The sequence below is a fragment of the Ipomoea nil genome, unplaced genomic scaffold (genome assembly GCF_001879475.1).
Source record: "Ipomoea nil cultivar Tokyo-kokei standard unplaced genomic scaffold, Asagao_1.1 scaffold1834, whole genome shotgun sequence".
Lineage (NCBI taxonomy): Eukaryota > Viridiplantae > Streptophyta > Magnoliopsida > Solanales > Convolvulaceae > Ipomoea > Ipomoea nil.
This window is the reverse complement of record NW_017618262.1, coordinates 3,996,668-4,068,756: the sequence shown is the minus strand read 5'-3', so window position 1 is coordinate 4,068,756 and position 72,089 is coordinate 3,996,668. Positions and strand designations below refer to the sequence as shown.

Below are 72,089 nucleotides of genomic sequence, written 5' to 3'. Positions count from 1 at the left end.
AGACAAGTCTACCCTATTCCTCCCGTAATTCGTAAATTCTGAATATTAGATTTAGGTTGTCAAATTCGCAACTATTTTACATTTTCTTCTCTCTAAGTCTACATCTATAAGACAAACTATTACGACCGTTTGGTTTACTGAAATTAAAATTTATCTTCTTTATATATATTTTTTTCTTCCTTCTGTTGAGAGGGGGATACCCGTAAAAAAACCCAAAAGAAAATCACAAGTGGGAGACCCGTCTAATTGACGTCGCTCCGATCCGGTCTAACTCGATCAACTCCTCCATCTCACGTGGCGGTCTATCAAGAATGGCGACTCCGCCTTGATGCGTTGCTGCCATGTGAGCTAGCCTGTCCGCAAGTCTATTCTGCTCTCTAAAAATGTGAACGTATCTCAACTCGGAGAAACCTGCTGCTTCTCGGTAGCACATGCAGAGGATGTTATTTGTCATGTCCCTCAACCCTTCGCCATTTCGAAGACTATCCATCAGGTGTTTCGAATCGCACTCAAGGACGACGCGTCTTGCTCCATACTCATGTGCCATCCGAAGACCCTGTAGAATACCCCAGGCTTCCGCAGCTTCAACCGAACACCTGCCGATTTTATATAAGAAACCTCTCCGCCAGACTCCATTATGATCTCGAAGGACACCCCCACAACTAGCCCTCCCGTCTCCCTGCCGACTGCCGTCAACATTCAGCTTTAACCATCCCTCCTCTGGTCTCGACCAAGTGAGCCGCGCATCTACACCCCGGGAAAATCTCGGTAGAGGTCTTTGCACGGACTAGAACGCCCTTTTCGTCTCATCATCACACTGCCGAAGCCACTGTAACTTTTGTTCCAGCGGTGTAGAAATGCCATTAAAAATCCTTTCATTTCGCCATCTCCACAGCCACCAGAGTCTTGTGCAAAATCGCTCCGGCCATCCGTCTTCAAAGCCGCGCCTGTTATCCCCTCGAAGGTTCAAAGTGAGCCACGTTTTCCAGTCAAGGTCTCGCAAAGCTTCCCGCGTACTCCTTGGTAAGGACTGCTCCCAAATCTGCTTAGCAGCACCGCAGCTACGAAACAAATGGTTTAAATCCTCGCAATGACCTGCACATAAAACACAACTAGCATCAGCAGTTAAATGGCGTTTAGTACGTTCATGGTTAGTCATGATTCTCTCGTGTTTGACAAGCCAGACGAACATCGCTATTCTCGCCGGCACCTTCATAGCCCAGATAAGATCCCAATCCTTGTCCAGCTCTTGACCTCCGAAATGAACCAATAAACTATACGCTGACTTCACCGAGAATCGCCCCCGGGGGTCCGGGTTCCAGCCCCAGCCGTCGTTAATCTCTTCTTCCGCCAAGCCATACCCTGCCAACCTTTCAAGATCCTCAGGAGGGAGATGTTGCTCTAGTTTCTCCCATTTCCAACCCCTAAGTCTGTCCCAATAATCCTCCACATTGGCGTATAGGTCTGGGAGACTCAAGATGCCCTGTAGTTTCTCATAGAGGGGTTTGGGTGTTAGCCAAGAATCCATCCAAAACCGCGTGGATTTCCCGTTCCGAACCACTCGCGAAATTCCTTTTTCCAGGACTTCCTGTGCGACTAGAATTCCCTTCCATGCATTGGAAGTACTCCTTCTACCCGGTGTGATTAAAAGAGGGTCAGCGTTTCTTACATACTTGGTCATCAGAGTTCTCACCCAAAGAGCATTGGGTTCCGTTCTAATCCGCCAGTTTAACTTAGACAGGCAAGCAATATTCATAGCGTGCATATTCCTTAAACCCAGGCCACCGTTAACTTTCTCCGTTGTGATCGTGTCCCAATTAACCAGGCTCATCCTGTTTCCTCCTGTAGCTTCGTTGCGGCCCCACAAGAACCGACGGGTCCTCTTTTCAATTTCGTTGCAGACACCTTTCGGTAACGCTGCAGTTTGCATAGTGTAGATAGGAATGGCATTTAGGACTGATTTTGCTAGAATGACCCGCCCAGCTAAAGAGAGTGTCTTTGCTTTCCATCCTTCCAACCTGGCCGAGATTCTCTCCAGGAGACCCGAGTATGTGTTGCAAGTTACTCTCCCATGTATAGATGGCTCACCTAGATATCGTCCTAGATCTTTTGTTTCCTCGATACCCAGCTTAGCTGCTATTTCTTGAGCTAAGTTGGGGTGGACATTCTTTGAGAAGAAGACCTGAGATTTGTTCAAACTTATCTTTTGCCCCGATTCTCGACAAAAAGAAACTAGGCACTCTTGGATGACCGCCACTTGATCGCAGGACGCCTCGGTGAAAATGACCATATCATCTGCAAAACAGAGGTGAGATAACACGGGCCCCGCAGGAGCCAACTTGATACCATTCCACGCCCTATCATTTACCCTTGAAACAATAAGTTGACTAAGCCTCTCCATACACAAGACAAAGATAGCCGGGGACATTGCATCGCCCTGGCGTATACCCCTCGAGGGTCGAAAATGCTCCAGACGTTCTCCGTTCCACACGATCGCTAACCTGGAAGAGGAGATACAAGTCAAAATAATGTTAGTCCAAATGTCATTAAAGCCTGCCCAAATCAGTGTTTCTCTAATAAAAGTCCACGAAAGTCTGTCGTAAGCCTTTTCGAGATCTAGCTTGATGGCCATGTAACCCTTCTTCCCTTTGCATTCCCGCATGGTGTGCATAACTTCTTGGTACACAAGTACGTTGTCCGAGATCTGCCGCCCTGGGACAAAGGAACTTTGATAGGGCCCGATAACTTGAGGGAGAACGCGTTTGAGTCTATTTGTGATCAGCTTTGTTAAGATCTTGTAGCTCACGTTACACAAACTGATGGGCCTGAACTGTTTGATAGTGTCAGGGACCTGAACTTTGGGAATAAGCACGACCAAAGTATCATTAATGCCCTCCGGGAGCCGGCCGGTTCGTATAGCATCTCGAACCAGGTTAAAAATGATGTCCCCAGTGGCTTCCCACGTGTGCTGATAGAATCCTGCCGGTAGGCCGTCCGGGCCCGGAGCTTTAAACGGATTCATATCAAAAACAGCCTCCTTGACTTCATCCTTCGTCACCTCCCTATTAAACACTCTCCAATCCAGCTGGCTTAAGACTGGGAAAGAAGCACCCAAGGTGCGCTCAAGAGCCCCCTCCGTGGAGTCAGTGAACAGCTTGATATAGAAATCCCTTACATGATTTTTTAGATTCTCCCCCTGTGGGAGCCACGTCCCGGTATCGTCTTGCAGACCCAAAATCTTGCTCCGTGCTTTCCGAACAGTAGCTGCAGCGTGATAGAACTTTGTATTTCTGTCCCCCGATCTTATCCAATCTTCTCTAGACTTTTGATACCAAATCAATTCCTCTTGATACAGGGTGTCCTCCAAACTAGCCTGCAACTTTCTTTCCAATCTTCGCAAGCCAGAATGGGGTCGCTGGGCCAAGATCTTCTGAATGCCCCCAATTCTAGCCAAGAGACTTCGTTTGCGTTTGTGTACATTGCCAAACACCTCCGTGTTCCAACTTTGAAGCCCATCAGCTACCAGCCGTAGGTTATCCGTCAAACACTTATCGGTCTTCCACAACTTCTTGACTACCTCGGGAAAATCCTGGTGTGTAGTCCAAGCAGCCTGAAAGTTGAAAAATTTGACAATATTAGGCCGAATTCCCCCAAAAAGCCTTACCAGGAGCGGAGCATGATCCGAAGCCACCCGGGGCAAGTGCTCCACCGTAGCCTCTGGAAAGCGGGCACGCCAACCGAGGTTGCACATAGCCCTGTCCAAACGGGCTCCCTTCACATCATCAGAAGCACCATCCTTAACCCAAGTCAGCTTCGGCCCCGTAAACCCCATGTCTATGAGACCTTCGTCCTGGATCCACTTTACAAAATCCGAACTTCGTTGCGTTAAATAGGAGCTATAGTTGCGTGTTTCCTCCCTCGAGACCACTGAATTAAAGTCCCCAGCCACCATCCAAGGTCCGTTCAGGGCCCTTCGCGACTGGGAAAGGTCATTCCATAGCCGGCGTCTCAAGTGCGGAGCCGGGATGCCATACACTGCCGCCAGGACCCAAGGTGACTGGCCGTTCTGCTGCACCTGTAGAAGGATAAATTGAGGATGGGTGAACAAAATGTGCATGTGTATTGGGTCCTTCCAAAGAACCCAAATACCCCCACTGAAGCCTACAGCTTCTACGCAGATCCAATCCGAAAACCCGAGCTTAGCGCATATTTTATTAGCTTGGTCCCCCGACACTTTGGGCTCGAAAAGTCCCAGGATGCTTGGCTTATAGACCTGTAGCAGATTTTTTAGGGCACGGTGGACCACCCGTCCACACGCCCCTTGGCAATTCCAAAACAAAAAATCCATAAAATAAATAAAAAAAAAAAGAAAAGAGAGAAGAGAAAACAAAAAGAGCTCCAAAAGGAAGCTAACAAACCAAACCGAAAAACAAATACAAAGGCAGAGTAAACATTACTCAAACGCCCAAAGGGGCCTCATAAACCTCCTGATCCGCTGGATTGCCTTCAACTTCCATGACTGCATCCCCTTCATTGTCGAAACAGTCCGGCGGGTCAGCGTGGTGTTCTTCAGTAGGTTGCCAAACGGGCGGGGGTAAGTCACCGGCCTCGTTCCCCACCACCACACGTGATGCATGAATAACAAGACCGCCTTGCTCACCTCTGACGACTGTATGCTCGTCTTCTTCCGCCGCTCGTCTCGATCCAACCCCCCGTCTTACGCGTAGCCCCCTTGAAATCTCTTCTTCTCCCCTCCCCCGAACAACCTCTGGCACAAACGGTTCATTCTGAACCTGCTTCTTAGCTATAGCTACATTTGCACGTCTTCTGCCATTCTTCGCCCCCTGCTCAGCGTGTAAGTTAGACTGCAGTGTTTTATCAGCATCCCAATTCTCCAAAAACTGATCGACATTTGCATCCCCATTCATGTCCTCCTCCCCACGCATCACCCCATCCTCCTCCAAATCAACAAGAGCCGAAAATCTGGTCACTGGAGGTTTTTTAATCTGCCCAGAATTTCCAGATTGCGCAACCTGCTTCTTCCCAACCGCTCCACCATTGTTTCTCTCATACTGCCGACCCCCAGTTCTGCCCTTGCGCCCCGGAGTGATCATCCATTTCCCAAAAGGTTCAGCGCCAACAATGACTCCATGCACGACCCCTGATCCAGCGTTGCCTTCTTTCTTGCTTCCTGTTTCTTCACTTTCCGACGCAGGTTTGTTCGTTTTGGGGCATGTCTCCGTCGAGTGACCGTATATTCCGCATGAGAAACACACTAAGTGGATGCCTTCGTACGCCACCGACCTCACTCGCTGCTTATAGGTGAATTTTGAGATGAGTGGCTTCCGTATATCAACCTCCACACATATGCGTGCGAACATACCCCTCGACACCTGGCTTGTAGCTTGATCCACGCGGATCGTCTTCCCCACCTTGTTCCCAAGCTTCCTAAGGAAAATCAAGTTATAGTACTCAGCTGGTAAGCACGGGATTCTTACCCACACTAGGATCTTCTCTGTGACATCGGCGTAGGGGTCGAAATCCGGTATCCATGGTTTAACAAGCAAGTAATGGTCCATGATCATCCATGGACCCTCAAACATCGCGTGTTTTAGATCCTCCACCGCGCCGAAACGGACGATGAAATAGCCATTATCAATCGCGATGAGCTCCATTTTCCCCTTCGGCTTCCACATCGAGGTGAGACGTCTTAGCAGATACGCGTAGCCTACCGATCTTCCCATCACCTTAACGATGATGGCCTTCCTCCACGGCGCCCTAATCTGTTCTACTTCCGCCTTAGTCAGCCGAATGGTAGGACAGAGTGGATCATCGGCCTCCCCATCGGATAGATCCTCGTCTTCCTCCTCTTCAGACACGTCTGCATGTCCGAGAGATGTCTCCATATGATCGGCAACTGTCTGAGCATACGTCCTCCTAGACACAGCCGGTACCTGCGACACAAAAGTATTCGTTAAATCTCTTGATGACATACCCTCGCGTACAGCCTGCATGGCCGTCGGTTCAGTCGGAGCCCCGTCGCCGTCTAACGGAGTTTCTGGAACAAAGGCCACGTCCGTCGAAAAATCAGTCGTGAGATCCATCAGCGCGTTCATTTCAGAGCCGGTTGCCTTCTTCGCCTTCTTCGTACTCCGTTCAAGCAAATCTCGATCTTCTTCCGACCGTTGGCTGGAGAGTTTTTCCCCATCCATCGCGTAAAGATATTTATCTTCTTTATATATAATTCATTTAAAATGCTTTTTTATCATATTTAATTAGTTGATTTTTTTTTTCCATTTCAATTCCTAAAGTTTAATATTTTCATAGGATCCTTCTGATATTTTAATTTCTTCATTACCTAGAAAAAAACGTACACATGTTGAGATAATGGGGTGTTTGGTAAATAACTATTAGCTGATTTGGTTAGTGAGTTTGACTAGTTGATAGCATTAGCTGGTTGTAGAAAGATGTTTGGTAAATTAGCTGATTATATGAAAAATGATTTTCTGAAAAAGCTGCTTTGAGCAACTTTTTGAATTTTAACGTTTTGGAACAATAAGCTGTTACAAAAAAACTAATTAATCAAACACTTATGTTGACTGTTTAGCCAAGTCAAACAACTAATAGTGATCATATAAATCAAGACTGACTGATAAGCTAACAATGTTATTAAACAAGGTCAATATTATCCTCACGTATTTTTATACTACTAATTAATATATAAAAATATTTGAGTTTTTGTATTAATTATTTACAATAATTATTTTCCTTGCGAACCAAACAGCAAAAAAATCAAACTTATCTTATTTATTTTCATGAAATTAAATTCAATTCCTCATCATTTTTTCTTTCCAGAACTAAACAACCAGTTATAATTGTAATTTCAAGAAGTAAAATTAGAGTATGTGAAATTAGCAAAGGGTATAAATTAGTTAAACCATGACAATCTATTTATATCTATATCTATATCTATATATCTATATATCTATATATATATATAAAAGTAAAATCCTCCTAACAAATTTTCCCCCCAAAACTTTTGTAGTAAAACTTATTTGGTAAGTAAATGTCAAATGGAAATTAAATAAAATCTATTAATTGATAATATTATATATGGTATTATATTCTATAATATAATATAATTGATAATATTATTGTTCAAATATAATAAAAATATTATTGTTCAAGTATAAAATAAAATTAAAATAATAACAACAACAACAACAATAATAATAATAACAATAATAATAATAATAATAATAATAATAATAATAATAATAATCCAAACAAAACTATATACAAAATAATATTAAAATTTAAAAAAAAAAAAAAAAAAAAAAAAAAAAAAGAAGAAGAAGACAAAGGTGGCTCCCCTTAGTAAATGATGTGGGATCATTTTGATCCCACATTGAAAATGTTTGGAAAGAGGAGCTCTAGATCTCCTCTATATAAGAGGAGCAATGCTCCTTTTACAACCATACAATTGCTTGCCCATCAATGTGAGCAAGTATTGAAAAGTCCAAAGTCTTTTTATAGTACTACTATTGACCCGACAAATTATGTTGTGGAATTGTGTCCACCTTGCAAGGTAGACATGGTTCAAAAATAGTTCATAATTATGAATATAATAATCAATATATAGTTCAAAAATTATGAACATATAGTTCTATAATTATGAACATAGTGTTGTGAACATAATTATGAACACATAGTTATCTAATTATGAATATAGAGATTCAATAATTGTGAATATGAAGTTCAAAAATTATGAATATATATCTTTATAATTATGAACATATAATTCAATAACTATGAACATAGAGTTCTATAATTATGAATATAGAGTTCAATAATTATGAATATGAAGTTCAAAAATTTTGAATATATAACTTTATAATAATGAACTTATAGATCAGTATTTATGAACATTGAACCGTGTCCACCTTGCAAGGTGGACACGGTTCCACAACCTATTAAAATCCAACGTTTCAAATGGCTCTTATTTAAAAAAAAAACTTATCTTAATGGATTCTTTATTTTAAAAAAAAAAAAATTGTAATTTATTAGAGGGTTTGGGAAAGATTAACCAAAAATGTATATGTGTTGTTTTAGTTTTTAGCAGTTTCAAGCAAATTGTTTGATAAAATATAAAATGTTAAACAAACGAATTTCTTAAAATTCTGACGAATTTGCCAAATAATCAAATAACAATAACAACAACAACAACAATAATAATAATCCAAACAAAACTATATACAAAATAAAATTAAAATTAAAATTAAATAAAGAAAAAAAAAAAAAAGACAAAGGGGAGTCACGGGCTCCCTTTGTAAATGATTTTGAGATCATTTTTATCCCACATTGAAAATGTTTGAAAAGAGAGAGCTCCTCTTATAAGAGGAGCAATGATCCCCTTACAAACATAATTTCTTGCCCATCAATGTGGGCAAGTATTGAGATGTCAAAAGGTTCTTATTTAAGAAGCCTCAACTTTGTCTTCTTATTTTAGTATGTATTCATTTATTATTAATGGGGGTTGTGAATAATTAACACAAAATGTATGTGTTGTATTAGTTTTTAGCCATTTGGAGCAAATTACTGAGTTACTATATAATTTTTTTTGGAGTTTTGGTTAAAGTTAAAATGTTAAAATGACGAATTTGTCAAAATTTTGGCGAATTTATCAATAATCAAATAAATAATAATAATAATAATAATAATAATAATAATAATAATAATAATAATAATAATAATAATAATAATAATATAATAATAGTAATCCAAACAAAATGATATACAAAATAAAGTTAAAACTAAAATAAATAAGAAGACAAAAGGGTGCCACGAACTCCCCTTTGTAAATGATGTTGGATCATTTGATCCCACATTGAAAATGTTTAGAAAATGAGCTCTTGAACTCCTCTATATAAAAGGAGCAATGCTCCTTTTACAAACATAATTGCTTGCCCATCAATGTGGGCAAGTATTGAGAAGTCCAAAGATTTTTTTTTTTTTTTTTTGGTACTATTGACCTGATAAATTATGCTGTGGAATTGTGTCCACCTTGCAAGGTAGACATGATTCTAAAATTGTTCAAAATAATGAATATATTGTTCAACAATTATGAACATATAGTTCTATAATTATGAACATAGTGTTGTGAGCATAATTATGAATATATAGTTATGTAATTATGAATATAGAGATTCAAAACTTATTTGGTAAGTAAATGTCAAATAGAAATTAAATAAAATCTATTAATTGGTAATATTATATATGGTATTATATTCTATAATATAATATTATTGTTCAAATATAATAAAAATATAATTGTTCAAGTATAAAATAAAATTAAAATAATAACAATAACAACAATAATAATGATAATAATAATAATAATAACAATAATAATAATAATAATAATAATAATAATAATAATAATAATCCAAACAAAACTATATACAAAATAAAATTAAAATAAAAAAAAATAAGAAGAAGACAAAGGTGGCTCCCTTAGTAAATGATGTGGGATCATTTTGATCCTGAAAATGTTTGAAAAGAGAAGCTCTTGATCTCCTCTATATAACCATACAATTGCTTGTCAATCAATATTGGCAAGTATTGAGAAGTCCAAAGGCTTTTTATAGTACTATTGACCCGACAAATTAGGCTGTGGAATTGTGTCCACCTTGCAAGGTAGACATGGTTCAAAAATAGTTCATAATTATGAATATAATAATCAATATATAGTTCAAAAATTATGAACATAGTGTTGTGAACATAATTATAAACACATAGTTATCTAATTATAAATATAGAGATTCAATAATCGTGAATATCTTTGTATTTATGAATATAGAGTTCAATAATTATGAATATGAAGTTCAAAGATTATGAATATATAGCTTTATAATAATAAACTTATAGTTAAGTATTTATGAACATAGAACAGCAAGGTAAACACGGTTTCACAACCTATTAAAACTCAACATGTCAAATGGCTCTTATTTAAAAAAAAACTTATCTTAATGGATTCTTAAATTTTTTTTTAAATTTTTTTTAAATTTATTAGGGGGTTTTGGAAAGATTAACCAAAAATGTATATGAGTTGTTTTAGTTTTTAGCAGTTTCGAGCAAATTGTAAAGTTATTAAATAATATTAAATAATATTTTTGGTGTTTTGATAAAATATAAAATGTTAAACAGACGAATTTCTTAAAATTTTGACGAATTTGTCAGATAATAATCAAATAACAACAACAACAATAATAATAATAATCCAAACAAAACTATATACAAAATACAATTAAAATTAAAAACAAAAAAAAAAAAAAAAAAAAAAAAGACAAAGGGGAGTCACGGGCTCCATTTGTAAATGATTTTGAGATCATTTTTATCTCACATTGAAAATGTTTGAAAAGAGAGAGCTCCTCTATATAAGAGGAAAAATGATCCCCTTACAAACATAATTTCTTGCCCATCAATGTGGGCAAGTATTGAGATGTCAAAAGATTCTTATTTAAGAAGCCTCAACTATGTCTTCTTATTTTAGTTTTTATTTATTTATTACTAATGGGGGTTGTATTAGTTTTTAGCCACTTGGAGCAAATTACTGAGTTACTATATAATTTTTTGAGGGTTTTGATTAAAGTTAAAATGTTAAAATGACAAATTTATTAAAATTTTGACGAATTTATCAATAATAATCAAATAAATAATAATAATAATAATAATAATATAATATAATAATAATAATAATAATAATAATAATAGTAATCCAAACAAAACGATATACAAAATAAAATTAAAACTAAAATAAATAAGAAGAAGACAAAAAGGGTGCCACGGCCTCCCCTTTGTAAATGATGGTGGATCATTTGATCCCACATTGAAAATGTTTAGAAAAGGAGCTCTTGAGCTCCTCTATATAAGAGGAGCAATGCTCCTTTTACAAACATAATTGCTTGCCCATCAATGTGGGCAAGTATTGAGAAGTCCAAAGATTTTTTTTTTTGGCCCATCAATGTGGGCAAGTATTGAGAAGTCCAAAGATTTTTTTTCTTAGTACTATTGACCCGATAAATTATGCTGTGGCCTGTGGAATTGTGTTCATCTTGCAAGGTAGACACGATTCCAAAATTGTTCATAATTATGAATATGTTGTTCAACAATTATGAACATATAGTTCTATAATTATGAACATAGTGCTGTGAGCATAATTATGAATATATAGTTATGTATTTATGAATATAGAGATTCAAAACTTATTTGGTAAGTAAATGTCAAATGGAAATTAAATAAAATCTATTAATTGGTAAATATTATATATGGTATTATATTCTATAATATAATATAATTGATAATATTATTGTTCGAGTATAAAATAAAAAATTAAAATAATAACAATAATTACAACAGCAACAACAACAACAATAATAATAATAATAATAATAATAATAATAATAATAATAATAATAATAATAATAATAATAATAATCCAAACAAAACTATATACTTAAAATTAAAAAAAAAAAAAAAAAAAAAAAAAAAAAAAAAAAAAAAGGTGGCCCCCCTTAGTAAATGATGTGGGATCATTTTGATCCCACATTGAAAATGTTTGGAAAGAGGAGCTATTGATCTCCTCTATATAACCATACAATTGCTTTCCCATCAATGCGGGCAAGTATTGAGAAGTCCAAAGGCTTTTTACAAATGAGAAGTTTAAAGGCTCTTAATTTTTTTAGTACTATTGATCTGGCAATTTGTGTTGTGGAACCGTATCCATCTTGCAAGATAAACACGATTCTAAAATTGTTCATAATTATGAATATATATAGTTCTACTATTATGATCATAGTGTACATAATTTTGAACATATAGTTTAGTAATTATGAACATTAGAGTTTTGTAATTGTAAATATAGAGTTCAATAATTATGAATATGAAGTTCAAAGATTATGAATATATAATTTTATAATAATGAACATATAGTTCAGTAATTATAACCATAGACTGTGTCCACCTTGCAAGGTGGACACAATTCCACAGCATAACTATTCGATTGACCCTGTTACATGTATACTTTCTCAACCTATTGAAGACCAACGTGTCAAAATGCTTTTATTTAAGAAACCTTATCTTAATGGCTTCTTATTTTAGTTTTTTTTTTTAATTTTTTTAATTTATTAGGGGGTTTATGAAAGATTAACCCAAAACGTATATGAGTTGTTTTTGTTTTTAGCAGTTTGGATCAAATTGCTAAGTTATTAAATAATATTTTTGGTGTTTTGATTAAATATAAAATGTTAAACAGACGAATTTGTCAAATAATCAAATTAGAATAACAACAACAACAACAATAATAATATCAACAACAACAACAATAATAATAATAATAACAACAACAACAACAACAACAACAACAATAATAATAATAATAATAATCCAAAACAAAACTAATATCAACAACAACAACAACAATAATAATAATAACAACAACAACAACAACAACAACAACAACAATAATAATAATCCAAAACAAAACTATATACAAAATAAAATTAAAATTTAAAAAAAAAAAAGAGTCACGGGCTCCCTTTGTAAATGATCTGGGATCATTTTGATCGCACATTAAAAATGTTTGAAAAGAGAGAGCAATATCCTCTTACAAACATAATTGCTTGCCCATCAATGTGGACAAATATTGAGAGGTCAAAATGTTCTTATTTAAGAAGTCTTAACTTTGTCTTCTTATTTTAGTTTTTATTTATTTATTATTAGTGGTGGGTTATGAAAGATTAACCGAAATTATTATATAATTTTTTTGGTGTTTTGATTAAAGTTAAAATGTTAAAATGTTAAAATGACGAATTTGTTAAAATTTTGGCGAATTTATCAATAATCAAATAATAATAATAATAATAATAATAATAATAATAATAATAATAATAATAATACAAACAAAACAATATACAAAATAAAATTAAAATTAAAAATAAGAAGAAGACGACAAAAGGGAGCCACGGACTCCCTTTGTAAATGATGTTGGATCATTTTGATCCCATATTGAAAATGTTTGGAAAGAGGAGCTCTTGAACTCCTCTATATATTACTTCTCTTACAAACACAATTGTTTGACCATCAATGTGGGTAAGTATTGAGAAGTCCAAAGGCTCTTATTATTATTATTATTATTATTTTGAGTACTATTGACCTGAAAAATTACGCTGTGGAACCGTGTCCACCTTGCAAGGTAGACACGATTTCAAAATTGTTCATAATTATGAATATATAGTTCAAAAATTATGAATATATGGTTCTATAATTATGAATATAGTGTTGTAAACATAATTATGAACTTATAGTTATGTAATTATGAATATAGAGATTCAATAATTGTGAATATGAAGTTCAAAAATTATGAATATATAATTTTATAATGAGTAAATACCCAAAATGGTCCCTCAACTATAGCTAAATTCACAAATTGGTCCTCAACTTTCAATTTTAACCAATTAAGTCCTTAACTTTGCAATTTTAACACGATTTGGTCCTTCGAACACTTTTGCATTAACGCCCGCGCCCGCGCCGTCATCGACGATCTCCAGAAGAACCTGCAGCTCTCACCGGAGCACATAGAGGCCTCCAGGATGACGCTGCACCGGTTCGGAAAGACGTTGTTTTCTTCACTCTGGTACGAACTCAACTACATTGAATCCAAAGGGAGGATGAAGAAAGGGGACATGATTTGGCAGATTGCTTTCGACGTGGATTCAAATGTAACAGTGCGGTCTGAAAATGCAACTGGAACTTTAAAAAATCGACGATGGACCATGAAATTACATATATATCCTCAAAAATCATAGTCAACAAACGGTCAAATAGATGGAGGACCAAATCGCGTTAAAATTGCAAAGTTAAGGACTTAATTGGTTAAAATTGAAAGTCAAGGACCAATTTATGAATTTAGTTATAGTCGAGGGACCATTTTGGGTATTTACTCTTTTATAATTATGAACATATAGTTCAATAATTATGAACATAGAGTTTTGTAATTGTGAATATAGAGTTCAATAATTATGAATATGAAGTTCAGAGATTATGAATATATAGTTTTATAATTATGAACATATAGTTCAGTAATTATGAAAATAGAATTGTGTCCACCTTGCAATGTGGACACGGTTTCACAGCATAACTATTTATAAATAGTCAATGAAAATTAAAAATGAAATGAAAATATTAGGTAAAAATATCATTGCATCTATATTCTAATTGACTAATTGACTAAAAATAAAAAATAAATATTGACTGAAAATGAATCTAATATTACTAATTGACTGAAATTATAAGAGTAAATGAATATTAATAATTGACTGCAAATAAAAAATGATCCATAATTGACCAAAAAAAAAAAAAAGAAATGGTCAGATCATTGCATTTTAATTAAGAAATGGAATGAAAATTAAAAATTGGAGGGAAATATTTCAATAATAATATTCTACATTATCAATAGTAAATGCATATTTTAAAAAATAGTAAAAGTAAATTAAAAATAGAACGGAAATATTTCAATAATAATATCTACATCATCAATTAAAAATGGAACAAAAATTATGTAAAAATATCACTGCATTTGATATTCTAATTGACTGAAAATATAAAAGGATAACTAATTGAGATTCTACCATTATATATTTTCACCCAAGTAACCTGTCATGTTGGATTGAAGGTGTTAGCTCTAGATGAAGCTGAACAAGATTGTGTTGCCACTACCAATGTCGTCTAGAAAGAGGTTTCAATAATGTGTAAATATAATCGGTGATATTAAGTTTTTTTTTTTTAAATGAAAAAATTGTTATATATCTAGACAAAAAAAAATATCTTCCATACAAATGAATAAGGATAGCAATTCATTTCTATAACTGAGCTGTTAGAGTACGGGCACATTTGCCTAATTTATGAAAATACTAAACAATGATAAATAAAATCTTTAAAGTTATAGCACCGCATGCGTACATCTAGACATTAGCTATTAATTTGAGCAATTATTTGCACAAATTCAAGAAATGATATCATCAAAATATATAAACGATCTAAACCATATCTTTAATTGCACTATATAATATTTGATGTTCTAATTTAAATAATTATATATAAATTCATATATTCTTAACAAATCCATTCCGTGCATCGCACGGGTGCAAATACTAGTACATATAATATTAATTTAGAGAGAGAAGAGAAAATACTTTTAAATTAAAAAAAAAAAAAAAAAAGAAGAAGATATAATTAGAAATAAATGAATGGCTTGGGAGTTGGATTGGGACCAAGCACAGTGCTTCCACTAATACGGTAAAATATAGAAATTTTTTATTTGACTTGGGAAAAGTTTGGTACTTAGATGAATGGGAAGTTTAGAATAAGTTAGAAATTAGGTACGGTATTTTGAATTTGTAATAAAATATATCAAATCAATTCTTATTCCACTAATTAATCATGTCATCTAATAAAAGAATTGATTAATATATATGCTGGCCTTTGGAGCCAATGAACTACTAATTTAGTGCTAGGAGTAACGTCGTTTCTTGACTAGCTTAGCCTAATAATCTTATCTCCTAGCTGATTGAATTGGAGGAAAATGATATGATCAATGAGTCTATATAAAGATATTATATCCCGCACGCAGGTTAGGAAGGAAATAGATGCATTCTTCCAAAGGTTGAACCCCAACCCTAAGGGTCCCCATACCCCGGCCCGATAGAGCATTTAGGAGGATATAAATCATGGTGACTCAACTGAACATGAACCATAGAGGCTAGACCGGTGCTCACTGCCGCTAGTGAGACTCGATCCCTGGTCATTCTTCCAAAGTTTCACCTCTAAGATGCATTGATCTCCTTGATTTACCCCCCCAAAAAAAAGGGTTTTTTTTTTTTAAGTAAAAAAAAAAAAAAAACATTCTTCTTTCCAAAAGGTTGAACCCAACCCGGCAAAGCATCTGGGAACCACAGAGGCACATACTGTACTGAACTGAAAAGATGCTAGACATTTGCTTACTGCGCACAAGTAGTCCCCCTCACAGGTTGCTCCCACACTGCCGCGGGTGAAACTCGATCCCTGATCATTCTTTCCAACTTTCACCTTTATGACCAGTCGAGCTGCCCATGCGGGCTAAAAAAAACATTCTTCTTTTTATAGGTGACAGACCACTTTTAATATTTTTTTCAAAAAACATTCCTCTTTGGTCTTAGTATTATTGTGGTATCACTATTTTTGGTCCTCCACCAACAAAATAGTTTAAAAATAATGTCATTAAATACAATGGTATTTGCATTCAAAAAAAAAAATACAATGGTATTTTGGTCTTTAATTATGGATTTAAAAAATAAATAAAAATATAGCGGGTCATCAACCCACTTTTTAAAAAAAAAAAAAATCAAAATGTCCTTGTATTTAACTGTTTTTATACGATTTTGTTGACGGATGACAAAAAATGGTCATGTCAAAATAATACTAGAACCAAAAGATAATGTTTTGATAAAAAAAAAATAAAAAAAAAAACAAAAAAAAAAACAAAAACTAAGTAAACGGCCACTTATAAATGTATGACCAAAAAAAAAGTAATTAACTTTTTATATATAAAAAAAAAAGTACACAATTATTACTCAAATTAAATGTGTACTTTAAGTAAAGCTCGCATTATGACTCTAACTGACAAATGACTATAAGTAGGTAAACCAATTTAGGTTGAAACCAGTTCAAACCAAAAAAATCAATAGACAACTCTCAAGGAGATGTATTGTACATATAGTACATACAACTGCTATACATAGGTGTATGTAGTGCATGTGTTGTGTCATGTACTATTGGCCGCACCAGTGCTAGTAGTGTCTAAGAGCATCTCCAACTTAAACTTCACACTAAAACACCAAAAATCTCTCTTAAATGTCACATCAAAGAGAATAATCTCTACACCAAATTTTATTCATCTTCGACCCATTAATACTAAAACACCAAAATTTCCACCAAATGTCACATCAAATGTTATTCAACACTAAAATAATATAATTTTCCTAGTATTAAATTTTTATTAATTCAAATTTAATTTGTTTAATACAAAATATAATTTGTGATGTAAATAATAAATTCTTAGTAAAAATATTTTTATGTTGTTGTTATGTTTTATTTATTTTAATTTTTAATTAAATTATATTCAATGTTAGTCTTGTTTTAATCGTCTTGATGAGATCTTTCAAATGATATAATTTATTTATAATAATATAATATTTATATTTAAGTATTTAACAAAATATATAAATACATAAAAACAAAATAAAATATACAAAAGGAATTAACAAATTAAAGCAGGGGCAAAACGGGAATTAAATAAATTTTTAGAAAATGGCGTGGATGAACAGTGCTGCACCATATATGGCGCAGCACTGTTCATCAACGCCAAATTATTTGGCGATATGCCGCGATGGAGCAGCACATTGGAGCTGTCAAAATTGTTGCGATAGTGATTTGGCATTAGAAATTGGCGTTTTGCCTACATGTTGGAGATGCTCAATAAAACTCGTTCGTTACACATTTACACATGAGTGTTTGACAATACCAATACCAATCGGTCAATGCTTTAAAATGTTGCATAAAAATAAATGTAGTGGAAAAAGAATTATACATTTTGATTTAGTTCTCATTAGATCCATGAAAATTAATATCAAGGATATTAGTACTCATTTTGTAACTTATCAACTTGGTCTCTATATATTTGAATCTCTCCCTAAGAGTGTTATAAGTTTACTAAGCTACTAGAAAATATTGTCTTACTTGACCTAGATTTATGTAGATTTTAAGTTGCCTCTTTTCACTTGTATGTAAAAATATAAAATAATAAGAAAAGTCATATTGTCACTCAAAAAAATAAAATCATTAACTTCAAAAATGAGTTAGCTTAAAGAATATATCATTTGCATAAGACTCGGAGAATCAGGGCGGAGGCAAAGGTATGCCAAGGGGGCCTCCCCCCCTTTTTTTTTAAATATTAAATATAATATTAAATTTTTTAAAAAATATTATATAGAATATTAAATTTTGGTTGTTTCTTCAAAATATTTGGCCCCCCTCCCACTTAAATTAATCCTACAAGTTAAGTTATAAACTTCTTCATTTTCTCAACATCTTCTGTTGTCTCCAATATCAAATTATGTATTCACTATATTGTTGACTCACATTGAAATTAAACATCGTTTAACCTACCTACTAGTTTCTCTCTCTAGAACCATACATATATGCGGTATATACGCTATAACAAGATAATTTGTCATTAAAATCTATGCATATTTTTCAAGTTTTTTTTTTCTAACTACATGTTTGGTTAATTTTTGTTTCATATTCTATTGTTTATTTTAAATAGTGATTTTGTTTTATTCTAAATAATGGATATGAAGGTGCATTTGTTTGTTTAATTATGCAGATTTGTGGTTACGTGATAAATGTTGTATTTAATTTAACATGCATAATAATGTAAAAATTGTGTAATATATGTATTTAAGAAAATAATTGCTATTATGTTATGTTGTGAAGATGGTAGTTTTCAAGAATAATCAGTGGTCTTTTTAAAGCATGCGTGAATGTTTTTATTTTTTCAACCGTACAAAGCAATGTGCATTGAAAAGCATATTACAAAATAATTTAATATAGATTCAATTATAAATTATTTATTCTAAACTTTATTAAATTTGTAATGTAATAATTATTTTTAAATATGTTAACTGGATATCAATGTATTTGATTTAGTATTTCAACCGTAGTTGGCCCCTCGCACTATTCAATCCTGGCTCCGCCCCTGCGGAGAATGTCTCGAACATTTTTCAAATTACAGTACGGTGATGAAAATAGAAAATTTTAAATAATTGACTAATTTAATACTTACAAGTATGTGATTTTTTTTTTGATTTTTTTTTTTTTTGGTTGTCTTACGTATTTCACTCGCAAATTAAAACCAATGACTAAAGCTAGGGAAAAGAATGCAGATTGGAGTAGCATATATATGTAGACTTGACGAGTCTACTTGACTTTAAACAGTGACTTTGGTCTAAATACGTTTCGGCAATAAAGCACGATGAGAATGCCAAAATATGTAGAAAACATCGCATGTTAGCTTTCTCCTTCCACCTGCCTAAAATCTCTATTTGCTAGATTTATGTTTATGTTTTTCTGTTTTTTAATGATCTTTATTGAGATTTTGTTTTGAATAATTATGAAGGTCCTCGAACGATGTCCCGGTGGTTAGGAGGCAAAACCATGATTTGCGCATGTTATACACATGTAGGGTAGGCTAATATAGATTTGCGGCAGATATATACATCAAATTCTAGAGGAAAAGGTAAATATCACTTAAGAAATCAATTAAACCCTTAAAATTTTAAAGGTTGCAATTAATTCCTTAAACATATTATTTTAGAATATTAAGGTCCAAAAATCAGTTGGTGACATGTAATTAAAGGTTACTAAGGTTCTGGCAAAATTTTGACCATATTCCGATAAAAAACACTAGCGAAAGGGTTGCCGGTGTCGTTTGGTTGCCTTCGTCAGTGAAGGAGGGTCGCCTTCTCCACTCTCCAGTGACTGTTTCGATGAGCCCAAAATATGATCGAAATCTCATCGAAAGTTCGTCGGAACCTTAGTGACCTATAATTATAGGTCACCAATTGGTTTTTGTGCCTCAATGATCTAAAATAATATGTTTAAGACTTTAAGGGTTTAATTGCAACCTTTGAAAATTTAAGGGTCTAATTAACTTCTTAAATAATGTTCAGGTGCCTATTTGACCATTTTTCCAATTCTAGACATAATAATGCAATCTGAATGAAATTTCAGTAAAGAAAAATATAATGTTTTTTTTTATTTTTAAAAAAATACTTTTACATTAAAAATGTAAAAGTATTATATTTATTATCAAAAGTATTACGTTTTTTCTTATAAATAACAAACATTTTATTCATGATTTAGTATTACATTTGTTAATATAAGTATTAATTTGTATGTTGACCGATCCGACTCATCTCACAGATAAGGATCCGTGAGGCAGTCTAACACAAGTGTGACTCTTTGATTTGAGATTAAATATTTCATGTCTCAAGTAAAATAATTTTAATTCGATCATAAGATGATATTTAATCTAGTTTTAATTTGTTGAGATATTGTATTTAGCTGGATGGTTACTATATATTATAAATGAAAATTATTAAAAAGTGGCACACGCACAGATGTTTTTATTATCAGATCTCATTTTGTTTTGGACTATAGAAAGTGCAATTTGAATTCCTCTTTGTCCTTGTACAGTACAGCAGGTGAAATTTGATTGGGTAATCTCCCATTAAGTTCGATTAATTTCCCGACGACAATTCTAATTTGTCCTTAATCATCCTTAGTCTTTTGTCGACAAAAGTTGTGGAGTTTTCTCATAGCGTTAACGACTAACGGGTAAGTCGGTAACAATACGCCAAAAGCAGTGACTTCCATTCTCTCCCTTCACGTATATATAATATATATATATGAATGCCTTAGCCATATTTTATATCCATATTTTCTCTTCTAAAGCCTCTCTCTCTCTCTAATATTTCTCTTCACTTGATAAAGGGAAATGGAGTCATCATGTGAGACGACCGTTACTCCACCGTCATCTCGCTCCGTTTCGCCGTCCTCCTCTTCTTCCCCTCCGCCGCCGCCATCTCTGGTGGTGAGCCCTTGCGCCGCGTGTAAGATCCTGCGGCGGAGATGCGCCGAGAAATGTGTCTTGGCACCCTATTTTCCTCCCACTGATCCCCTCAAGTTCACCACCGCTCATCGTGTGTTCGGCGCTAGCAATATTATCAAATTTTTGCAGGTACTACACCACATTCAATGCCTAATTATTTGTAATAATTCATATCTGTGCATTAAATAAATCTCGCATTGTAGATTTGACTGTAATTATCTAATCAGTTCAGCTAAGAAAGTCAGTAAGTCGCTCTCATTAAAAGTCTAACTTGAAATCTTGTAATTATCAAACTAATATTCTGATCGACCACCAATTTAATCATCTTTGATTATTACTATTAAGGATGTTGATATTAGGATTAATCAAACTGTTTATGCACATGCATGACTACATTTGTCATTAGCTATAAATTGACTTTATCTAAACTCGTTAATCAACGTCTTGTCAAACTTAATGCGCTGCGCACCAACTGCTCGACGTAATGTCAAACCAAGTCTAGAAGGTATATATGGAAGTATATATGTATTGACCAGTTTCGCGTTTGAATTCTCATCAGGAACTGCCGGAGTCTCAAAGGGCGGACGCCGTGAGCAGCATGGTGTACGAGGCGAACGCGCGGCTGCGGGACCCGGTCTACGGCAGCGCCGGCGCGATCTGTCACCTGCAGAAGCAAGTGAGCGAGCTCCAGGCGCAGCTAGCGCAGACGCAGGCGGAGCTGCTCAACATGCAATTCCAGCTGCAAGCGCAAGTAGCCAACCACCTCATGGCCCGCGTTTGCATGGAAATGCCGCCGCCGCCGCCGCTGCCGCTTCACCACCAATCCGGTTTCGACAGCTTCGGCGCCGTCACGGCGGCGACAGAAACCGCCCAACATCATGGTCTCCTTAGTACCTTAAGCTCCCTCGACGACAACAACAACAACTTCGGCCATTCCTTCAGCTGGGAGCTGCAGACTATGTGGACATGAAATACACACACCTCTAAAGTTAATCTAACTTCAATCCAGCTAGTTTACCAGTATACAGTATCGAATAATAGTTGCGGGTTTCTTTCGTCACTGGAATAGTAATTTTTTTTTTGATAATTAATAATAATTTTGTAACATATTTATTGTAGTAGAGGAATCATGAATACCAAATAGTAAAACGTTATTAGTTAATAAATTAGGTTGCTTTCATTGATTATGTCGAAGCAAATCAATGATGGGTTATCCTATCTAATGTATCATATCTTTCCATTATATAATAAACAACAACCTACTCTTTGTTACCTAATGTATGGATGTCTTCTTTAATTACTCATAAGTTCCATGTGGATTCCCTTTCAACCCATGTTCTCTCACCCCCTTAGCTAACTAACCACCTGCCATCATCTTTACCATCTTATCATCAATATTAAAATTGTCAATTGTGTTTTATTTGGGAAGCATTTTTAGTGTAACATTTATGCAAATATCATCAGCCGCTACTCGAAGGTACATTTCGGGTGAAGCTCGTCTTGTTATCCTAACAACAATAGACCACAATGAAGTGAATTGATTTAAATTGTCTATATATATATATATAGCTGATGGCTCATATTGAAAAGATTAATAAGACACTTAAATTTGAAGTTGAACTTTGAACCTTACAATATATTACTCGGTTAAGCAAGGATTGTTTGTTACTTTATTTTATTTGGAAAACTCTTTCAATACCGATTGTTAGCAACTTCATGTGAACTTATTGTGGAGTAACATGCAGCTTTGATTTTTAATCACTATTTTTTCATAGCCGACATACTATCTTCTTTCCCACTTGTTTATATTTGTCACTAATAGTCCACAATGAACTATAACATGCATACACACCCATGATGGTGCTGTAGAGCACCAGTTCGACTAGCTGATCAAATTAAATTAAAAGAAATTGATAACTTAGATTTACTAACACCGACGCATTCAAAAAAAAAAAGATTTACTAACACCGACAAGCTACAAGCTAAGTTAAGGCACTAATGTACAAGCACTTAGAGCATCCTTATCAATTGAGGTTATTTCTCAATTATTTGTGGGTTCCAGCATCCACCTCATCCTCCACTATCTCCTTCAATCACAAAAAAACTCTTTTCCACATCAGTTTTGAGTTATTTCTCAGTTTTTATGGACCCACCATTTAATAAAAATAAACAAATTAAATGTTAAAAACCTTGGGAAGAGAAATATCTCAACCCCTTACCAGAGGATTCTTTTTGAATTATTCTATTCCCACATCAGCTTTGATCTTCACTTGGGAGAATTAGTTCTGACATTAACTCCTAAGGCGACGTTTGGTTCAGGTCATCTTTGATTACCTAGGTAATCTGAGTCTGGTAATGTTATATTACCTTGTTTGGTTCAAGTTATGAGATTACCTGGTAATGTTATATTACCTGAAAGCTGATGTGGCGGTAATGTTTCAAGGTAATGTGATTACCTCCATTTTTTTAGGTAATCTTAGATTACCTTGGATTATTCCAACTTTGCCCTTGTTAACTAATCCTTATCCTTATAATAATAATAATAATAATAATAATAATAATATTATTATTATTATTATTATTATTATTATTATTATTATTATTATTATTATACTATAAAATATACATGTGTATATTTATATATTTAGTTTTTTAATATTTGAACATTGATATACATTCATACATATAAATAAATAAAATAAATACACACACATAAATAATATATATATATATATATATATATATATATATATATATATATATATATATATATATATATATATATATATTATTGAGGACATTATTGTAAATTGATTCATATAACCTAAAATATAACCCATAACCAAACACGGCAATATTATATTCCACAATCCAAACCAAACATATAAGGTAATCTTACATTCCGGTAATCTCACATTACCTTCCTGGAGGTAATCTTATTACATGGGGTAATCCAAGATCCGTGAACCAAACGCCCCCTAAATCTTCTCTATAGTGGATGCTCTTAGGCTCCTAAATGCCAGTTAAGACTTAAGACACACTATGCGATTAACCTCCTCCACCTAATCTTTATAAAGATGGGGCTCTCGAGATTGGGGTGCAATCCTTTTATATATATATATATATATATATATATATATATATATATATATATATATATATATAAGAGTTCATTCAGTTACTCTAGTTTATGTTCGTATTTCTATGTTTATTGAGTTGAATTAATATTATATTGTACTATCATTTTTATATTAAGGGTTCGTTTGGAAAGCAGAAAAATGTTTTCTGGAAAATGAGTTATTTTTCGGAAAACGTTTTCCTTTCTCGTGTTTGGCTGCACAACAGAAAACTGTCTTTGTGTGTTTGGCTCATTTTCTGGAAAATGATGTAGAATTGTATAATTAAACATTTTATATAATTAATTATTTTGTTTAAAATATATTAAATTTACAATAATATTATAAATAATAATATTTATTTTTAAATCAAATATTATTATTTATTAAAAAATTAAAAAAATAACAAAAAAAAATACATAAACCCTCTCTGGTTCCGCCGTTCTCTCTGGTTTCTGGCGGAAACCAGAGAGGATTGTTATCTGGTGTCCGCCATGGTTGCCAAATGGATATAGGGTTGGGTTTGAGAATTGGGGGAATCCACAGTGTTAGTTGTTGTTGTAGACAGAGACAAAGGTGGTTGTTGTTGTAGACAGACGAAGGTGGTTGTTGTTGTAGACAGACGAAGGTGGTTGTTGTTGTAGGCCAAAGAAGTCTTCCGGAAAATGACTTCCCCTAAAAAAAAAAAAAGGGGAAGTCATTTTCCCGAAAATTGAGCTCATTTTCCATTGACCATGTCTCATTTTCCTTTGACTTCTCATTTTCCAACCTAGCCAAACACCAAAAATCCGAAAAATGATTTCCAGAAATCATTTTCCGGATTTCCAAACACACCCTAAATAAAATTATCCTTACATCGTTAAACTTTCATTTGTATATATTAAATGCTACCATTCTAAAAGTATTGCTTTAGCAATTATTAATCATAACATAATTATTACACAAATTATCAGCTATACTTTTTAATAATATACAAATTCTGCAACTATGTATTTTTAGTGATATAAATGTTGCCCCTCAATTTTTAAAACGTGGCATATATTAGCTCTCTCTTGAATTATTAATGGTGTAAATGTGGTTTACATGCTATTTTCCATGTTCGAATACCACGTTTCTTTCCTCCATTTTTCTTTCTTTGTTTGTTCTCCTTCCACCGACAATAATGTTTCTCCTTCGTCCTATTAGGGGAGAGGCAATATATGTCACGTTTTGAAAATTGAGGGACAATATTTACACCACTAATAATTCAAGGGTGACATTGATAATTGACATATTTTTTTAGGGGCATAAATTACATTTTTTCCTTTAAAGAAAAAAACAAAAGCATTTCAATATAACTATGATTTTAACATTGAATATATACTAGTATTCGACATTTATTTTTACACACACTACGAATAGAAAAGACTAGTATAAAATAATAAATATATACTTTCACAATCAATTTAAATTTTCAAAGTTGCAGTCAAGTGAAAATACATTATTCAACTAACATATTACAAAATTTAACATTTTTTGATAGCCATGCATCTCTAAAAATTATTTTTATTGAATATCAAGTAAATGTCAACCTGTTTGTATTTGTCACCTTTCAAAATTGGCAAGCAGTTTGAAATTGTGTACTGAAAATTTGCATTTCATTTTGTTTTTCTTTTGACGGCAACCATAAAAGTCAATTTACATACCTTTCGATAGATGTATGAAAGCATCATTCGAGCAACAAAAGAACCAAGATCATTGACCCTGCAGATTAATTATTTATTTTCACCTTCCTTTTTTGTTTAGCTTTAGATGTTTTCTTTATGAGTACTAATTATGTCTTGTGTCTCCCTTAAAACGCGTTTTAGTTACCTACACTACTTAATCATTTGTCCCGACACTTAGCTTGTAACTCTCCCATGGGACCATGGGGGGAATCATTGATTGATGCCAAATTGTTCAACCTTCTTGTGAAAAATCTTGGATCAAAGAACATCCCATTTGCTAATAGTCATATCAAATATAATTATGTTTGAATCCAGCAGTTTGTTAGATAGTTTGTAAATATATAGATTGTTTTAAGGTGTGTATGTTTAAAGTTTAAGGTGTGTAAGTTTATAGTTTAATGTGCGTAATTTATAGGTTAAGGTGCGTAATTTTATAGTTTAAAGTGCGTATATTTAAAGCTTAAGATGTGTCACTTTCTAGTTTAAGGTGCATCGGTTTAACTCTTAAGGTGCGTACGTTTATAGCTTAAGGTGCGTCAGTTCGAGACACTTGATCATTTGCATCCATGTTGCCAGGAAGCGCATTTAAAAAAAAATTCCTTCAATTTGAACCGTTGATCTAGATTAGATCAACGGCTTAGATCTCACCATATTTTTCACCTGGGAGAAGTTTCACACGTGAACCATCTCATATATATATGTGTGTGTGCGCGCGCGAAACTTTATAAAGAGAAATGATTCGTATGTCCTTCTCACGTGATTTGGTTGTATTCTGCAATACGTCCATAAGGGAATCCTATCTCAAAAATATTTTCAAATAATTCAATGACGATGGATTAATCCAAAACACGTAACATTTACACTTTTTTTAAAAAATTGAACCACTTTTTTAAGAGTTCTAAGAGCATTGAAACATCGATTTCTTAAGATACAATAGATTGCTACAATTTATTTAAGCACTCAAATAAATTGTATGACAAATTAAACTTGAATATATAAAAAGAACACTTCGAATCACTATATGAGCGAAGTATTGGCATAAATTTAGAGGGCATAGTAAGAGTTCCATAGCAATGAAAATTTGCAGAAATTTGAAGTGTGAAAAGTTTTAAAACATTTTGCCCAACACAATGTGTTTATAAGGAATTATTACTAATTCAACTCACATTTCTTATTCTAGGGATCACTTTAAATACCAATTTATATATGCTAATTTTTCCTACTTTAGGTGCCGCAGCATTATTTGTCGGCAAGTAATATTAGATTGAGGTGTCGATTGTTTCGGTCTAACCGAATATCTCTTGTTTGATCATATACATAATGGGACAACAAAACAAATGAAAAAGTATGCATTTCAAACAACAAAAATTGACAATTCATATTGTTGTTATGTGTGTGTGTATATATATATATATATATATATATATATATATATATATATACACACACTTATTATACAATGATCAATGATGGATGTAGATTTAGCATGTTCAATTCAAGATTTTTTAATATTATAAACTCGATATTCACTAATTATATTGAAATTAAATTAAAAGAATTTGTTTTAACACTTATTACTTTTTGGGATGGCAAGGGGAAATTAAGTCACAATCATTATCCCAAGGTATATATTGTGTACACACCACTTTTATATAATAGCTCGCAAAATTCTACTAATGATGTGCATTGGGTAAACTTGTAATAACTTACAAGATCATATACAACTGGTTCAACCTAAAGAGTATTTGCAAGAACTAAACTCGTGATCTTTTAGTACAAGATTCATTACTTAACCACTCGATAATCACTCATTTCTGACACTTATTGCTTTATTATGTACGGAGTAGTATAAAGTAAGATAAATTGAAGGGTCCTTATTATTGAGCTTTAATTTCCATGCATGCATTAGTCCTTTTACACTGCACTTGAAATTTTATAGTTGACTGTGTAGGGGAAGGATAATATGTGGTGTCCCTTTGGTGAAAGTGTGAAACAACTTAAACTTATTATTTTAAGTCATCTCCAACCCATTACACCAAATTCTGCACTAAATTTTACATCAAAAAAAATATTCACAACATATTCTTACACCAAATTTTATTCACCTCCAACCCATTACACCAAATTCTATTTCTACACTAAAATAATTTATTTTTTCTCATAAATTAAAACTTTAATTTTTTACTTTAATAATAATTTGTTTTCAACCGTTGGATTAAATCTCAACCATCTTAATCAGTTTAATTTTATAAAAATTATGTTTGATGTACTTTAATTTTAATTAATCTATATATAATATTAGGCTTTTATGCTTATGTATTTAACAAAATATATTATAATTTCGGATGTATTCAATTTAATTTTATGAAAATTATGTTTTGTGTACTTTAATTTTTAATTAATCTATATATAATATTAGGCTTGTTTTAATCGTCTTGATGCAATCTTTCAAATGATATAATTTATTTTTAATTATTCAAATTTTATGTTTATGTATTTAACAAAATATGTAAATCCATAAAAACAAAATAGGGATACAAAATGAATTAATAAAAAAACAATGGGCAAAGTTGGAATAAAATAGTTTACACTATTTTGGCGTAAAGCTACAGTGCAGCGCCAAGTATGGCGCTGCACTATAGACAATCACCAAAATGGAGCCCACTTTGGCGCCTTCACTGGAGAAGGTTCAGCGCCAAAATGGGCGCCATTTTGGAGTTGGTGGGCATTTTGCCGCTCCGCTGGAGTTGGCCTTATACTTCATAATTGTGGATTATTGGTCATAATTATAACCAGGTAACCACCATTGCCAGCATGATTGCAATCATTAGTGGACCACGGTCCAAAAATACATAAAATACATTATTCGATATAATTCATAAAATACATTATCTTACTTCAGAAATTTCATTATTTTAACACATATAAAGTACATTATTCTAACTCATAAAATACATTATCTTACTCCAAAATGTTCATTATTCTAACACACGCGGAACAATTTTTTAATTTTTTTTTAAACATCAAAATGACGTCATTTTGAACTGTGGTCCACACAACTATAATTTGCTATCTACGTGACTAAACATGATAAGAATAAAAATTTTATTTTACAACTCACAATAGTTGGTAGATGAGAAATTTGTAATTTTAGTAATTAACACATCTAGAGCATGGAATCATTGTGCTTAGGAGTAGATAATAAACTTTTGGAGTAAAATTTTAATAAATTAATTTGGTTAACCTTAAAAATTTTAATTTGTTTAGTATAAAGCATGATAGACCAAATTGGCTAGCCCAAAAGCCAAGTGGGATAACTTTGTTTTTTCTTGGCTTTGGGTCAATCATGTTTTTAGTGGGAATTAAACATCTCCTACCATTAGGGCAAATTATGCTATGCATCCGTATGCACCCTGCATGGTGCATACAGATGCAAAAAAAAAAACGTCGTTTTGTATAAAATGCGTGCCTTACTTAAAAAAAAAAAAAAAATTAGTTTCGATTCTCAACAACAACATGATGTTATTCATTTTTAGTTCATTCATTTTGAATTTTTTAGTTATGAAATTATGGAAGTGTAGTTATGCAATTCTGGAAGTGTAGTTATGCAATTCTGGATGTGTAGTTATGAAGTTATGGATGTGTAGTTATGCAATTCTGGAATTATAGTTATGCAATTATGGAAGTATAGTTATGCAATTCTGGATGTGTAGTTATGCAATTCTGGATGTGTAGTTATGAAGTTATGGATGTGTAGTTATGCAATTATGGAATTATAGTTATGCAATTATGGAAGTATATTTATGCAATTCTAGATGTGTAGTTATGCAATTCTGGAAGTGTATGCAATTTTGGAAGTGTAGTTATGCAATTATGGATGTGTAGTGAAATTATGGATGTGTAGTTATGCAATTCTGATATTTTTTTTTAAAGTTAGACGCCAAAACGACGTCGTTTTTGCATTCGAATGCACCATGCATGGTTCATACGGATGCAGAGTATAGCGCTCCTACCACTAGAGCAAGATTTGTGGTGTAGGGTGACTTTTAAACCCGCATGTTTGAACATATACTACAATGTAATAGAGTCAGTAGCATTCAAAAAAAGTTAAGCCCCGCATGTTTTAGAGTTGAAATTTAAAATTAAAGAGTTGCATTGATTAAATGATATCTTAAATTTATATTTATTATTATTAATATAAAAGTGCTAATTTTTTAAAATTGAAAATATATAACATTAATTTTAAAATGAAACGTATCAACCAAATCAAAGTGGGCTGCCCCCAGTATCGAATTAGATTTAAAATTTTAACTAAAATTCTAAGGAACTTTATTAGATGGAAATGGCTTGAAACATGTCCAATAAATTTTTGAAAATTTTTCGATATGAAAGCGCTTTCAAAATATAATAAAGAAGTTATTACTTTCCAAAATCTTACACCGTACCATAGGATACAATTTATTTAGACAACGTTGTAGTTTGATGGGTTAAAGAAAACAACGTCCAATACAAACTTGTTGGGCTTCCAAACCCATTATTCAATAACCCTTTAAAAAAAATTCAATAACCCTTTAAAAAAAAAATCAATAACCCATTTGGAAGCTAGATAACAAATTATGTTGTGGAGGTGGACACTAAGACTATATGGTCTAATGGTACTTGGGTTAGACTTTCATTTGAAAAGTTGTGAGTTTAAGTCTCAGTAGAGATTCTAAAATTGTTTATAATTATAAATATATAGTATTCTATAATTATGAACACATAATTTTGTAATTATGAATAAAAAGATTCAATAATTGTGAATATGATGTTCAAAAATTATGAATATATAGCTTTATAATTATGAACATATAGTTCAGTAATTATAAATATAGAGTTCTGTAATTGTGAATATAGAGTTCAATAATTATGAATATATAACTTTATAATTATGAACATATAGTTCAGTAATTATGAACATATAACCGTGTCCACGTTGCAAGGTGGACACGGTTCCACAGCATAACGATTGGAAGCTAAGTTATTTCTGCATGCATAAAATACAATGGTATAGGTCACTATGGAGATAAGGGTTGTGGGAAGGAGAGATTTATTCTTTACAGAGACTGTTCTCTATGGAAAATAAAACTTTTGAAAATTTATGAAATTGCTCAACAACTTCGATATTTTAAGTTTTTCTTAATTCATGTTGTAGTATGGTCTAAACCTAGTCTGAATTTACTATAGGGGGTGTTTGGTTCAAGGATTTAGGGTTTAGTGAGGGTATGACACTTTTACTTCCATATATATATATATATATATATATATATATATATATATATATATATATAATATCAAGTTTTGTTATGGGGTGGGGCTTTAGTATATTAAAAATGTACTTTTTGTTATGATACACACAACATTGTGTGGACCGACAAATTATACTGTGCAACCGTGTGCACCATATTACAAAAATAACGTCGTTTTATTTTTTTTTTTAAAAAATCATTTTCGATTGGCGTTAGTTACGTAAACACATGTTCATAATTTTATAATTTCACATTCTAAATGTATAGTTATGAAATTATAGATGTGTAGTTATGCATTCAATTCTGAATATATAGTTATGAAGTTATGGATGTGTAGTTATGCAATTTTAAATGTATAGTTATGAAGTTATGGATGTGTACTTATGCAATTATGAATGTATAGTTATGAAGTTATGGATGTGTAGTTATACAATTCTGAATGTATAATTATGAAGTTATGGATGTGTAGTTAAGCAATTCTGAATGTATAGTTACGAAGTTATGGATGTGTAGTTATGCAATTCTGAATGTATAGTTATGAAGTTATGGATGTGTAGTTATGCAATTATGAATGTATAGTTATGAAGTTATGAAGTTATGAATGTGTAGTTATGAAGTTATGGATGTGTAGTTATGCAATTCTAAATGTATAGTTATGAAGTTATAGATTTATAGTTCAAATTATGCACAACATAACGCCTTTAACGGCAATCGAAATTGATTTTTTCTTTTTTTAAGTTAAACGTCAAAACGACGTCGTTTTTGCAACCATGTACACCAGACATGATACACACGGTTGCACAGCATAACGCTTCGTGTGGACCATGGTTCACAGAATAATTTGCCCTTATTAGGGCATCTAAAATAGTTCTCCTTTTTTCTTCCAAAATTGTGAGTCCAACTCTTCAATATCATCTTATAATAATAATTAATAAAGTATACAAATATCCAATCAAATGCCCCTAAAATAATATTTTTATAAAGGAAGTACAAACGAGCATGAAAAGCAGGATACTGTTCAAACTAGGACTTATTACAAACGAAAATTCTTAGGCTGACAAAAAAGGCACCGCAACTCTGAACCGTCGATCACTAAATCCAACGGCACATGAAAAACCCTAATCTCAAGACACCACCTGAACTTGATTTATAAGCTCCTCATCGCCTCTCTTCACTCTCTCGCTCTTATTCCTCTCAGCGTTCTCCAGTCCAGAGTCCTCTCCGTCTCTCTCTTTCCCTGCATCTCGTTATTGGTATGCCTTTCTGTAGTTATTTGTTTTTTTTTTCATATCATACTTGTTCATGATGTTTATATGGTCTACTTGCATATCGCTATGTTTAAATAACTTGATTTATGCTGAATTAATATTAATATCTATGATGCTGCTTTGCTCGCTGTTTACTTGAGATCAAAATCGTAGTGATTAGAATCTGCTTGAGCTGATTTGCATGCTACTTTTGGAACTGATCGATAGATCTGCTTAGTTTTGGATGTAGTTGTATTTATATATCTGTTTGAGTGTAATCGTATGAGGTTGTATGCAATTATGTGGCGAACTTTTTGGATCTCATCGATTTATTATGTCTTTAGCTGTTTTATTGGATATCGGACTAGCTTTCAATCGTGTTGGTATCGTGTGATTTGGATAGTGAGCACAGAATCTAATTTTGTTACTAAAATTGAAGCTGTTGTTGTTTGACCCCATTAGAGTTTGAATATTCCTTAATTTTCCTGTGATGAACTGAATTTGTTAGTTGTCTAGCACTTCTTTGTATGAGTCCTCACTGAAACTGTTTATTTGAGAACTAGTTTGATTTTTAACTAATTTTCTTGATATATTATTAACTGTTTGTTTCCACACATTCTAGTTGGGTTATTGCTAAAAATGTTGGTTTGATACTTATCCTTTGAATCCTTTGAATTTTTTGATAATTCAAGTTATTTAAATGTATTATTTAAACTATTTTTTGTCTAACCTGCAATTTTGTATAATTGTATTTCATGTGAATAAGCCATTAAAATGTTTTTTGTTTTTCTCTTTAACTATCGCAGATTTTATTGAATAGAATGGGTAAGGAGAAGGTTCACATTAACATTGTGGTCATTGGCCACGTCGACTCTGGTAAGTCGACCACTACTGGTCACTTGATCTACAAGCTTGGAGGAATTGACAAGCGTGTTATTGAGAGGTTTGAGAAAGAAGCTGCTGAAATGAACAAGAGGTCATTCAAGTATGCCTGGGTGCTTGACAAGCTCAAAGCTGAGAGGGAACGTGGTATCACCATTGATATTGCCTTGTGGAAATTTGAGACCACCAAGTACTACTGCACTGTCATTGATGCCCCTGGACATCGTGACTTTATCAAAAACATGATTACTGGTACCTCACAGGCAGATTGTGCTGTCCTCATCATTGACTCCACCACTGGTGGTTTTGAGGCTGGTATTTCCAAGGATGGACAGACCCGTGAGCATGCTTTGCTTGCTTTCACCCTTGGTGTGCGGCAAATGATTTGCTGCTGTAACAAGGTTAGCTTTAGATTATCTATGAGTTGGTAACATATGAAATGTATCTACTATCCATTTTATTAAATGATGATATCTAACCTTGTTTACTTTGGTTTCTGCAGATGGATGCCACTACCCCCAAATACTCGAAGGCCAGGTACGATGAAATTGTGAAGGAAGTCTCATCCTACATGAAGAAGGTGGGATACAACCCTGACAAGATTCCATTTGTTCCCATCTCTGGTTTTGAGGGAGACAACATGATTGAGAGGTCAACCAACCTTGACTGGTACAAGGGACCAACCCTCCTTGAGGCACTTGACCTGATCCATGAGCCCAAGAGGCCATCTGACAAGCCCCTCCGACTTCCACTTCAGGATGTGTACAAGATTGGTGGTATTGGTACTGTCCCTGTGGGTCGTGTGGAGACTGGTGTCCTGAAGCCCGGTATGGTTGTTACATTTGGACCTTCTGGTCTTACCACTGAAGTTAAGTCTGTTGAAATGCACCACGAAGCCCTTCAGGAGGCACTTCCTGGTGACAATGTTGGGTTCAATGTGAAGAACGTTGCTGTGAAGGATCTTAAGCGTGGTTATGTTGCCTCAAACTCTAAGGATGACCCAGCCAAAGGAGCTGCGAGCTTCACCTCTCAGGTCATCATCATGAACCACCCTGGACAGATCGGTAATGGATATGCTCCTGTGCTGGACTGCCACACCTCCCACATTGCAGTCAAGTTTGCTGAGCTTTTGACCAAGATTGATAGACGGTCTGGTAAGGAGCTGGAGAAGGAGCCCAAGTTCCTGAAGAATGGTGATGCTGGTATGGTGAAGATGCTTCCCACCAAGCCCATGGTTGTTGAAACCTTCTCTGAGTACCCACCACTTGGTCGTTTTGCTGTGAGGGACATGAGACAAACGGTTGCAGTTGGTGTTATCAAGAATGTTGACAAGAAGGACCCAACTGGTGCCAAGGTTACCAAGGCTGCTCAGAAGAAGAAGTGAGCATGTGTTGCTATTGAATCTCTTCTTTAAAGGACTATCTTTTTTTATCTGCTTTTGTTATTTAAATTTTGATAAACTTTTAAGACTTTCTGATATAGCCCTTTGTAAGACTTTTTATTATATGGCTCTAGTTGCTCATTCCATTGTGCCCTGCCTTGCAACCAATGATTCTTATAGTGGGAGCAATTTTGTGTTTACTTGGTTGCTTAACGGGCAGTGATGGAAGCTTATCTGGATGCCATTTATTTATACTCGTCTACTGTTTTAGATATGTGCAGACTTTTGTCGGTTAAAACAGTTTCAATTAAGTGTGCAATTATTCCAACTTTGGTATTTTACTCTTTTTTTTTTTTTTTTTTTTTTTTTTTTTTTTTTTTTTTTGTCTCCCTCTTTACGATTCGGTTTGTGGTGAATGTCGATTTTTAACGAGATAAAAGAGTTGAGTGCTTGAGAGAATTCGTAAGGGGCTATTTGGTATTCCAATCTGTAATGGCGCACGGTTTTTCTAATATTGGCGCACGGTTTTTCCAATATTGGCGATGTTTTAATTTGTTCACGAGGAATATGGTCCCTTTCGAAGTAGGGAAGTTAAAGGTGTAACTTCATAAAGAACTTGAACCAAATTTCCTGGAATTTATGGAATAGGTTGTCCAGTTGTTTTCAGTGATGTTTACATTACATAACAATATATCATATGAATCATTTTATTCTTATCTAAATTTGGATATATTGACTAACTTGACCTTGAAATGAGCAGGCAAGCTCTTTAGTCTCTAAACCGTCATGTTGGAAGCTTGGGGAGATGCTTCCGCCGTTGCAGTGAGAGAGAGGTGCATGCGCTGCAGGATTGATAAAATAAGAATATGTTTATCATGAAAGATCATCTATTGTGATATGACATGGCATGGCAATATGGCATCTCTTATTTTTTATTTTTCTTTCCTTTTAACTTTTTTTAAAAAGGAAAATTGGGCATATATTAATTCAGAAAATTCAGAATAAAGTCAGGTGGGATAATATCCCAAATACAGAGAGAGATCCTGTCCATAAGTATGACAAGATTTTGCTAAAGTGTGAGCAATAACATTAGCAGTTCTAGGAACGAAAAAAAGCAAGTAAAAAAACAAAAAATTCATTAAACGCTTGCAATCCATGGTTGCAAAACCAATATAAAAATAAATTGGGACACAAGTGTCAAATAGGCCCATTAACTACTACGAAGTGCTCAATTTCCACCATGAACTAAATTAAGTGTCAAATAAGTCTATCTACCAGCTAAATTCATTCAATTGACCTTTTTTACAGGTTACCAACAGGTTGCCTATTTAATTATTAAAATAAATAATTAATTTTTTTCAAAAAATAAATAAATAATTAAAAAAAAAAAAAAGAAGAGAGAACAGCCACCGGCTGTCCTCGCCGGACAGCCGGTGGCTGCCATTTCAAAGACAACCGTGGCTGTCTAATATGAGGTCCAGATCTGGACCTCAAAGGCCGGGAACGAGGGCGGCGGCCATGGCCGCCGCCCTCGTTCCATACGGCCATGGACGGCCATGGCCGTCCCCGGACAACCATGGCCGTCTAAAAAAAATTCGAATTTTTTTTTAGACGGCCATGGCCGTATGGAATGAGGGCGGCGGCCATGGCCGCCGCCCTCGTTCCCGGCCTTTGAGGTCCAGATCTGGACCTCAAACATGAGGTCCAGATCTGGACCTCATATTAGACAGCCATGGCTGTCCGGCTGTCTTTGAAATGGCAGCCACCGGCTGTCCGCGTTGTTCTCTCTCTCTTTTTTTTTTTTTTAATTTTTTTTTTAATTTTTAATTTTTTTGTTTAATTTTTTTAATTATTGATTTTAGTAATTAATAGGCAACCTGTTGGTAACTTGTAAAAAAGGCCAACTGAACAAATTTAACTGATAAATAGACCTATTTGGCACTTAATTTAGTTCATGGTGGAAATTGAACACTTTGCCGTAGTAGATGGGCCTATTTGACACTTGTGTCAATAAATTGGAGCCGTGGTAAGAATACTACTCCGCAGAACACCACAATCTGTGTGCATCGCCGGGATAGGTCCCCTCTTTTCTTTCAATCAAGTCTTGTTAACCAAATTAGACACATAAAATTATATAGATGGATTATTATTATTATTATTTACTAAACTGTTGAAAAATATGTTGTGACAAGTCAAGTTAATAATAAGAATAAGCGAAAAGAATATTATGTTATCAAAACTTGTATATAAAAGGAAAAATTAAAATCGAGAAAGAGGATAAATTTGTAAATATCTTATCATTGTACGGGGAAGAAATTAAAATGTACAAGTTATCAATGCACATTGTTATACCAATGTATTTTATATTATCGTAAGAATCTTAAAAACATTTACTTTTGTATAATTTGCTAGTTGATAAATAATAAAAGTATAATTAGTATAAATACAAATAAGGATATATCCCTAAATCAATAAATATGTGTTGACAATATTTTTGGGTAAGATGATGTAAAATAACATGAAAGCTCAATGTGTAGATATTATACTGTGGACCATGGTCCAATATGTTTTTTTTTTTTTTGTTTTTTTTTTTTTAAATCATTATTGTAAACTAATGTCGGATCACATTATAGATATGTATATTGCAATAATACTTTAACGTTACTATGATAAAACTAATGTATGTACAAAATGAAACAAAAAAAAAAAAACATAATTTATACAATAATATATACTCTCAAATGAACTTAGTATGTAATTAAAATAACATTTTAACGTTACTATAATAAAATTAGTGTATGAAAAATAAAACTAACGTAATAACGTATATAATCCAATGAAATTCCTAAAAAAGAAAATCCAATGAAATTAAAATGTAACTAACCTGCGGAGCGTTATGCTATGGACCCGTGTCCACTATGTGCATGGTGGACACGCTGTATATTTATAATTTCTATATTGTAGATTCATAGTTTCTATACTGTAGATTTATAAAATTTATAATGTAGATTCATAATTTTTATACTGCACATTCATAATTTATGTACTGTAGATTCATAATTTATATACTGTAGATTCATAAAATTTATTATGTAAATTTATACAATACATAAATTATGAATATGCAGTATAGAAGTTATAAATTTACAGTATAAAAATTATGAATCTACATCATAATTTGCCATAACTTGCTAGATGGACCAGCTACAGTAAAAGTTGCCCTCAATGCACAATCGTTATGCTGTGCATCCGTATGCACCATGCATGGTGCATACGGATGCCAAAACGACGTCGTTTTATTAAAAAACGCGCGTCTCCCCTTTAAAAAAAATCCAGGTCCGATTCTCAGCAACAACATTATATTGTTCATTCATTATGGAATTTTAGTTCATAGATTATGGAATTATAGTTCATTGATTATGGAAATATAGTTCATCGATTATGGAATTGTAGTTCATCGATTCTGAAATTTTAGTTTATAGATTATGGAATTTTAGTTCATTCATTCTGGAATTTTTAGTTCATAGATTAGATTATGGAATTATAGTTAATCGATTATGAAATTTTAATTTATATATTGTTGCTGGGAATTGAACCTGATTTTTTTTTTAAGGAGAGGCGCGCGTATTATTAAAACGACGTCGTTTTTGCATCCGTATGATGGTGCATACGGATGCACAGCATAATTTGCCCTCAATGCGGGTCACACTAGGATTCCAACGAAAACCCACGACTGACCAAAAAGGCACTGCACTTATGGACCGTCGATCATTAAATCCAACGGCCCATGAAAAACCCTAATCTCACTACACTCCCTGCACTTGATTTATAAGCTCCTCATTGCCTCTCTTTGGTCTCTCCCTCATTCGGACTCTCATTAAGTCTTCTCAAGGCCAGAGTCCTCCCTTTCACTCTCTCTCTATCTTTCCCTGCATCTCGATATCGGTATGTGTTTCTGTTATTTTGGTTTTCATACATGCTCGTGATGTTTATATGGTCTATGAATCGATATCAGATATGTTTAAGTAACTTGATTTTTTGCTTAAGTAGTTGTATTAATCAAATGATGTTACTGTGCTAGCTGTTTATTTGAGTTAACATTCGTAGTGATTAGATTCTGCTTGAGCTGATTTACATGTTACTTATGGAACTGATCGGTAGATCTGCATAGATTTTTGTGTAATTGTATCTATAGATCACTTTTGAGGTGTAAATCTATAAAGGATGTATGATATTATGCGGTTGCTTTTTGGAATCACATCGATTTATATATTTATCTTAAAGCTATGTGATTGGATTTAGGACCGGCTTTCAATCATGTTGGTGTTGTATGATTTGGATATTGAGCTCTGAATCTAACGTTATTAAAATTGAAGCGTTTGTTGCCTGATGCGTTTTGAATATTTTTAAATTTTTAATTTTCCAGTGGTGAACTGAATTTGATTACTGCATAGCAGATGTCTAAAGGTGTGATTGATGAAGCTGTTTATTTGTGTGTTACTTGGTTTTTATTAAATTTTCTTGGTATAGTAACTGTTGACATGTTGTCAACCCCAATCTAGAGGGTTTATTACTAAAAATTGCAGGCCCTGGTTGGAATTTTTTGATAATTTAAGTCATTTACATATGCTATTTATATTATGTTTTTTTGCCTGTAATTTTATATTTCATGTGTATCGGCTGTTAATTGTTTTCTTTTTACATTTTGCAGTTTTTATTAAATAGGATGGGTAAGGAGAAGGTTCACATTAACATTGTGGTCATTGGCCATGTCGACTCTGGTAAGTCGACCACTACTGGTCACTTGATCTACAAGCTTGGAGGAATTGACAAGCGTGTTATTGAGAGGTTTGAGAAAGAAGCTGCTGAAATGAACAAGAGGTCATTCAAGTATGCCTGGGTGCTTGACAAGCTCAAAGCTGAGAGGGAACGTGGTATCACCATTGATATTGCCTTGTGGAAATTTGAGACCACCAAGTACTACTGCACTGTCATTGATGCCCCTGGACATCGTGACTTCATCAAAAACATGATTACTGGTACCTCACAGGCAGATTGCGCTGTCCTCATCATTGACTCCACCACTGGTGGTTTTGAGGCTGGTATTTCCAAGGATGGACAGACCCGTGAGCATGCTTTGCTTGCTTTCACCCTTGGTGTGAGGCAAATGATTTGCTGCTGTAACAAGGTTAGCTTTAGTTTATCTATGAGTTGGTAACATATGAAATGTATCTACTATCCATTTTATTAAATGATGATATCTAACCTTGTTTACTTTGGTTTCTGCAGATGGATGCCACTACCCCCAAATACTCGAAGGCCAGGTACGATGAAATTGTGAAGGAAGTCTCATCCTACATGAAGAAGGTGGGATACAACCCTGACAAGATTCCATTTGTTCCCATCTCTGGTTTTGAGGGAGACAACATGATTGAGAGGTCAACCAACCTTGACTGGTACAAGGGACCAACCCTCCTTGAGGCACTTGACCTGATCCATGAGCCCAAGAGGCCATCTGACAAGCCCCTCCGACTTCCACTTCAGGATGTGTACAAGATTGGTGGTATTGGTACTGTCCCTGTGGGTCGTGTGGAGACTGGTGTCCTGAAGCCGGGTATGGTTGTTACATTTGGACCTTCTGGTCTTACCACTGAAGTTAAGTCTGTTGAAATGCACCACGAAGCCCTTCAGGAGGCACTTCCCGGTGACAATGTTGGGTTCAATGTGAAGAACGTTGCTGTGAAGGATCTTAAGCGTGGGTATGTTGCCTCAAACTCTAAGGATGACCCAGCCAAAGGAGCTGCGAGCTTCACCTCTCAGGTCATCATCATGAACCACCCTGGGCAGATCGGTAATGGATATGCTCCCGTGCTGGACTGCCACACCTCCCACATTGCAGTCAAGTTTGCTGAACTTTTGACCAAGATTGATAGACGGTCTGGTAAGGAGCTGGAGAAGGAGCCCAAGTTCCTGAAGAATGGTGATGCTGGTATGGTGAAGATGCTTCCCACCAAGCCCATGGTTGTTGAAACCTTCTCTGAGTACCCACCACTTGGTCGTTTTGCTGTGAGGGACATGAGACAAACGGTTGCAGTTGGTGTTATCAAGAATGTTGACAAGAAGGACCCAACTGGTGCCAAGGTTACCAAGGCTGCTCAGAAGAAGAAGTGAGCATGTGTTTTTTAATGAGAATTTCTCCTTTGAAGGAGCGCCTGTTTTATTTGCTTTAATTGGTTAAATTTTGATAAACTTTAGACTCTTTCTGGTATGGCCCTTTGTAAGACTTTCTGATATGGCTCTGGTTAGTCATTCCATTATGCCCTGCAACCAATAGTTCTTATATTTGTTGAGCAATTTTGGTTTACTTGGTTGCTGAATGGGTTATGATGGTAAGCTTTCTGGATGTCATTTATTATACCCATCTGCTATTTTCGATGAGGGCAAGACTATTGTGGGTAAACAGTTACAATTACGTGTGTGTTTTTAATGACTCGTCTTATTTTTGTCTTCTTTTTTCCCTCCCAAGTTTGGTTTCGGTTTCATAGTTTTGTTTTGCAATTTTTTTGCCGAAAATTAAAAAGATGAATTCTCTTTACAAAAAACTAAGAGATTTGGCGATCAAGTTTGTTAACACTTGCCATTTTTGCTTCACAAAATCACTTTGCCAAATTAGGGCTATATTCAGTTCGTTCAACAAGAATCTTTTACAACAAATCTTCTTATAAATTACACAACCACAGGATAAGAATGAATTTTCAAAGCTCTGTGCTGAAGTTGTTTGTTCTTGAGAGATGGTTAGTTGATGTTGAAGATGAAGATGGTTTATTTATGTTCGATGAGAACCTCTTCCTCAAATACTCAAGTTTAGTTGTGTGTCTTATCTTGCAAACTTGGTAAACCAGCGTTTCCCGCTGGACAGACTTCAGCAAATTTGCAACTCTTGCATTTCCAACGCTCCTCCATGGGAGTACAAATAGCTTCACGATCACCACGCCAGAATTCTAAACAACACTGTATTTGACTCTTCACCCAATCTGAATCGTGTGCAAACTCATCTTCACCAAGAAACGATTGATCTTCTTGCAATTCATACCTTTAAAATCAAATAGTAAAAGCAGAAAAAGGTCACAAATGAATACATCGAATGTTCTGTGTTGAAGTTTCCAACTTATACCAATACACACACCAACCTCAACAACAGCTTGTCATGTGCTCGTGGAAGCATAGAACAAGCATTTCGAAAATATCCCATGAGTTCACCGAGAGTCTGGAAGGGAGAGGAAAAAAACACCGAAAAGCTTCCATTTAGGTGGTGTCTACATAGTAATTGCAGTACTACTTATTACTGCCCTTCTGCGTGAGTTATTAATTACTTCATGCCGTTCATGGACCAACAAATTCAAAATTTATTTAGTCTTACTCATTGTATTTAAGCGCGGGAGATTTTAGTTTACCTCTGCTGGAAAGCCTGAATTGTTTGTATTCTCTCGAATTTCAGCAGATAAAATACGGTTCGGATTTAATGAGAAGAAATCAAAGAACCGTCCAGAGGGAAATTTATCAGCAACCACGTTATCCCAGAGGAGCTTGTAGCACATTAATTGAAGCCTGCCATGAGAAGAAGGTTAATTAATTGTTATGTAAGATCATATTAACTAACATCTTCCCCTAACAACTTGGTTGAAAGGATTTTTTTTTTTTTTTTTTTTTAATAAATCATGATTAATCCCTAGATTAACAACTCAAGCCATAAGCTTATACCTTCCATTCCTACGCTGTGGTTCAGAAGGAAGAGTAGCTCGCACACGTGTTTTCGTGTCAACTAAGATGGGGAATCTGTCATTTTCTTCTGTAGGCATTCGTATTTCATCTATCACTCCAACCATCCATACTCCTTCAGCAAAGCCTATTCTGGTGATCCAAATAATTTACTCCGTCAAATATTTAAAAAGAACTACGCTAATTGCAAAATTTTGTTATATATATATATAAATTAAAAAAAAAAAAAAAAGATAGAATATTTCATAAAACTAGGTAACAAAAGCATATTTTTTATTGCAAAAGTGAACAGAGAGATTAGAGGTGGACGGAAAATGTTCCAACTCATTTTGTAGATTGATACACATTTGCATTTCTTCATGTCATTAAAAGTACATTGACAATGTACAGCAACCAGCAAATGGATTGGGCCGTAAAAAACATCATCAGATAAAAATGATAATTCCATCTAGAAGTTCATCCTAGTTTTCAAATACATATATTCCAAAAACAAGTCCACACCAACATTGTATCTAAAGTCTAAAGATTTAAAATATAACCCTCAAATCCAGGATGGATTTTAGCACTATCTTTTCACAGAAAGGTTTCGTGTCATATTACCATTTCCTTCTTATTGAAGACAAGGAAATGAGTTTGCAATAATGCAAGGTGATATAGACTTACATGGGTAATTCACGTGTCAACCCGTCAAATAATAACTGATTGGCACCAACCATAAAATTAATGATCTTGATTGCCCATACATCTTCCTTGGACTGAGCAGAAACTTTTACTCTTTTGACAACCTGCCAGCGTTTGAAGAAGATGATGATGGTGGTGGAACCGACATGGATATCACAGGAAACACATGAAAACCCCACCTTAATGCTTCACTTTTGAGTCATATTTAACAGAGTAAATTAAAAATAATAATAATAATAATAGCTCCGTTCCACATATAAATACAGACCTTATGAAGCTCACATTGTTCAATCACAATAACATAATGAAAAATAATTATGCATTTTTCACAAAAGAATACTTGCTGCTCCTATCTGCCAGGCTAGACATAATTCACATCAAAGCTAATATTCAATTATAAATGATGTAAACAAACAAATTTGGTTCATCTTAAGACTTGATTATGGCCCTGTTTGGTAAAATAGTTAGCCTATATGCCAATTTTGGCTTATTTGACAACTATTAACTTTTTGATTTGGTTAAAAAATCAATATAAGTGTAACTCCAAAATGCTAAAATTCAAAAAGCTGTTCAAAGCAACTTTTTCAATTAGCTTTTTGAGAAAGGAAATTAAACCAAACAGCTATCAGCTAACAGCTAATTTACCAAACACCTTTCTACAATCAACTAATGTTATCAACTAGTTATACCTCTAATTAACCCAATCAGCTAACAACCATTTACCAAATAGGGCCTATGTAAAAGTCACACACAAGACTCGATAAAAACAGAGTGATAAACATTACAGCATCACATTACTGTCCCATATCACATAAAACACTGAATCTGAAGGCGTATATAAATATATAATATACCTCTTCTTCAAGAACTGCATGTCGTATGCTACCCGCTTTCATAGCTTTACTGACTTCTGGTTTACCAATGAGAAGGAAATATTCCATTTGCTTTTCACACCACTCCTAAGTATAATATGGCAAAATGGACAAAAATAAGTTCCAAAGGAGAAGCAAATCAAATCCAAATTTTAGCAGACCTAAGGTGCCCAACATCATATAATATTAGAAAATGATTTAGTCCCAAGTATGGATTATCATGTAAACACATACATTACAAATGAATTAATGGAATTCAACACAAAATCTAGACTTTCTCAACTTCAATGATCATTGAGATAACCCCCTTAATTGGGAATGAGGATTAGTGAATTAGTCTAAGTATGATAAGGGTTTTAGGAACACAGGTCTAACAAAGAAAAATGATCATTGAGAATTTGAGATCACCATTCAAGCAAAAGTAACCATTTCTTCTATAATATCTAACTAGGAATTATCTCAAATTTAAACAAACACAACAACACAACAAAAGCACATGTTTTTTTTTTTAAATTCAGACAAAATAAATCAAATTTTAGCAGAAAGGGCACAGACCCATTCCATGAAATCCGAACCCAAACAGAATAAAAGAAAATTCAAAGTGTTTTATACTGTGGCAGTAATATCAGTAACAGCCAAGCCTCTCTTTCTCCGAAACCGGTGTAAAAGTGATTGGGTGAACCGGTTCTTCTTCCGGGGACTTGTAATAATCCGATTCCGACCATCCTCAATATCGCCGACCGATGACAAGCCAGTCTCCGTACATCCCGAAAGCTGCCGCTTTGACGTCAGAGTTATGGAGTGGATGGACCTCGCGCTTCTCTGAAACTGAGTCGAAGAAGAAGAAGAACAGGAGAGGGAAGGGCGTGTCGCGGCTAACGCAGCTTCGATAAGAGCCATTTCTTCGTCGCTAATGATCTCTATGGGGATCGGAGGCCGGGGAGAAGGACAGGGTGTGTTATTCAGTTCTATGGCAGACTGAGTCGGCGAGTCGGCCATTTCTGGGGGTGACGAACGAACGGATTCTCCGGCAAGTTACCGTTGCTAACGCCGACAATACAGAAAGAAGCCGTGGATCCCCCATCCCATTTATTTTTTTTAGTTTTTGTTTTTACTATTGTTAATTTCACTTTCATCTTTGAATGTAGTGATTTTTTTAACCTTTGATTTTAAAATTCACCCTAAAAAAATGTTTAAATATGGCACCCGTCATTTTTTTTTTTTTTTTTAAATTGAGTGAAAATAGAATCGCAAAGTTAATATGTGAGAATATGTAAATTTAGCTTAGAGTTGTCAAAATGAGTTTAGTCTGTCATACAATTCGTCTCGTTTTGTCAAAACGGTAAGTTGGACTTTAAATTTTATGTTCCGTATTTTAGCCTTGTCAAATCTGCCTATTATGTATACATTATTAATATTAGTGTATATATACATCATTTTATATGATTATATATAAATATATACGTTTGTTTATTTATTTGTAGTGAAAAAATGTATTAGTAATTAGTACATTATATAAATCATTTGTTATTGATTAATAGATTAACAAATTATGTATTTAATTATTTAGTAGGAGTTATTATCGTGTTTAACAAATTATTAATGCATTAATGTATGTTTAAATTATCCAAATTATTTTAGGATACACTTATAACATTTTTCATATTAATTTTATTTAAATTTAAACTTTTTAAAATTTGGTAGGTCCCGCTAAAGCCCGCATCCTAAGCGGTGCGGGGGTGGGCCGATCTTCATTAGGCCTGTATTTTGGCAAGCTTTGGCGGGCTTAGCTTGCTAATGATCACAATGAGGTAAAATAATCTATGTTATACATAATTGATTGACTTAAACTGTAAAAGTCGGTCAATCGATCACTCCTATTAAAGCAGTGTTTCTCTTCTTTTGTCTCCAACATTAGTTAAACAATAAGAGAATGATAATTTTGCTCTTTTAAACTATGGTTGTGTTTGAAAACTCGGTGAATGATTTCTGAAAATCATTTTCGGAGTTTTCAGTGTTTGGGAGAGCACAGAAAATGAAAGTCAACAGAAAATCACTTCCGGACAATGAAAAACACTTGTGTTTTATGAAAAATAACTTCCTTTTTTATTGGGAGAAGTCATTTTCCAGCCACATATTGTGTCGTTACCATATGCTTCTTCTTCTAGAGCCAAGTCTTCATTCGTCTTCTCCTAAACTTTCTTCTACCTAACCTTTCCAGCTAGTCGCCGCTGCAATTAATGTCAGCTGCCACCATCAATTGTCGTTCGTCACCAACAACCAAAGGAGTATGTATATGTATATATACATACAAACTTAATAAGAGATGATAAAGTTAGGCATCTAACGGAATATAAAAATGTTAGTGTAAATGTTAGTTGAAATGAATAGTTCATATTATTTTGATTATATATATATATATATATATATATATATATATATATATATATATATATAATATTATTGAATTTTCATACTTTACCCTATATTATATCATTTACTTTTCTTAAATATATATACATTCTTTTAGTGTAAACTTTAGTAACGAAATATTCAATTAACTATTTATTATTCTTAACTTGCTCTTTTATTTTCATAAAGAATGCCTTAGGTTCAATCCACATTCCAATTGGAATTGGCATAATTGTTGAACATATACTATGAATATGTTATAGTGTATTAAAACATATAATATAAAATTTAACATAAACTTTGGTTAATTAATCAATAATTCATTCATGTTGGAAGTGACAACAAGAGAAAACATGGATCACGCCAAACTGGTAAAATTAATAGGGTTACGTGTTGTAAAAAATATTTTTGATACTATCCGTCTATCCAATGAAGGTGTTTCCATATGTCATCGCACCATTTAATCAAATATTTATGCCACATATCATATTTATAGACTATTAATAATATTGCATTGATGTACGAGATGATACTGAATAATACATTGATAAATATGAAACATTAATTTAATAATACATGTATTAAACTATCTGTGCAATGCGCGTGTATATACATATATACATATAAATAAATAAATTTATATATCAATTTCGCGGTTCCTGCCACGAGCGCGCTGGCGTAAGAAGTAGTGTGGAAAACAGCATGAAAAACGCCACGGCTTACACCGTTACACGCGAAAGCAGAGAATCCAAACCCGGTTTTGTTTGGACGAAATAAACCGGATTTGAGAAACCCATGATACGTCCGGAAGGAATACAGCAATGCGGATACCGAGTCTGATTCTGTGAATTAAAAAACCTCAGAATTACCGATTACTGTCCCACCCACCAACACCTCCTTCGGTTTCCCATTCACTGTAAGTCTAAGCATCATCATTCATTCTATGCATATATATGTGAATTTGATATGGATTTTGCTCTTGCTTCTTTCACTTCGTGGATTGATTTTGCTTCCTGATTAGATCAATCATTTGTTCTTGGCTGATCAGTTCATGTTTTAACTGCAGAACACTATTTATTTGTCGTCAGGGAGGTGTGTAAACATGGATTTACTAGGTAGCTGCAAGGTAATCACCTCTGCTCTAGCACCTTTTCTTTTCTGAATTGTTATTTTTTACGTGAATTTTAATTACCTAGTTGTGTTTTAGACTCTTGACTCGGTGACACGGATCATGGTGCATTGGTGCTTAACTTTGAGCAGAACAGAAACAGTTTAAAGTGAATTGTGGCATTGCTTAGTAATTAGGATTGAGTGTTTTCCTAATTCTGGAAACAAATCTAGTTCATCAGATAACAACTATAATTATTTGTTTACATATTAGTACAGTGGGACAGAATTTAGTATGAGACTATGAGTGATTGATCACAATGCTTAAGATATGATGATATGTTCAAACCAGTTAGTTATTGAATTTACATTTCTTTATATTTTAGAAACTGTTGTGAACCATAGTTTTTTTTGGAAATGCAACTAGATGTTATTGTGGTTTTGGATGTAGATGGAATGCTATTGCTTCATCTTTTAATTCAAACATTATTTTCTTTAAATGAGTAGTTAATTTTTCTTTCCGTATCTTTTGTCCCCCACCCTGGGAGGAATATTATTTAAATAAGTTTATATTATTTGGTTGTGGTTAGGCTTGTTTCAGAAAAAAAAGTGAAAGTTATTTGAATAATAAATGGTAAAATGGGAAATGGTATTGGGGTAAAAATGAAAAATGACTGCCTAATGAAGAAATTTTTTTGCTTCCGTTATTGGACTTTTCTTTTGGTATTTTGCTTCTATCCTCAAAAACTACAAATTTGTGTTTAATCATCTCTATTAGGACAAGCTGACATATTTCCGGATAAAGGAACTCAAGGATGTTCTCACTCAACTTGGTGTATCAAAGCAAGGAAAGAAGCAGGTATGACACTCTCTTACATTATGTAGAAAGATCACATAGCTACTTAACTACTTTCCCTGTTCCTGAAGAGCATCATATCATTTAAAAAAAAATAAAATTTGGATGAAGGGTTGTCAGCCTTGTACTACAGACCACTTATATTTTTGTTTGCCCTTTTGTTTTATGGTAGCAATCACTGCAATCTTGTACTGAAAACCTATAGTTGAGGTTTTCAATTGCAGCCCTTTTCTGTAGGGATTCTCCTACTATTTGCTTTCTAGTTAAGCTTACGTTGCTTTAAGTTTTAGGAGTTAAAAAACCGTGTCATGGTGACCTCACCAACTATCTTTTTTTGTGGTGAATCTTGCAAACTGTGATATTGGGACCACGTTTTTACCATTGCTGGAATAGCCTTCATCCTTCATGAGAGAAACTGGGATTTATGGTGCACTTGCTGTTAAGCTGAAATCTTTGGCACCTCCACCTGTCTGCATCATTGCCAGTAAGGCAACACAACATATGCTACTGCTACTTCATGTAAATAACATCTTTATTTGTTTTGTAGGACCTTGTTGATCGAATATTGACCATCTTGTCTGATGAACAGGGTAAGTTGTGAACGAAAATACTTTCTTTTGTACATTACTGCAAGAAAACTTATATGAAAATGGTGACCAGATTGTGTATTTACTCTTTGCTAACATAACTACTGGGATTAGTGTCGGGAGTATGGGCAAAGAAGAATGCTTTTGGCAAGGAACAGGTGGCAAAAATTGTGGATGATATTTACAGGTATTTTGTAGTTATTTATGTCTACTTTTAGACTAAAGAACAACAAGGTTTAGTTAAAAAGAAAAAGAAAAAAGTAAAGGCCTTAAATGTGAAGATTTATGTGGAAGTTATGTGTTTTGAATTTTTAATTTCAGCTCGCGTTTCTGGGCTATGGTCTTGTATACTATCAGTTCTCTAGTGAATGGAGATGAAAAAGCTTCTAAACTTGCTATGTTATGTATTAAATTATAATGATGTGACCTATCTAAGAATAACATGAATACATTTTAGAGAAAATTGCAGTTTTCCCCCCTAAGTTATAGTGATATAGCTTATTTCCTCTCTTAGTTTTAGGTATGTGCACTTTTTTCTGCTCAATTATCCCCGAAGACCTAAGTGGCTATTTTTACCCAAATTCATTAACTATTCACGGTAAACATCCAAAATCCTAAAAAATGAGGATTTTTTTTAAAGGAATATCAGCTAAATCTTTCAATGCCATTGCTCTTTTAACTCGAGCGTACAAAATAGACAAGATAATTTCTCTCAATTATTTCTGGATATACAATTAGTATCCGTAAACAAGAATTTGGTGAAATTATCTTATTTATTTTGTGTGTTTGTGTTTTTTTTTTTTTATAATTTTTTTAAATAGAGTTTTGGAAGTCAACGGTAAATAGTTAGTGGATTTAGGTAAAAATTGCCATTTCGAGGACAATTGAGGGGGGAAATAAGCTATATTACTATAACTTAGGGGAAAAAGTGCCATTTTCCCTAATTGTTATTAGATCATACTTTTCTTCTCTTGTTATACTCCCTCTATCCATTTACAATTTTACCTATCTTACTTTTCATTTTAGTCCATCCCAAAATACTATCCACTTTCCTAAAATAAACACTATTATAATGTTTTTCCATAACAACCCATGGACTTCAAAATTTTAAGTCAATATACTTTGAATTTTGTTGGAAATTGGGCCCTTTCTCCTTTGTAATCTCTGTCAATTCCATCTTTAATAGCAACTTCCTTTTCTTTTGCCTTTTTGGATCTTGGAAATCTTCTGTTATTCTTTTGCTCTGTATCAATAAAGCTCAATTAATCCTCTCTACACCATTGCCAAACAATGCACCATCATAAGCACAATTAGGGTCTGTTTGGAAACCCGGAAAATGACTTCTGGAAATCATTTTCCGGGTTTTGGGTGTTTGGCTAGGCTGAAAATTGAATGGTCAAAGGAAAATTAAGAGAAGTCAATGGAAAATGAGCCCAAATTTATGGAAAATGACTTCCCCTTTTTTTGAGGGGAAGTCATTTTCCATCTTCTCCACACACTTGCTTACCTTCAATTCCTCCTCCTCCTTCAACACAGAAACAACACCATGTCTCCACCAACAATGGAAACCCCTTCCGGCGAACATTATTTAAAAAAAAAAAAAAAAAAAAAAAAAAAAACGTGAAGATGGACCAGAGAGAACTTCTCTCTGGTTTCCCTCGCCGGAAACCAGAGAGAAGGACTTCTCTCTGGTTTCTTCCGTATTCTTTTTTTTTTTTTTTTTTTTAAATTTTTTTTAACTTTTTAATAATTAATATTATTTGATTTTAAAAAATAAATTTTATTATAATTTTTTTTATTTTAAATAAAATAATTAATTATATAAAATGATTAATTATACAATTCTATCTCATTTTCCGAAAATGAACCAAACACACAAAGACTGTTTTCTGCCGTGCTGCCAAACACAAGAAAGGAAAATGTTTTCCGGAAAATGACTCATTTTCCAGAAGTCATTTTCCTGCTTTCCAAACGGACCCTTAATAGTTTGTTTTCTGGTTAGACACCGTTGCAGCCAGTCACTCCCAATTTTGGCCAGGTATAAAAATCAGCAATCAAAATCTTTCAATGTTTCTATGATATTTTCTTTATTGTTAAGAGTCCACATTGAAAATATAAGAGAGAACATATGGGTTTATAAGGCCATGAATTATACTAGCTAATTGACTGGATTCGATCTTTTAATGTGGTTTGACCCATGTGCATTATAGCTCAATTAAGTGACCTTGGCCCAATCTTATATTATAACATGGTATTAGAGCATGCTCGGTCCACTTTGTATTCACCCGGTTGTCTACCTGTGGTATTGGTGGTGTCCAAGCTTTCGTTTCAAAGGGGAGGGTCCAATCCCAAGGGATTACAAGTGGTCAACCGGTTAGATTCAAAATGGCCCGGTTGTCCACTTGAGGGGGAGTGTTAAGAGTCCCACATTGAAAATATAAGAGAGAACATATGGGTTTATAAGGCCATGGATTAGACTAGCTAATTTATTGGATTCAATCTTTTAGTTTGGTTTGGCCCATGTGCATTATAGCCCAATTGAGTGACCTTGACCCAATCTTATATTATAACATTCACGAAGTTCACTCTTTCACTTCCCCAGCTTATTGTCTCAAGGTTCATAGCTCTTCTACTTTACTTGACCTTCTTTATTTCATTTTTAGGATATTACTAATCCATTACGTTCTTTTTTGGAAATTCAAGAATCCTCATCACTATTGAGTTGTAAAGTTGTGTTTTCCTACTATTTATATAGTTATATGAAAATTTTCTGTTCATTCATCCTGCACATTTTTCATTCATCTCATTAAAAAAGAAGCTAGTAAGAATTTGATTCTTGTTTTCTATGAGTTCACTTTCAAATATCTGAAATTAGGTATGTAGCAGAAGACCATTTTAGGAAGCTATTCATGCATTTTAATTGAGGGGCAAAACCGGAAAGGAGGTTTCATCTAATTGTTTTCTTAAATGGCATGCCAAAGGCAAGTAAGACATTGATTTCAAGACAGAGGGTGTATTTCTTAATAAAAAAGTATTATTAGGTTTGTTAATTTTGAAATTACATAAAAAACGATGTGAATTTTTATAAATTAGTTCATTTTACATTTTTGGGTTGAGTGGGTCTATTTTCAGCTTGGTTTACTTATCTACTATGACTCATGTATTCTGAATTCTTTACATTCTTGGTTATTTATACATATATAGTTATAAAATGATCTCCTCTTTCTGTTTCTAGAAAAATGCAGGTCTCTGGAGCACCTGACTTGGCTTCAAAATTGCAAGGATTCTCAGATAGTAGCAGTGCAAAGTTTAAGGACGAAATAGAAGACTCTTACAAGATGGATAAGATTCAATGTCCATGTGGAAGCACCTTACAAACGGATTCAATGATTAAGGTACTAGATGCTTCATACTTGTATATTTCCTGTCTCATAGAGTAGTAGAAAGATATATCCACAAACCAAAAAGCTCCTGATTATACACACACACACTCTCTCTCTCTCTAATACTGTTTACTGTACACATATTCTTCCCTTTCTTAATCTTAGCATGGGATATGTATACTTGTGTGGCATATAGTATTTCAGCAAATGTGCTGGGACTTAGGCCACTTATTTGAAGCATTTGTTTCTTTTATCTAGCTGCTCTACTTTCATCTGCAGTGTGAAGATCCCAAATGCCATGTGTGGCAACATATTAGCTGTGTTATCATTCCAGAGAAAGCCAGAGAGAGTGGTATTCCACCAATACCACCTGGAACTTTCTATTGTGAACTGTGCAGGTTGAGACGTGCTGACCCGTAAGTGACACTGTTTCCTTGGTTCTTCATTACTCTTGAGATTATCTGTTGAATTCATTGACTAGAACTGCTAATAAGCCTTATTTAAGAGATGCAAGGCTTAACCTGGGGTTCTAACTGTAGCTATAGTATTTTTGTGTCTGAAGAATCAGATCTACAAATCACAATCTATTCCTAGTACTTCACATGAATGCTCTTCAAGGGTTACATCTTTCATGCTTGAAGTTTAACTGATTTTAAATTTCTAAACAAATATTATTTGTGCAGCTTCTTGGTACCAGTGGCAAATCCTTTACCTTCAGTAAAGCTGACTGTTACAGATGTCCCACCTGATGGGTAAATATCTGATATCTGTTGACAATCTCCTAAGTTTGCTTCTTTTAAATGCGTGGCTTTATCTTCTTATTCAGTATTTGGTCTAAAAATGTTATATTTATTATGTGCTGTTCTCTCTTTCTCCTCCCCCCCATATTTGGTCTAAAAATGTTATATTTATGTGTGACCTTATTACGGAGTAATATTTTTGCTGATAGTCTGATACTTCCACTGAACGTTATGTACAAGTAGGGGTTATTTAGCCTCTTCTTTTTGCGGGACAGAGACAACATGATTTTAAACTATCATTAAAATGTTGTATTAATCTTTTTGCTTTATTCATTTAAGGTATTTTTCATTAACTATCTTTGATATTCTTTATTCAGGTAAACCTTTAAATTAATATACTGATTCACAAAATCACAAGAGTTGATCTTACAAGTAAATATATTCATGAATTTATCCTTTAAGTAAATACATGGGAATATGGCCCCCTTATGATATTCTCTTTCAAGTTGCAACACTTCAAATAGATCATATTGCTGATATAATGTTTTAAAATCATGTAGGTAAAGGAAAGGAATTAAAATCATTTTACAACCATAAAGACTGTTAAATAAACCCAACAGGTCTGACCCTTCTACAGATCCCAGTCATAATGAGTGTGCTTCATGCATTAGGCTACCCTTTTCAACATCATAACAGCAAATGTTGGATGAATCTTAAATTTTTAATGAATTTATTCACAAAATAAATGAGTAATGACACCAAGACAGTGCTCAAGTGTTTGACTGTTTGCAGAAGCTCAATCTTGACTTGAGGTTAAGAATTTACAAGCTTGTATTTACACCAAATGAATAGGATTCCAAATGACGATCTTGCTTTCCAGTAAACTAGGTGGAGAGGATTTTATTCATGCAAGTTGTAATTAAATATCTTGTCCCCACTCGTTCCCATTGAGGGTCTCCAGAAGTGGATGAGTTTGTGTTGATAGAATTCTTGGAATATTGTTGTCTTGGACTCTTGTCCTATTTGTACTGTGATGCTGTCATCTCTTCAATTTTGGTGCTCTGTCACTATCCATTTTCTCTTTATTCCAGCTTTAATAGCTTCTGTATTCTTAGGGCCTCCACTTGTCAAAAAGAGAGTATTCCTTTTTAAACTGTGGTATATGTTTTCATTTCATAATATTTTCTAGGTTCTTGCTTATTCATATCATGTTTATGTTCTTGTAAGTTTTCTTTTGTGCCATCCATTTATGTCTTGTGTTACACCTGTGAATCTCAGAACAAACCCGGTGCAGAGTATTGAGAAAACATTTCAACTTACAAGAGCAGATAGAGACTTACTGGCCAAACAAGAGTATGATCTTCAGGTTTGCCCATGATTCGGACTGATATGCTTACACTGAAGCTTATTCGTGTGTTACTCAGAATGGTGTCACTTTCAGGCTTGGTGCATGCTTCTCAATGACATGGTCCACTTTAGGATGCAATGGCCTCTGCATACAGCTCTGCAATTCAATGGTATGCTCTTGCATCAATTCATTCTCTATTATAGGCTTTTCAAATTAATTTGAATTTTATCTGGCTTAAGGAAAATTATCTAACTGATATTCAGGATGGAAAATAGGCTTTGTGGTTTACTTAACATTTGCACTGGGTTAAGGAACATATAATTTGTGCTGGGTAACATAGTCACTGTCCTATACGCTGTTGTTTCAGTTAACTTTTTGGCTATGGGTCATGTTTGTAGAATCCAAATGGCTTCAAATGACTAGCATATGCCAAACCAGTTCTCTGTACTATGGGATTTGCTAATATTACTCGATCCAAACTAATTATTTTGTCCAACTGTACAACCAACTTGTCTTCTGCACTCTGGTATTTGCTAATCATACTTGGTCCAGATTCATTATTTTATTGAATACTATATTATTTTTAACTCTTTTCTTATTCCCACAACAACTGGTTGCTATTGATAGCTTCAGCCCATCTCATTGAGATCTCAAACAGACTTTTTAAAATTACTTCTGCTTCACCTTGCAGGGGTCACACTTCGAGCAATAAACAGACCTGGCACACAATTGTTAGGGGCTAATGGTCGAGATGATGGACCTATAGTGAGTTTTGACACTATGCAACTTAATTGTTATTGTTTGTTTTTCATCTTGAGAACATTTGCTGCTTACACATTACCATCATGCATTTATATACTCGTTACTGGGCTAGATGATAATTGCACATTATAAGTGTAGTTCTACTTTTACCTTTTTAAAGTTAATTCATCCTTGCTCCCTTTTACTCATTAGAACACTTATGTCTCTTCCAACTTGCATTTAATTACTTTTGGTTCTTTTTGTCTCTGCACCAGATAACACCATGCATTAGGGATGGTATCAATAAAATCTCCTTAACAGGTGTTGATGCTCGTGTATTTTGTTTCGGTGTTAGAATTGTAAAGCGGCGTACTGTGCAACAGGTATTTTAGTTTTAGATAGAACCCCTTCTTTTTGTCCATTCAAGTGTGTTTTGAGAAGCTTAAGTCTTAAGTGGAGCTTGCACGTGCTATTATACTGAAGGGAAAATTTTTCTGTTGTTGCATGTTGTACATGTTCATACTTGTATGCTAGATTTATTATATTACTCTTTCAGCCTTTCACATTATCTCTAAACATATTTTGATAAATACTTCACTGTAGAGTGTAGAGTACATGTCAAAAAATAACTTTGCATCTAATTTGCAACTTGAAAGGTTTGCTGTTGGTTTACCTTTTTTTCTTCTCTGATTCTATGTTTATTTGAATCCTTTAGATACTTAACTGTATTCCTAAGGAGTCTGTTGGCGAGAGATTTGAAGATGCTCTTGCTCGAGTTTGTCGTGTTGGTGGTGGGAATGCCACAGAAAATGCTGACAGTGACAGTGATATTGAAGTAGTTGATGACTACATTCCTGTGAATCTTCGATGTCCTGTAAGTAAATATTTGAAGATTGACATTGTGGTTTTAATAAAAGAACCCTTGCAGCCACTAGAGTCCCTCATACGTTGAAAAGATGAAATCATTTATTGTATTATGCATCTTATGTGATATTCCTTTGGAAAAATAAAATCAAGTTCTTATTTCTATGCATGCCTATTTGTTCAATATTTTGTGCTGAGATGGTTCCACTCTTTATTCCTCGAATTCACCGCCTAATCACAATGGTGTTTTGACTAAATGCCTGTCTTGTCAACTTCTTTCACCTCTTCTTTTTCTGGGTCTCAATTACCTCAGTACAATTCTATGATGTGTAGTAAGATTGTTGCGAAGTGGAATTTATTCAACAAAGCAAGTTCGTATTCTTTTGTTGTTTGGCTGTAGAAGCATTAGTCTAGTGGGTGTGTCTTTATCCTTTATTATTATTATTATTGTTATTATTATTATTATTATTATTATTATTATTATTATTATTATTATTATTATTATTATTATTTATTTTTATAGCATTACCCTATGGGAGTGTTTGATTCAAATAATTTGAGATTACCCTGGTAATGTGAAGTGGGTAATGTCTTATTACCTTATTTAGTTCAAGTCTGAACCAGTTTTACTGCCACATAGGAAATGAAGTTATGTTCAACGTAATCTCATTACCCAGCAAGTTTTAGGTATTCTAGGATTACTTTTCAATATTCCATATTTGTCCTCAAAATTAGGGAAAGAAACATTACAAAGTAGTGGTTGTAAGTTGTAACCCGTGGACTCTAAAAAAATGTCAATTCATCATATTGTCAATATTTCCTGCCTTTTCCAGGTTCCCTTTCTTTATATTTTTAAGGCTTTATTTTTAGGATTAGTCTCTTACAAAAAAGTACACAAACATTTTCTCAAATTATCAATTCACAATAATAGTGCCATCTTAATTTTGTGTTTTAATTCATAATAATTATTTAAAGATTTATTTATTTTAAAAGGAATTACTATTTTTAATTAAGTACTACTATAAAGCCCTATAGTGGGATAATTCTTGCCCACTTGGCACCTTAGGCAAAGATATTCCTACCACAGGGCAAAAATGGTGTTTTTCTTTATATTTTTCCACAAGGGAAGCTATGACTGTAATATTTTGCAACTTATCATCAATTATGTACAAGAATAAAATCTTAATGCAATGAAAATGGCATATGATTTCAGATTCTGCATGTTTTTAGCTCAATTAACTCAATAGATTTCAAACACATATATTAGGGCATTTAAGTAAATTATGTAATATAACTTAATATAACCCTCAATCAAGTATGTTAATATTACATTCGCACAATCTTAACCCAACACAAAGGTAATCTTACATTCCTGTAATCTCACATTACCTTCTATGAACCAAATACCCCCTAAACGGTGTTTTTAAAGTGGACGTGTTTCATAGGATTTGTATTGTCAGACGGTGTTAGAGGTGTTTTTTCAAATTTAATTTTATGTTCTCTGATGACTGTCAGTTTTAACTTCTGGATGGTGTGAAAAGTCACATATGCAATTTCTCATTCTATTAGCATCTTCAATGGATATTGTGCTTAATGACGTCGCTAGCATACACTTGTGACTTCTATCCTACTGCCTTTCCCATTTCTGCCCAAAAGATGAGGAAAAAGAATGTCTTTGTGTACAATATTAAGTGTTTCTTCAGTATCTTTCTTGTAGGTTCAATGATTTAGTATAACAGTAATTCCTCATTTTGGTTAATATTTAATTTTTGTATTTGCCTTCTCAGATGAGTGGTTCAAGGATCAAAGTTGCTGGAAGATTCAAGCCCTGTGTTCACAAGGGTTGTTTTGATCTTGAAGTTTTTGTTGAAATGAATCAAAGGACGAGAAAGGCAAGTATCTATGCATGAGAATCATGTGTTTTGGATTTCTACTATCATTAGTGGATTTCTCCTAGTTTCCATTTTTGTCTAATGATATCTTATTATAATGAATGTTGTATATGTGTTTCAGTGGCAATGTCCCATTTGTCTCAAGAATTACTCTCTTGAGCATATTATTATTGACCCGTATCTCAATCGAATTGCTTCAAAGGTATAGACGTTCACAGCTTTACGTTTGGTTCCAATTTTTTACCTTATATCACTTGTATGATGTTTTGATTGGTTTGTGGCACAGTTAAGGAATTGTGGAGAAGATGTGACAGAGATTGAGGTGAAACCTGATGGTTCTTGGCGGGCTAATGTGGAAGGTGATAGAAACAGTCTTGGTGATCTTGGACTATGGCACTTACCTAATGGGAATCTTTACACATCTTCAGATGCAGACTCTAAGCCAAAGCCTGAAATTCTTAAGCAGGAGGGTGGTTCTAATGGTCATGGCGGTCTCAGAGTTGGACTGAAGAAAAATCCCAATGGCATTTGGGAAGTCAGTAAATCTGAGGATGTTCCTACATTGACAAATAAAATGCAAGATAATTTTGTGAGTGGTCAGGGTGTCATTCCCATGAGCAGCAGTGCAACGGGGAGTGGCAAAGAAGGTGAAGATCGCAGTGTAAATCAGGATGCCATTGGGATCCTCAAGTTGCCTACCAACAATGGGATTGACTTTGAATCTGTTTCACTTGATTTGGATTGTGCATATGGTATTAGTGATAGAAACCCATCCATACTGTTGGGGGAAGCTGAAGTTATTACCTTGAGTGATTCAGATGAAGAAAATGAACCGCCAATGCTTCATGGAAATGTCCAGGGCAACAACAGGATAGATTCTGCTATACTCCCTTTTCCATTGCAACAGCATGGAATTCCAGATTCGTATCATGAAGATCCTGCTTTTGCTAATGAGGGTAATTCATGCCCTGGTCTGTTTGGTACTAGTAACAATGACTTTGAGATGCACACATGGCATTTGTCTCACAATACCCAGGGAGGTCCAGGCTATCAATTATTTGGTTCAGATGCAGATGTCTCGGGTTCCTTTGCTGTTGTACAGCCTCAGTCCATTGATTTTCCCAGTTCCATTGATTGCTATGGGTTTCTAACAGATGACAACATTGGATCGGTTGGTGTTGTACCTGACTCTTCTGTTGGTTGTCATAATGCCAATATAAATGATGGTTTGATTGTCAATTCTATGTCGTTTGGTGGTGCTGATCCCCCTCTTCAGATATTTCTTCCAACTAGACCATCAAATGCAGCCACAGACACTAATACAAGAGATCAACCAGATGTCACAAATGGTGTTCAAACTGAGGATTGGTTTTCACTTACACTGGGGAGTGGAGGCATTAGGTCTAGAGCTGATTCTGCAGCTGCTAATGGGTTAACTTCAGATCAGCAATTGCAATCCAAAGATGGTGGCTTGTATTCATTGACTGACACTGGTATGTCTTTAGATCTGTTTTGTGTGTATTTTTATTTTTTATTTTTGCATGCCTGTGCTTCTGCAGATATACATTGCTATGGTGTTTTCTAACACTATTTTTGCTCTATGTGAACATTGACATTGGAATCAAAAGAAGGTTAGATTTACATGTGGTGATTATTACTAATTGGCGAAAATGAACTTTTTAGAAATTAGAATTATGGTGTAGTTTTCTATTTGAAGTATTAAAATTCATCTCTCATGATTAGCAAGAGTGTTTCAGATTAGGGCTGTGTGGTGTCTGAAGTTGTGTGTCTTGCTGGATATGTAATGTGATTTGATCTATACTGTCGTGTGATTTTCCTATTTTTGTTTGTATTTATTATTTACTTTCTTTTTGGATATTTTTCATAGGAAAGATACTGTGGAATGGAATGGAGATAAGTGATACTGAAATTTGAAGATCTGTCTTTCACTGAATTTATTCATTTATCCTGTTTGGTACAGTTTCACTGCTTGGGATGAATGATAATAAATGCAATAAGATGAGCAGAGAAAGATCAGATAACCCTTTCTCATTCCCTCGCAAACGTCGTTCTGCAAGGCCAAGATCATACCCTTTCTCATTCCCTCGCAAACGTCGTTCTGCAAGGCCGAGATCATATCTAAGTGTCAATTCTGATTCTGAGTAGGTAGCTGTGACTTGGACAAAAATTGGTTATTATTTTTAAAAAAAAATTCAATATATGGATGCTTCTGATTTTTCCCGAAATTATTTGGAGATCCATAAACTACAGGTTGCCATGTGCATATGATAAATGAAGGGGCCAACATAATCTGTGACAAGATTTCTCTAGGATGCTGGTGGTCCCTGAGCACAATGATGTAGAGAAAACTTGACTTGTATGATTGTCAATTTTGGAGCGCCTTGTGAGTTCCGATTGGAAGTACATGAAATTCCATTTACATTAAGTGCTTCTAGTTTGCTTTCCCTGCTTTCTTGTTACCTAGGTTCATTCCTTAATTCTTACGTCCTCCCTTCTTGTTCTCTTGCAGGTTCCCGGGTTGTACATTTGAACATCTTAAAAATTAAAAAGTGGAAGCACCTTGCTGATAATTTACTTTTTGATAGTGAAGTTTCCTTTTTCTTAGATAGATAGATAGATTGTTAGAAGTCCCCACCCATTTCTCTTATCATACTAGACTATAGAAGCCTAGAAGTCTGCCATGAAATTTTGTGCTATGATCAAGTAGAAAGTGCTAGGGTACATTGGTGGGAAAAGCTTACTGTTGAGAATTTTTGCACTAGGGTGGCCGTAGTATTTCTTTGTTACTCTCTGTTAACTGTTGCACATATGACTCTAAACTTTACTATCCCAGAACTCATATTACTACGAGATTTCGACTAAACCATGGCAACATATGCCATGCAGTTTGTCAATCTTCTGGTTCAGTGGTTCCCTACATACCCAACCTTTATTTTGTAGCAGAGAGAAGCAATACTGAGTCCTGAGTCCCAAATTGAGGAGGCTATACAAAGGTCAGTATAAACCATAAAGAGCACAAAAAACACAAGGTTGGGGCCGTAGATTGTTAGGTCACCAGAACCGAACCTCCTGTCCATAGGTAGAGGGCTCAAGAACTGAGAAGACATTTGCCTGTCAGTAGAACTGAGGTTTCTTGTCCCAGAACATGGCAAAAACTGGGGGACTTTGCTTTCCAACAGCCAACACACAAGCTCCTAGAGGAAGCACACAGAGGACAACTGAAACAACAGCTATATACTTTAAACTGTTGTTTATGAGACAGAATGCCCAAAATTAAGGATTTCTTGCGTGATTGAGATCCAACATAAGCCGTAGGATCAACATATAACATTTAGGATGTTCTTAAGAAATCACAAAACAAATATAGGAGCGGATGTGAATCTGTAGAAAGGTTACTAGTCCAATTGTTGTTTGGGATAAATTGTCATGGACTTCACCCAGAAACTCGTACTTCTTCACACGTCCCTTTAGCAAACTCTGTAAAATTTCAGAATTTGGATGTCAGGCAATAAGTATTTATATAGGTTTTGTGTGTGTGTGTGTGTATTCGTCTTTAAGGGAATGAGCACCTTTTGTCCTTGATGTGATTAGTAACTACACTAGCTTCAATTTCTCACATATGAACAGCTTTAAATGATGACAAAAGGTAAAAACTGAAAGGCAGCGAGCAAGCTGAACTTGCAATTTAGTAAGGTGATTCATAACTTGGTTTTTCCCTTTATAGAGGTGAGTTAGCTGAACCTCCCATTGGCATTTCATAACTCTTAAATTTTGAGATGTTTGGTCTTGCCAGATTACCAAATATATGACATTAAATCATTGGGGAATGAAAAGGTTAATTAGTGTTGGGGTTCTATTGCAATAACCATCAATTGTCTATGGTCAAGTTGTATAAGTGTGGTTCTCCTAAATGAGAGGTCATAGGTTTGAACCTTCGAGGGGGAATGCATTTTGTAATGCATTAATAGGGTGAGAAAGTTGAGAACTAAGCTTCTCATGAAAACTTGTGGACTAATCCATCCATCTAGGATGATTTGGCTATTTTTTAAATGCAATGTCATTTTTGTAGAATAATTGGCAGTGCACTAATATTTTCGTAATTATTCATAGATGTACTATTAAAAGTTTTTTAATGCAGCCTAATAATTATAAAAATACCATCATTTTTTATCTTATTTTCTTGAAATTGATCATTTTAGATGGAATAATGATAGATGAATGAAAATAAAATATAAATAGTTGAAATATTACCGGCCACAACTATTTGGTCAAAAGATGTGGGAAGAGATAGAGCTACAAATATCATCAACTATCGAGAATATTCTAAAAGTGTTTAACTTTAAGTATACAATTTTAAGGCATTCAAAAAAATAATAATAATAATAATACAATTTTAAGGAACTTGTTACATTCCCCTGCCTCTAGCGTTTACACAAACTCACTCTCTAATGTAGCAATTTGTAATAAGTTAAAATTTGAAATTTTAAAATTAAAAATTAATCACACAAATAATCACATCAGAAAGTTGTAAAATTTGTGTGATTTTTGTAAGAGTAAGAAGCATTTAAACCTAGGGGTGTGGCTGAGTGGAAGAGATTCATCCATCTTTAATCAAAGGTCAAAGGTTTGATCATTGGCTTTGGATATGGAACAGCTTTAAATTCTCAGGTCAATTGTCTCACCCAAAAGAGGTGCCTACAATTCAGCGAGGGGATTAATCACTGTGTTCGATAGTGAAAACTATGAGTACACCCACAAAAGAAGAGCATTTCTCAAATTTTAAAATGGAAATAAAAAAATAGTTTTAGTCTCGATTGCAAAATTGTTATCTTGATCAACATACACGTATATGATCATATATTCATATGGTCGTAGGCTTGTAGTGAAATTGCATTATTAGCCCTCTCTCCTACCAAATATGTTAATTTTGTTAGGTTATCATAGGTGTGTTAAAAAGCATGGCAATTTGAGCAATCCTTATACTATGTATTGCGGACTCTGGTGCATATGTATGTGTCTTATATTGTAAGTTTTTATGTTTTGTGTTATGAAATTATGTATCTGAAATAAATTAGTAATTGTGTTTATGTTATGAATTTTTGTGTCTTGTGTTGTAAAAATTTGTGCATATGAACACAAATCATATTATTTGAAAAATAAGTAAATATATAACATATGTATATGTCTTGTGTTATGAAATTTTGTACCTCATCGTTTCGATCCAGTGTTCATAATGCTATGTGGACCCTTGGCCATCCTATAAATTGCCTAATTTGAGTGTACAAATGTACAATGACCATCTTCAGCAATTAAAGTGCTTTATTAACCCGGCCCAACTTACAAAACACATTGAACAATACATAAGTTAAAAAAGAGTTAATATCCAAAATAGTCACTCGATTATGTCGTAATTATCAATTTGGTCATCGACTATCATTCTTACCTAATTAAGTCCTCAACTCTACAATTTTTACCTAATTTAGTCCTTTGTCAATTTGACTGTTTGTTGACTGTCAAAAGTGGAAATAAAGTTGTAATTTTACAAGTTTTCTCCTTCCTCCTCATTTAGCAGCGCCAAACCATGTAGCAATAAGCTCCGGTTGGGTTCTATACCTATCAGTATCGAAGTAGTGGTTATGCATCGGATAGCCCATGAATTTGATTTCCAACGATTTTTTGACGATCGAAATCTGATCGGAGTGTATTGCTGCATGGTTTGGCGCTGCTAAATGGAGAGGAAGGAGAAATCTTGTAAAATTATAATTTTATCCCGACTTTTAACAGTCAACAAACAGTCAAATTAATACAGAGGACTAAATTTGGTAAGAATTGTATAGTTGAGGACTAAATTGGGTAAGAATTGTATAGTTGAGGACTTAATTGAGTAAAAGTTACATAGTTGAGGATTTAATTGGGTAAGAATGGTGGTTGAGGACCAAATTAGTAATTATGACATAATCGAGGGACCATTTTGGATATTAACTCGTTAAAAAATATGTGGACTACACCCTCTAGGCTTCATCATTTTAACTTTCAGAACACATTGAGCAATACACAAGTTATAAAATATGTGGACTACACCCTCTAGGCTCAACCAACTAGGCTAAACCACATTATGTCATTATTTCTCTATTTTCTAACAGTTATACTAAAACTTGTACTATATATACACATATACATACAAGGATTATATAAGGGGTGGGAGTGGGATGAGTGGGGACAGCTGACCTCACTACCCTCACTGTAGATCTGTCCCTGTATGTGATTCTACATGACAATGTATATTCCTTTACCACTAATAATTCCATCAAAACAATTGAAGTGCATGTGCACATGTAGTGTATTCCCAATCTTATGTGACCCATCAAGACAAAATGCTTAATCTAGAGCTAATTAAGTGGCAAATAATTTGACTTGAATATCATATTATACATGGCTAAAGCTAAGAAACCTACACATATATAACCCATGACATGAAAATCCAAATCCACCAAAGTATTCATTCGTTATTTCAACTTTAGCTTAAAAATAAATTGGCATTGTAGAATTCTTTAGATCATTCAACATCTTGGAATATAAATCAAAATGTTTATACTTTACAAGCATATAGTAATCAAATTATATGAACCCGGTATGTTTGGTTATTATCCAAATAATTTAAAAAATTGATTTAATTGCATATTTTGATAATTTATTTTAAAATTATATTTTGATAATTTATTTTAAAATTATTTTGATGTAGTGATTAATTTATTTTAAAAATTAAAATTTTAAATTGAAAATAAAAATCCTTTGTTTCCCGCCAGAGACGAAGAACTTGCCTTCGTTTCTAGTCAAAGACTAATGTTTAATTTATTTAAAAAATATTAAATTATTACAAATATAAAAATTAATATTTTAATAAATTAGCTGACATGTCATCAATAATAGATAAATAAAATCAATTTTAAGTTAATTGCATAGTTTTAAATTATTTAAAAATTTAATTACAATTGTTTTTTTTTAATTTGATGACCCAATTATATATTTGGTATAGTTTAGTGGCCTATTTAAGATTACTCTCATTGCCCAAAAGACATTTTATTAATCAATTGAAGAAACTATAGGGTTAAATACTTAAATTGGCATTTCATTCAAAAGGAAATTGATGATTAAAACTTATAAAAAGGGAAACAAGTAAAAGAAAACTAAAAAGGGAGACCCGCATGGTAATTAGTGACAACTATAAGGATGTGTTTGGTAATTTTAGAGGAAGCAATACAAACGTACAGGGAAAGCGGGATACTGTCCAAGCGGCTGACCAAAAAGGCATCGCATCTGTGGATCGTCGATCATTCAATCCAACGGCCCATGAAAAACCCTAAACTCACCACGCCACCCGAACTTGATTTATAAGCTCCTCGTTGCCTCTCTTCAGTCTCTCGCTCTTTCGGACTCGCTATCCTTTCGCTATTCTCCAGGTTAGACTCCTCTCTCGTTCTCTCTATCTCTCTGCTTATAGGTATAGGTTTGTGCTTCTGAAATTTTGTTTTTCGTATTTACTCATGCTGTTTATATGTTGTAATTGCATATCGATATGTTTAGGTAACTGGATTTATGTTTAATTACTTCAAAAAATGCTAATGGTGTTGTTTTGCTCCCTGATTATTTGAGGTGACATTCGTAGTTACTAGACTAGATTATACTTGAGCTGATTTGCATGTTACTTTTGTTATCGGTCGATAGATCTGCTTAGGTTAGGGTGTATTTGATCTATGGATCTCCATGAGGTGATAATCGTAAAAGATTGCATGATATTTTTTGGTATGTGGTTACCAGTTGAGATCTCATAGATTTATATCTATATATAACAGTGTAGGCTGGATCTCTGGCTGGCTTTTAATTGTGTTTGTATTTTATGATTTGGATAATACAAATTGATGCTTGTATTGTTTGACTCTAACAGTTAAGGATATTATTTTAATTTTCCAGAGATGAACTGAATTTGTTCTTGTTGAGTGCCTTCTGCATGTGTGTCCACTGAATCTGTTTATTTGAGCTGTTATTTGGCTTTTCATTAAATTTTCCTGATAGATTATTAACTGTTGCCAACCATTCTAGATGTATTACTACTAACAATGTTGATTTCACACCTTTTCATCATTTGAATTTGTTGTTTAAATTATTTTGTCTAACCTGTAATGTTGTATTCATGTTTGTCAGCCATTGAAATGTGTTTCTTTTTTCTTTTTACCATTGCAGGTTTTGCTAAATAGAATAGAATGGGTAAGGAGAAGGTTCACATTAACATTGTGGTCATTGGCCATGTCGACTCTGGTAAGTCGACCACTACTGGTCACTTGATCTACAAGCTTGGAGGAATTGACAAGCGTGTTATTGAGAGGTTTGAGAAAGAAGCTGCTGAGATGAACAAGAGGTCATTCAAGTATGCCTGGGTGCTTGACAAGCTCAAAGCTGAGAGGGAACGTGGTATCACCATCGATATTGCCTTGTGGAAATTTGAGACCACCAAGTACTACTGCACTGTCATTGATGCCCCTGGACATCGTGACTTCATCAAAAACATGATTACTGGTACCTCACAGGCAGATTGTGCTGTCCTCATCATTGACTCCACAACTGGTGGTTTTGAGGCTGGTATTTCCAAGGATGGACAGACCCGTGAGCATGCTTTGCTTGCTTTCACCCTTGGTGTGAGGCAAATGATTTGCTGCTGTAACAAGGTTAGCTTTAGTTTAGCTATGAGTTAGTAACATATAAAATGTATCTATCCTTTCTATCAAATGATGATATCTGACCTTGTGTACTTTGATTTCTGCAGATGGATGCCACCACCCCCAAATACTCTAAGGCCAGGTACGATGAAATTGTGAAGGAAGTCTCATCCTACATGAAGAAGGTGGGATACAACCCTGACAAGATTCCATTTGTTCCCATCTCTGGTTTTGAGGGAGACAACATGATTGAGAGGTCAACCAACCTTGACTGGTACAAGGGACCAACCCTCCTTGAGGCACTTGACCTGATCCATGAGCCCAAGAGGCCATCTGACAAGCCCCTCCGACTTCCACTTCAGGATGTGTACAAGATTGGTGGTATTGGTACTGTCCCTGTGGGTCGTGTGGAGACTGGTGTCCTGAAGCCGGGTATGGTTGTTACATTTGGACCTTCTGGTCTTACCACTGAAGTTAAGTCTGTTGAAATGCACCACGAAGCCCTTCAGGAGGCACTTCCCGGTGACAATGTTGGATTCAATGTGAAGAACGTTGCTGTGAAGGATCTTAAGCGTGGTTATGTTGCCTCAAACTCTAAGGATGACCCAGCCAAAGGAGCTGCGAGCTTCACCTCTCAGGTCATCATCATGAACCACCCTGGACAGATCGGTAATGGATATGCTCCCGTGCTGGACTGCCACACCTCCCACATTGCAGTCAAGTTTGCTGAACTTTTGACCAAGATTGATAGACGGTCTGGTAAGGAGCTGGAGAAGGAGCCCAAGTTCCTGAAGAATGGTGATGCTGGTATGGTGAAGATGCTTCCCACCAAGCCCATGGTTGTTGAAACCTTCTCTGAGTACCCACCACTTGGTCGTTTTGCTGTGAGGGACATGAGACAAACAGTTGCAGTTGGTGTTATCAAGAATGTTGACAAGAAGGATCCAACTGGTGCCAAGGTCACCAAGGCTGCCCAGAAGAAGAAGTGAGCATTTTTGCTAATGAGATCATCCATTGAAGGAATTACTTATATTTGCGTTTGTTTTTTTAAATTTTATCAGACATTTTTACTAGTTTTGGAATTGGCTCCAGAGTTGGTTTGAATCTCTTGGCACAATGTGCTCTGCTATGGAATTTTTCTGGATGTCATTTGTAGTGTTGTTAGATGAGCTACAGTTGGTGTCAATTTTGTGCGAGTTTAAACTGCCCTAGGCATTGTGCTTTTCACATCTTTGAAGAATTCAAGTTTTAATTATCTTTATCCTAGTTATTGTTTTGCCCCACAGCACAGATTCCCGGTTTTTTAGTGTGCTCTTCTCTGATTTAATTTTATCATTTGAGCATGTATAATATAAGTATACAAAATGCAAATTAGATAAACCCTTCATGATTACTTTCTTTATTCGTTAAGGAATTCCTAAAAAACTTATCGATGTGTGTCTTATGGGAATTTGGTTGTGAAATTTATTTACCATAAGGGTGTCAAATAAGACAATTTGATATTTGTGTAATCTTGCTTGAATTGTATTATTGATCCGTGAGTAGCATCTAGGTTGCGATGTGCATTCTCATGACTCTAGCATAGACTTTTACACCGGTAATATCAAAGTAAGATCAATGCATTTAGAAAGATTGAACTACCTTATTCAGACCCTTAACTTTTTTCATAAATAAATCAAAATTTCATATTTTAAATTCCTTTTTCGACTTACTAGATTGTTAGTACAACAATCTTTGATCATGCGGTTAGCTTTGGGCCATAAACCCCAACGATAATTCATTCTCTTGTTGGCTAACTAACTTTATACAATATCAGTTAATAAACTAATCATTCTAGTAGATACATGGAGACAAGAGTACAGACAACTTCATAGATCCCCAGGTTGCCAAGGCCTTAAGTTGTAGGTTTATAAAACTAATCCCTTGATGGTAACAATGGTTAATAGGCAATTAACGGCTTGTGATAAGGTTTGCAGCGAGTTCAAGTGGAGTGTGCAGCAAGAAGAATTTCAAACTGAGTTTAGACTATTAAGGATGGGGGGTTGTGACATGGTGTTGGGGTTGGATTGGTTAGATCAATTCCATTTCTTAGGTGTACAATTGCACACAAGACCCTTGGGAATAGCCTTCATGAAGAATGAGAAGGAAGTGGTTTCACCTGGAATCTCTATGAAGGAGAATATTAAGGAAGTATGAACAAAAGAAGTTGTTGAACCAGTTCGATGAGTTGTTTGCTAAGCCTAAGAGTTTACCACCATCAAGAAAACATGACTGCACCACTCCATTGGTGGTCAATGCCTCCCCCAGTAAACCTGAAAACCTATATGTATAATTATCATGCTTAGGAAACTATTATAGAGTAATTGTTGACTGAGATGTTGGAAGCTAGCCAGGATTATCTCATCCAACTCTTCACCATTTGCATATCTAGTGTTGCTAGTTCCCAAGAAGTGGATGTTATGCATAGACTATAGGGCTTTAAGTTCCCCACACACACACACATATATATACATAGGATCGCATTCAGGTGCGAACTGTCCGCCCAGGAGAGAATTGCGAAACGTCCAGCGTGCGCCACACGTCTAGATTTAGGTGCACCTATAGTTATAACTAGGTGCACCTATAGTTATAAGTAGGTGCACCTAGGTGACGAGAGCACCAGATCAATGAATGTTAACAAGGCAAAATTACATGCACTTGTAGGTGAAAGTAAGTGCACTTGTAAGTGATTTTACCTGCACTTTTTACTTGCATAGGTGCACCCACTACTTGCAAACACATTTACATGCACCAAAGGACACGTGACGCGCGTGGGATGGTTCACAGTTCTCTCGTGGGCGGCCGTTCGCATGAGATCGCAACCCTCTCTCTCTCTCTCTCTCTCTATATATATATATATATATATATATATATATATATATATATATACTGCCTTGAGTGGGCATCTGTTTACAGAATTAGCTGCTGCTAAGTTTTTTATTAAGATTGACCTCAAGACTGGATATCATCAGATAAGAATGAAGAAATGAGAGGAATTTAAGGCACACTAATAACTTAATTAGTTCAATGTGATGTTATTTGGATTAACTAATGAAATGCCCCTACAAGCATCCAATTAAGCTCTAATGAATGATGTCTTTAAGCCTATTTGAGGAAGCTCATTCTAGTATTCTTTGATAACATATTGGTATACAATAACCATTCTAAGGAGTATGTAGCATATTGAGCATGTGGTACTTAAACTACAATTACCTTATTTCAATAATGAATTTGTGGCGGAAGCTTATGCCCCTCACAAGAGAGAATATGTGGGTAACTCTAGTCAAGTTGGTCATGCTATTGACTTGCAGGGACGGAGGTAGCTTATGGGGAAGGGGGCCCTGGCCCCCCCCCCCTCACCCCACCCCACCCCACCCCACCTCACCCCTACTTTCACCTTAATTTCTTATATAAATATATATGTATATATTGATATAGTAGGGATAAAATACACTTTTGGTCCCCCTCTATTTTTTTTAAAAAATAATCATTTATATTAAATGAACTCAAAATATATATTAAAGTTCAAATTTATTAAATAAAAAGGAATAAATCAAATAACTAAAGTGACCGTACTATTTTTCTTTATTATCTTATTTTTTTATCAAGATTTTAATAATGAATGGCATCAAGTATACATTTTAATTTTAAAAAATCTCCAAATTTTTCTTTCAAAAAAATCTCCAAATTTGAGATATATGCTTTGATTTTATTAGTTATATATGTTGATGTTGATTAATTAATTAGTGATTTACTGTGCGTTTTAATTATTTATTTACATTTTTAAGATGTACATTTGCTAATTTAAATGATTAGTTTTGAAATTGACAAAAATTAATATTGATTATTTAATTCGTCTTCGTTTTTGTCTTTATCTCTCAAATTTTTAAATATTCAGTTAACGAGTAAAATGAATATAAGTTAATTATGAAAAAATTTGGTGAAAAAAATAATTGACAAAACTTTTTATTTGATGTTAAGTGACAATCTATATTTAAATAAATGTTGTTGTTATTGTTATTAACTTATTATTATATTTTGTGTTATGTGAAAAATTTCTAAAGTAATGATCGACACCTGTGTCGATCGTACTCATATAATTATGTTTTTATACTTTATTACACATAGTATAATTAGAAATCATTATCAATAATAATCACAATAATTTATGGTATATATAAAAATATGGTGCGATTAATTATAATGTCGACTAACATTGTAAATTTTATCTACTACATCGGCCCCCCCAACTCAAGTTTTCTGGCTCCGTCCTGTTGACTTGGTAATTATAAGGTTACAAGTTTGATTCCCGACGACAATTGGCCTTTTAGCTTCCTTGGTTTGAGCCGAGTAGCTATGGGCAACATAAGTTGATTTACTTCATTGTGGTCTTTCACCGATTAGAGTCACAACGCGGGATTTACCTAATGCACGACTCTCATGTAGTGAGTGCAGATTTCCCTTATCACTCACTCAAGATAGACTTTGGGCAATGTTGATGCAAGGATAAGTTGTTCCTTAGAAGGAGCTTTTCAAAAGATTAAGGGTTAAGTTATCCATGCATATCACCCTTAGAGCATCCTCAATAGTTTGGATTTTTTCAAGTTATTAGGAGAGATAAAAAGGGAAAAGAAAAAAGAGAATAAGGCTCTCAGAGGAAAATTAAAAAAAAAAAATAAAGAGGTCTTCACGGCCTGACGCGCTGCAGAAAGTTTTTTTTTTTTTTTTTTTTTTTTTTTTAAGTTCGTGAGCCTCACCAAAAACTTACTTTGAAGGGAAAACTTAATTTTCTCTTTCTTGTCTTCTCTTTCTTCCACATAAGCATGGTCTCCACAAAAAACTCTTGCAAAAGTAATAATGTAGATGAGAAAATTTCAATTTTGGTCATATCACTATAGGGACTTTGTTAATTTCAACACTTGACTTTCAAAAGTGTCAATTTAGTACATTGATTATGCAATTTTTGTCAATTTTGATCACTCCGGTCAAATTGCCGGCCAAATTTCGCCGAAAAATTTTAACAGTTAAAATAATGAGGATATTTTAGTCATTTCACATCTCTTTCGTTCTTCTCTGACGAATTCATCTTTTTCGGCGAATCCGAGGATGAGGTGCGCTACGATGCTTTCTACATTATCCAAAAAGAGAAGTATTTATTCAACATTATCCAAAAAGAGAAGTATTTATTCAACATTATCCAAAAAGAGAAGTATTTATTCAACATCAATTTTAGCATAATGTTGATATAGATAAGTTTTAGAATAAATAGGTACCAACATCAGTTTTAGCATTTCGCTTTCTTCTCCGAGCAAGCCTTTTTTTGGCCGGAATAGATTTCAACCGGAATTTTGGCAGGAATTGCGGTGTACGAGCACAAAGAGAAGTGCAGTTCGAAGAAGGTCCACCGATATCTCAAGCTCCCCTTACACAAACGGTCAAATATTTTCAACCGGAATTTTGGCCATCTGAACACTAATAAATCGCCGGCGACGGCTTGGACGAATGAGTTTAAGTATGCTTTGGAAGGTGTGCTGCTGCGGCGGATTCGCCGGAAAAAATGAATTCACCAAAGAAGAAAGAAGAGATGTGAAATAACTAAAATACCCTCATTATTTTAACTGTTAAAATTTTTCAGTGAAATTCGGCAATTTGATCGGAGTGACCAAAAT

General features: G+C 34.2%; 5 protein-coding genes across 12 annotated transcripts; 4 read left to right on the top strand and 1 right to left on the bottom strand.

Moving 5' to 3' along the window:
* The first annotated feature begins 20,583 nt into the window (after positions 1-20,583).
* LOC109192914 (LOB domain-containing protein 1) lies at positions 20,584-21,942 on the top strand. Its single transcript, XM_019343629.1, has 2 exons — positions 20,584-20,893; positions 21,324-21,942. Exons 1-2 carry the CDS (start codon positions 20,651-20,653, stop codon positions 21,732-21,734), a joined length of 654 nt encoding a protein of 217 aa, XP_019199174.1. The 5' UTR covers positions 20,584-20,650; the 3' UTR covers positions 21,735-21,942.
* Positions 21,943-31,916: 9,974 nt separating this feature from the next.
* LOC109192868 (eukaryotic peptide chain release factor GTP-binding subunit-like) lies at positions 31,917-40,869 on the top strand. The gene is made up of 6 exons (XM_019343579.1): positions 31,917-32,127; positions 32,928-33,404; positions 33,506-34,384; positions 38,217-38,333; positions 39,096-39,572; positions 39,674-40,869. Exons 2-6 carry the CDS (start codon positions 32,943-32,945, stop codon positions 40,553-40,555), a joined length of 2,817 nt encoding a protein of 938 aa, XP_019199124.1. The 5' UTR covers positions 31,917-32,127; positions 32,928-32,942; the 3' UTR covers positions 40,556-40,869.
* LOC109192861 (elongation factor 1-alpha-like) lies at positions 38,256-67,647 on the top strand. Of its 2 annotated transcripts, none has more exons than XM_019343574.1 (3): positions 38,256-38,329; positions 65,909-66,390; positions 66,489-67,642. In XM_019343574.1, the coding sequence occupies exons 2-3, from the start codon at positions 65,929-65,931 to the stop codon at positions 67,368-67,370; spliced, it is 1,344 nt and encodes a 447-aa protein (XP_019199119.1). In that variant the 5' UTR covers positions 38,256-38,329; positions 65,909-65,928; the 3' UTR covers positions 67,371-67,642. The 2 variants fall into 2 exon arrangements, with proteins under 2 accessions (XP_019199119.1, XP_019199118.1); XM_019343573.1 differs by lacking the exon at positions 38,256-38,329 and adding an exon at positions 65,032-65,127 and having other exon boundaries at positions 66,489-67,647.
* LOC109192864 (exonuclease V, chloroplastic) lies at positions 41,008-44,823 on the bottom strand. The gene is made up of 8 exons (XM_019343576.1): positions 44,329-44,823; positions 43,699-43,803; positions 42,827-42,948; positions 42,146-42,295; positions 41,839-41,992; positions 41,575-41,651; positions 41,256-41,477; positions 41,008-41,218 (listed from the first exon to the last, which is right to left on the bottom strand). The coding sequence occupies exons 1-8, from the start codon at positions 44,713-44,715 to the stop codon at positions 41,140-41,142; spliced, it is 1,296 nt and encodes a 431-aa protein (XP_019199121.1). The 5' UTR covers positions 44,716-44,823; the 3' UTR covers positions 41,008-41,139.
* LOC109192857 (E3 SUMO-protein ligase SIZ1-like) lies at positions 46,934-60,455 on the top strand. 7 transcript variants are annotated; one of them, XM_019343559.1, is made up of 20 exons: positions 46,934-47,044; positions 47,195-47,254; positions 48,014-48,094; positions 48,485-48,559; positions 48,639-48,681; positions 48,793-48,865; positions 51,914-52,073; positions 52,341-52,477; positions 52,745-52,813; positions 54,080-54,167; positions 54,243-54,318; positions 54,841-54,914; positions 55,166-55,273; positions 55,606-55,764; positions 57,542-57,646; positions 57,768-57,848; positions 57,933-59,139; positions 59,628-59,808; positions 59,903-60,050; positions 60,177-60,455. In XM_019343559.1, the coding sequence occupies exons 2-19, from the start codon at positions 47,231-47,233 to the stop codon at positions 59,940-59,942; spliced, it is 2,781 nt and encodes a 926-aa protein (XP_019199104.1). In that variant the 5' UTR covers positions 46,934-47,044; positions 47,195-47,230; the 3' UTR covers positions 59,943-60,050; positions 60,177-60,455. The 7 variants fall into 7 exon arrangements, with proteins under 7 accessions (XP_019199104.1, XP_019199106.1, XP_019199105.1 ...); XM_019343561.1 differs by lacking the exon at positions 48,485-48,559 and having other exon boundaries at positions 46,935-47,044; XM_019343560.1 differs by lacking the exon at positions 46,934-47,044 and having other exon boundaries at positions 47,070-47,254; positions 48,485-48,529.
* Positions 67,648-72,089: the final 4,442 nt, after the last annotated feature.

Coding starts and splice junctions, on each gene's coding strand:
- LOC109192864 (XM_019343576.1), bottom strand. CDS start 44,715: ATGGCCGACTCGCCGACTCAGTCTGCCATAGAACTGAATAACACACCC. Junction 41,993..42,145: donor CCACAGCGTAGGAATGGAAG/GTATAAGCTTAT, acceptor TTCTCATGGCAG/GCTTCAATTAATGTGCTACA. Junction 41,478..41,574: donor CATGACAAGCTGTTGTTGAG/GTTGGTGTGTGT, acceptor TTGATTTTAAAG/GTATGAATTGCAAGAAGATC.
- LOC109192857 (XM_019343559.1), top strand. CDS start 47,231: ATGGATTTACTAGGTAGCTGCAAG. Junction 48,866..51,913: donor ATTGTGGATGATATTTACAG/GTATTTTGTAGT, acceptor TTCTGTTTCTAG/AAAAATGCAGGTCTCTGGAG. Junction 57,647..57,767: donor TGAATCAAAGGACGAGAAAG/GCAAGTATCTAT, acceptor TATGTGTTTCAG/TGGCAATGTCCCATTTGTCT.
- LOC109192861 (XM_019343573.1), top strand. CDS start 65,929: ATGGGTAAGGAGAAGGTTCACATTAACATTGTGGTCATTGGCCATGTC. Junction 66,391..66,488: donor TGATTTGCTGCTGTAACAAG/GTTAGCTTTAGT, acceptor TGATTTCTGCAG/ATGGATGCCACCACCCCCAA.
- LOC109192914 (XM_019343629.1), top strand. CDS start 20,651: ATGGAGTCATCATGTGAGACGACCGTTACTCCACCGTCATCTCGCTCC. Junction 20,894..21,323: donor ATATTATCAAATTTTTGCAG/GTACTACACCAC, acceptor AATTCTCATCAG/GAACTGCCGGAGTCTCAAAG.
- LOC109192868 (XM_019343579.1), top strand. CDS start 32,943: ATGGGTAAGGAGAAGGTTCACATTAACATTGTGGTCATTGGCCACGTC. Junction 38,334..39,095: donor CTGCATCTCGATATCGGTAT/GTGTTTCTGTTA, acceptor TACATTTTGCAG/TTTTTATTAAATAGGATGGG. Junction 39,573..39,673: donor TGATTTGCTGCTGTAACAAG/GTTAGCTTTAGT, acceptor TGGTTTCTGCAG/ATGGATGCCACTACCCCCAA.